The sequence below is a fragment of the Zeus faber genome, assembly GCF_960531495.2.
Source record: "Zeus faber genome assembly, chromosome: 17".
NCBI lineage: Eukaryota > Metazoa > Chordata > Actinopteri > Zeiformes > Zeidae > Zeus > Zeus faber.
Window position 1 is genome coordinate 10696653 of NC_137204.1, and position 60948 is coordinate 10757600.

General features: G+C 42.5%; 3 protein-coding genes across 3 annotated transcripts; 1 reads left to right on the plus strand and 2 right to left on the minus strand.

Annotated features, from left to right (window-relative positions):
• Positions 1 to 12472: 12472 nt before the first annotated feature.
• zcchc9 (zinc finger, CCHC domain containing 9) lies at positions 12473 to 17739 on the minus strand. The gene is made up of 5 exons (XM_080017882.1): positions 17193 to 17739; positions 14719 to 14869; positions 14534 to 14626; positions 14340 to 14408; positions 12473 to 13130 (listed from the first exon to the last, which is right to left on the minus strand). Exons 1-5 carry the CDS (start codon positions 17598 to 17600, stop codon positions 13015 to 13017), a joined length of 837 nt encoding a protein of 278 aa, XP_079874008.1. The 5' UTR covers positions 17601 to 17739; the 3' UTR covers positions 12473 to 13014.
• Positions 17740 to 30344: 12605 nt separating this feature from the next.
• Positions 30345 to 42568, plus strand: LOC307242795 (NACHT, LRR and PYD domains-containing protein 3-like). Its single transcript, XM_080017374.1, has 12 exons — positions 30345 to 30421; positions 32302 to 32404; positions 32517 to 32630; positions 32720 to 32833; positions 32929 to 33004; positions 33143 to 33374; positions 34217 to 35999; positions 36128 to 36301; positions 38542 to 38715; positions 38907 to 39080; positions 39297 to 39343; positions 39589 to 42568. Exons 2-12 carry the CDS (start codon positions 32316 to 32318, stop codon positions 40131 to 40133), a joined length of 3522 nt encoding a protein of 1173 aa, XP_079873500.1. The 5' UTR covers positions 30345 to 30421; positions 32302 to 32315; the 3' UTR covers positions 40134 to 42568.
• A 2921-nt stretch (positions 42569 to 45489) lies between these two features.
• Positions 45490 to 54076, minus strand: LOC307243532 (protein NLRC3-like; the record flags this gene model as incomplete). The annotated part of the gene is made up of 11 exons (XM_080018361.1): positions 45490 to 46022; positions 46250 to 46296; positions 46515 to 46688; positions 47112 to 47285; positions 48390 to 48563; positions 48800 to 50603; positions 52251 to 52482; positions 52621 to 52696; positions 53620 to 53733; positions 53823 to 53934; positions 54052 to 54076. 11 exons carry the CDS (start codon positions 54074 to 54076, stop codon positions 45490 to 45492), a joined length of 3465 nt encoding a protein of 1154 aa, XP_079874487.1.
• Positions 54077 to 60948: the final 6872 nt, after the last annotated feature.

Here is a 60948-nt window from a genome sequence, read left to right on the forward strand (position 1 = left end):
GACCAAAGAGCAGATTGGAGAAGTTATCATCTTGGAGCAATTCCCAGTCCGTCTAAGTTAAAGACTACCTGTTGCGTTCTTGGGCAGGATGGTCCTATGAAGCCAGTTTGTCCTTTGAGGAAGGCAAAGGCAGCCTACCTTGGCACTGTACCATCGCCTAGTTATAGGGTTGAGAATGTAATGGGTATACAACAGCATAAAATGTGGTTACACATTGCATTACCTTAGTTCCGGCTTTCACGTTAGTGCGTTACTTTGTTGAATCACTCCCAACCTTACCTGATAACTTTACCTGATGTTGGATTACGGATTTTGGATTGTTCGCACTGTGATTTCCTAACAATTTCTTGCCTTTGACCCTCGCCTGAACTGTTTTTAGGATTTTGGAGCGTGGACGTCGGCTTGGCTAGCGCTCGGCTAGCGCTAGTTAGCCCGTTAGCTTAGTATTTTGCGGACTATGCTGGCATCGATGCCTCCCTCCTCAGAATGTCAGAACTGTTTGCGCCTGGTCCACAGACTCAGCGCTCGAGAGAAGTCGGTCTTCAAAGACATCCACAGCCTGCGTAAGGACGTGAAGAAAAAGGATGAACTGTTTGCGCGTCTCACCTCCATCGCTCAGGCTAAGCACATCTCGAATCATACCGATCATCTTTGAATAATTTACAGACCGCCCAGACCAAATAATGTATTTAACGAAGAATTTTCTGAGTTTTTATCCCATTTTATGTGAAAATATGACAAAATTCTGATTTTAGGTGATTTTAACGTACATGTCTGCTGCTCCAGCCAGACTTTTATTACTGATTTTATGGAGGTTCTTGACTCTTTTAACCTCACTCAAGCAAGTGCGAGAACCTACACATTTTTCACATACACATTCTTGACCTTGTACTGATTAGATTAGATTAGATTAATTTGATAATTCGATAAAACTAATTGTCATTTCATCGAGTACTGTACAGTGGTCTCAGCCCTGACAACATTGAGACAAAGGATATCTGTTTCTCCGATCATAAAGCGGTTCTATTCAGTGTGGTCTTATCCCAATTTACTATTACTCACAACAATCCTGTCCGGCGCCGTGTTTTTAACTATATGTCAGCGAGCAAGTTTTCGGGGCTTTTCAGTGCTGCTGCTTTGCCTTTAACTGCCTTTTCTCCAGATTTTAACAGAGAGGAGCTTGTCTCCCATTTTAATGACACGTGTCTGACTGGCCTGGACTCTGTCGCCCTGGACTCTGTCGCCCCATACAAAGAAAAAAGGTCAAATAAAACATTGCAGCCCTGGGTAAATGAATCCACCCAGGACCTAAAGAGAGACTGTAGGAGAAAGGAATGGAAATGGAAGAAGAGAATTTTAGAGATCTGGAAAGACGCTATTGCACAATTATCAGAGCAGTTAAAGAAGCAAGAGCATCTTTCTTCTCTAACCTGATTGTTGCAAACCATTCTAACCCCGGAATTTTATTTTAGGTATTAGACTCCATCATCACCCCCTCCCCTGCCATTTTACTCAGGCCTCACCAGAGATGTGTGAGGAGTTTTTAAACCTTTTTGGGGAAAAGATGGGAATATAAGACAAAATAAGCAAATTACTCCCCCTGACCAAGTTATACTGTACATGCCAGTAGGAACATTGACAGTTATTTTAGCAATTTTGAACTTGTGTCACTATCACTTTTACTTGAAACTCTACCCCACGTGCAGCCTTGCTATTATCCCCACCACATTTCTTAAAGAGGTGATTGACAAAACTGGACACAGTTTATTTTCTACTATAAATAGCTCGCTGGAGAAAGGTATTCTGATTCTATTTAAACATGCTGTGGTCCATCCTCTTTTAAAGAACTAACCTTGATCTCTATGTTCTTAACAATTTTAGGCCCATTTCTAAACTTCCATTTCTATCAAAGGTTTTAGAGAAGGTGGTATCAACCCAGCTTTTGGCTTTAAGATGTCATAATAACATCTTTGAGAAATTCCAGTCTGGTTTTAGAGCTTTACATCGTACGAAAAACTGCCCTCCTCAAAGTAACCAAGGATATTCTTTTATCCTTCCTCTGACAGAGGAAAGTGCAATCTTAATTCTTTTGGATCTAAGTGCAGCCTTTGACACTGTAGATCACACCATTTTAATTGACCGTCTTAACACCTGGGTTGGCATCAAGGACACTGCACTTGACTGGTTTTATTCCTACCTTTTAGAAAGAACCTTCGCAGTCTCCATAGGTAAAGACTCATCCTCTGCAGCCCAAATGACCTGTGGTGCCACAAGGTTCCATTATAGGTCCAATTTAGTTTTCAGTCTATGTGCTGCCACTTGGCCAAATAATCCAAAGACATAATGTCTTTTTTCATTGCTACGCAGACTACACACAGATATAGCTTCCTCTGAGACCTGGTGACCCAAACAGCCTAGCTGCTGTTGTAGATTGTTTCAATGATATCAACTGTTGGACCGCACAGAATTTTCTTCGACTCAATAATTCAAAATAAATCAGAAATCAGAAATCATATTGTTCACTCCCCCAAATTCTTCCAGTCAAATTGAAAGTGGCCTTGGCATTCTGTCCATAAATATGAAGTCTGTTGCCAGAAACTTGGGAGTACTATTGGACTCTTACCTAAACTTTGAAATACAAATTTAAAAAAATTTGTTCGACTGAGAACCATTTCAAGAATCAAACCAATACTATTATACAACGACCTGGAAAACCCACGCCCTCATTTTCTCACGACTAGACTATTGTAACTCCCCCCTTTCTGCCATCACACAAAAGTCACTCTCTTGCCTCCAACTTGTTGAGAATGCAGCAGCTCGGCTTCTTTCCGGTTCCAAAAGATGAAATCACATCACCCGAATCCTGGCTTCTCTCCAAAATCCATTGCCCAAGATTTTACTGATCACTTCAACAGATATGTTGACCCCATATGAGCCACTAGGCAGCCTCAAACCCCCCGGCTCGCAGAGTCAGTGACTTCTTTGAAATTACTTCTCAAAACCCATTTTATAGATCAGCTTTTATGTGATGTCACCCCCCAAATATTTATTTATGTTTATATTTTCCTTTTATTTCTATTTCTTATTATCATGTGCTGTCTATTTATTTGTTTTTTTGTCTCTTAATCCGCTTTTACAATTTAATGAATTAATTTAATTACTGTTTATTAATGTTCCTTTGCCTTTTAATGTCATGATCTGAGCACTCTGCTTTTATATCATCTGTCAAAGCACTTTGTAAACTGTGTTTTGAAAGGTGCTATATTAATAACGCTGTTATTATTATTATTATTATAGCTGTGTACATAGAAGTGGAAGGACAGACTAGTCCTACTTTTGAATCCTACAACTACTTTCTAGTGTCAGTGGCAGTGGTAAGGATCCTAGCACATCAGGGAATTATTTGTCAGTACAGTATATTCCTCTGTTACTGGAACTGATTCTACCGTTTAAACCTGTCAACATACAGTAAACTGACAGCCACAACCTTAAAACCACTGAGAATAACATTGATCATGTTGTTCCAATGGCACCTGTCAAGGGGTGTGATATATTAGGCAGCAAGTGAACAGTCAGTTCTGGAATTTTATGTGTTAGAAGCAGGAAAAATGGGCAAGCGTAAGTATCTAGACGACTGGGTCAGAGCATCTCCAAAACAGCATGTCTTGGGGGGGTGTTCCAAGTATGCAGTGGTTAGTACCTACCAAAAGTGGTGCCATGGGAGCCCATGACCCTGTCATGGGTGCCCATGGGCTCATTGATGCATGTGGGGAGTGAAGCCTAGCCTGTCTGGTCCGATCCCACAGAAGAGCTACTGTAGCACAAATTGCTGAAAATGTTATTGCTGACTATGATAGAAAGGTGTGAGAACACACAGTGCATCACAGCTTGCTCTGTGTGGGGCTGCGTAAGTGCAGACCAGTCAGAGTGCCCATGCTGACCCCTGTCCACCACCAAAAGAGCCTACAAGAGGCACATGAACCAGACCATGGACCAATGATAGAAAGTGGCTTGGTCTGATGAATCACGTTTTCTTCTACATCATGTGGAAGGCCGGGGTTTGGGTCCGAACTGATTGAACATCTGTGGGATGTGCTGGAACAGCAAGCGTGATCCATGGGGGCCCCACTTCGCAACTTACAGGACTTAAAGGATCAGAGGTCTTGTGGAATCCATGCATCAATGGGTTGGAGATGTTTTGGCGACACGTTGGGGAGCTACGCAATATTAGTGGTTATTAGTGGTGGTTTTAATGTTATGGCTGATCGGTGTATACAGTGTATCTAGTTGCTAATTCACTTTAGCTACCTGGATTATTTGCCCAATATTAACTTTATATACTGTATTGAAGATTCTTCAACATGCTGTCTTCTCTCTCCAGCTAACTCTGTGATCGTGGGCTGGTTGTCCAACAACATGAGCATTGACTCTGAGGAGGACGCACCAGACCATACAGTTTGGAGAGTCACAGGCAAGTAGAGTGGTTTAGTAGGACGCTGCTGACTGGAAGACCTTAGTGCCTAAAGTCAGGCACTGCACCCGCTCTGAGGCAACAGATTATTCCCCGGATATCCTCCTGTTTGAAAGATCCCTGAGGCTCCCAGCCAACCAATTAGTTGACCAGGATGTAAGTGAACTACAAAAGGCATGAGGACTTTGTAGCAACGTGACAGACAAACAACAACCAGGGTAGTTGCTCTGAGAAAGTTTCAGCATGACAAGAAAACATGATCATAAGTTTCATCCTGGAGACAGAGATGCTGGTCAGAAGCGTGTAGGGTCTGGGAACATGTGATCCAACTGGAAAGGCAAAGCACACATCCAGAGTTAGGCTCCTGATAGCCCTGTCTTACGAGTTCACAGCTGAAAATGGCAAAAACAGCAAGAGCACTCCATTGTCACCTTCTCCTACCCTGTGACTACTTATTTGTGGGGGAGTCAGTGTGGCCAGATGTGGACAGTGTGGAGTTGGAAGGATACACAATGGAGGCACAGTCCATCAAAGCCTGTTTTCTACTCAAGTGGAAGACATTAAAGACACTGTGCCCCCACTCGTACCCATGAAGGGAAATGAGTGAGCCTCAAAAGCCAACCTATACTGCTCTGGGTGTGCTCAGTGCCCCACTGTCAAAAAGACTCCCTCCCTATACCCATGACTGTGGATAGAAACTCCTAAACATATATTTACATATATTGGCCCATCTTTCAGGTACGGTCAACTACTTTTCTCCCACTATGTACAATACATGCAAGAGACCATTGGGGACATTCTATGGAACACAAGTGATGTTCTTCAGTTGGCAGTTGAAAGAGCAATTAATTGTAAGTTGCCACTGGGGCCAGCCATGTCACATTTCTTATTTTGTTATTTGTTTATGAATAACCACCTTTTCAAACATATGACACTTGGATTCATGAAGTGTTAGTGTCCGGTGTCAGTGATAAGTAATAACAATTAACATTCTTCAATTACAGTTCATGAGAGTAATTATGTTAATATAGCGAAAGAATGTTATAAAGTGGACTTATTTTGCAAAACTCACTTTTTCAGTGCTTTTGCACATACATTTGGTCGCTGATGGGCCGACTAACACAAAAACTGTGAAATAAGACAACTCAGTCAGTTTTTTGTGAGCTGTCTGTTTCATAAATAATCTGGTGAAATAAGCCGTCCAGATTTGAAGCCCCTTCCTACGTCAAGTGTGGCTTCGGTATAATTAGAACCGCCCTCCATCTGAGTAACTCCGCCCACAGCTGGAAATGCCCTGTTGTTGGCTAACAGACCAGCACAAATCTTTAATGAAAGAGGAATTAGTTAGGGCTACCCCCAACTGAAGATTTTCCTAGTTGACTATTATTAGTGAGTTCAAGCCATTAGTCGACAAATCGTCGCACATTTATGATATTAATTTCATTATTTAAATATATATTTTGGGGCATCAGAAAATGGTTTGAGTTCCAGGGCTGAGAAGGAACCTAATAACTAACATTGTTGACACTGTGATACATAAATACAAAACCTAATAACCAGCCTCTATATCATAAGTTTCATTTACAAGCGCTGTGCGCACGAAGTTAGCCACCTGTTAATTACACCGGTTAAACATTATATTGGTTAAGCTTATGAGGCGCTGTTATTATTTTATTAATGTACATATTTAAATCACATATGAGATGTTGGGTAGGATCGACAGGAGCATTCTGATGAACACAGAAGTGAGTACAGATCCACTCTAATTCACACAATTAACATTGCGAATTGCTAAAAAAGAAAAGAAAAAAACACACTATGCAAATTGAAAGTGGAGGACCTCAAGGATTATATGATTATTATCATAACGAGTATGTGATGGAAGAGGACCAAGGCGGTAACAACCCGGCGAAGAGGAAGACGGCAGACTCAGCCAAAGACACCGACGACCTACTCACCACCGCTGCAGAGGTTAGTGTCCTGGATGGGATTAACAAGAATTCGGGTATGCTCGACATGCTTGGTCCACTTCTCCAAGACATTACCTAGATTAAAACCAGCCTTTATATCCTGCACTGCACAGTGGGAAAACTTTCTCCACACCACCCTGAAAGTCCCGGCGGACACTGTGAAGAAGATCACCTTTCATGGATTCACCGACTGGGACATCGCGTGGGGAACAGTCCACGCTCCATCATTGCCAAGTTTGAACACTTCAAGCACAAGGACATGGTTAAAAGCAAAGGACGGGAACTGAAGGAAACCACATTGGGCATGAACGATCAATTCCCCCGAAAGATCAACAACCAACGGAAGGTGCTGTACACCATCCTGAAGGAGAACTGGCAGAAGAGTAAACAGGTATCGCTGGTTGTTGATATACTATAGACAGTCTGTTATTCCGAGACTCCTCCACCACACCCTGGTTATTCTGATAATTCTGATATGCAATATGTAGAAATTCGCATTCTATCTCTGTAAGTATTGTAAATATTGCTCACTCTCATCATCTTTCCTCCCTCCCTACGACTTTCATCACTTCACGTCAACAGGAAAATGGAATTTAAAGGAGAAAAACTCAGAATTATCTATGGGAAAACGCAAGCACGGTAGAGCTATTGCCTCGGATGAACTGTGCTGCTGCATGGGAAAACTACAAATCCACATCTATCACCCCCTAAATGGCCTCAATGGCATCCAATAAGTTTGTTAGTTGGAATGTGAGTGGCATAGGCTCACCAGCCGAACAAAATCCCAAGCCACCTCAGCAGGATGAATCCTAGCTAAATAGGTTAATCAGATGTTTTTTGCATTATATAATTAAAAAGAGGCGTTTCTATATTGATCAATAAAAGTGTCCCATATCAGAATAAAAACACAATTTCAGACACCGAAGGGTTAATGATTAACGGAATTGTAGGAAATATCAAATTAACCACAGCTCATATTTATGTCCCCAATTGGGACGACCCAAATTTCTTTCACAATTTATTTTCAAAACTCTGGGCATTCTCTGACTTAATTATTGTACTGGGAGGGGACCGCAACACGGCACTTGATCCAAGTTTAGATCGTTCACAAACCAGAGATAAGTACTGGCATTCATCTGACATTATAAACAATATATGAGTGATCTTTCTCTTGGCAATTGTTGACGATCAAATAACCCACATGATAGAGAATACACATATCCTTCACCACCCCACTAAAGCTTCTCTAGAATTGACTTTTTTTTGGACAAGTAACTCTGTAATGTTCAAAATCACTAATCCTGAAATCCACCCTATAGTTATCTCTGATCACGGGCCGATTAGTTTCAGCCTCATAAATGAAACCAACCCTAACCCTCCTGGAAGGTGGCGGCTTAACACCTCGCTTCTGACAGATAATGAAATTCACCATTTATTTTCCAGAGAAGGAACTTCCTTCACTGAACTGAATGACTCTCCAGAAATATCGCCATTACTCTGGGAAACGGCAAAGGCAGTTCTAAGAGGTTGTATTAATTAATTCTCCACTCACAAGAACAAGAAAGGACAAGAATGCCAAAATAAACTAGAACAACGATTTAAAGACTTGCACTCCCAACAAGCCCACTCACCCAGTGAGTAAAGCCGAAATGAGATCCAGACAATTAAATCTCAACTTGATAATATCATTCATCAAAAGACAGAATTTCTCATGCAGCGAACTACAATGCGATATCACTCAGATAATGAGTCAAATATGTCGAACATTAACTCATTCCTCCTTAAACTATCCAGAGAGCAGGCTACCACATTAGATCAACCACTAACTCTGGAAGAGCTCAGGGAAGCTGTCTTTTATTTGCCCAACAATAAATCACCTGGATCAGATGGCTACCCAGTGGAATTCTATAAACACTTCTGGCCACTCATAATACCCACAATTCATCACAATGGTTACGGAGCTTAAGGCAATAATCAATATCTGATCTCCCATTCCTTACTAAATCTATGAAGAAACATTGTCGCTTTAAAAACCCATTCATCACAGCGACTCTGTCAGCCTGGCGGAGATTCAACAAACTCAGTGGTTACACTCCATCTCCAAACAAATTCACTCTAATTTGGCACAACAAAGACTTTCTGGATAAAAACAGACAATGATCTTAAGGTCCTGGAAATGACAACAAAATACTCATCTGGTACACATTTTTGAAGACAATTCACATATCTTTCCCAACCCTAATCCAAAGGTATCATTTTGGTGGTCACAGTTTCCTGCAACTCCTTCAACTGCAGCAGTCTCTAAAAGTTAAAATAAATTTAACGAATAACCTCCTACAACCACCTCCCACTTTTGAAGATCTTACTCATATACATATTATGAAGATTACATTTCCAGAATGTACAGAACTTTTACGAAAAACAGATGACACTTTGTCTTTACCTACGTCATAAACGTTGTCAAATGGCTCTCATAATATTCACGATATTTTTTACAATGTAAGCAATATTGTTTATAATGTTCTTTCATACTTTTAGACTAGTCTAAGCTTAAACTTCCATTTAAACATCATGGAAATAAGTCGTTAGGAACATCCCTATTCTGAATGTGTCAGAAAAACCATCCAGGAGACTGAACATCTTGCTCATTTATCAGTAACACCAACATAATAACTTAGCACCAGTCTTTAAAATATGAATTTCACGCGTCAAGCGAGCCACCGTGGAATGGGAAAGAGACCTTGCTGTTTCCACCGATATCAACCTGTGGAAGCTTATTCGCAACACTTTTTCTTTGACCCACAATCCCAAAATGCAACTCATCCAAACATGAGATTCTGCGCAGAGCTCATATCACCCGACACAAAATGTTCGAAATAGGTTTCCTGGATAAAGATGTTTGTTCTCTTTGTTCCTTCAATACCGGAGATGATTATTTTCATGCCATCTGGCTCTGCCCACCTATCCCAACATTCTGGACCAACAACACCAAGAAGCTATCATCCGTTTTGGGTCACAGCAGTTTCCCCGTCTATATGTTTCCTCGGTGACCTCTCCTCAGTTGACCCACCGCTCAAAGCCCACCAACCCATTTTGATCGCCTGCACAGGGGCCAAGAAAATAATATTACTCGATTGGAAAAACAGAGACAATCTCACCACATCCCAATGGTTACATTTATTAATAGAATACATCTCAATGGAAAAACGTATTGGCAACATCCAAGAACAAGGTCAGTTCATTTAATGAAATATGAGCAAATTTTATCACTGACATAACTCCATCCACTGATACTTGGGGGGGCGGGGAGGGGTGCAGATTGCGGTGTCGAGTCTTGGTCCTGTGGTCGGTGGGTCGCCCGCCCCATGAGGGGCTGGTTGGCGTTCCATCCGGTCCTGTGACCCGGGCGTGGACCTGAGCCCCGGCCGGGTATGCTCTGTAATTCCGGCCTCATACACCAGAACCAATTGGGACAAGTTCCGTACACCCACCGGCGGACACACACACACACACACACACAGAGGCGGACTCATCCCAAGCAGACACACACACACACACACACACACACCTCCAGGAACTGCTTTGAACCCACCCATCAACACCCTTCTCCTTTCCTCCCTCATTTACTGCCATAACCATGACAGGAAGAGGTCGCGTGTCGAATCGCTGTTCCAGATTTCCTGGACTTAATTAACTCTGTATTGTCGATACATGTTTTTCCATGTACATGTTGTTGTTTGGTTCTGTGTTTATTTGTCTTGATGATTAAAGAATGAATCAAGAGTTGCATTTCAGGTTGAGAAGTTGAGCTCAATTTGCAGAACTCTGTCCTCGATGTAAAGGCTTACAAACAACGGTTTTGTCTGCCCAGCATGCTGACAGCACAGATCAAATAAATAAACAAATAAATAAATTACATATTGACATAATTTGCACTGAAATGTGGCGTAGGGAAGATTGTATTCCTGGGTATGGGCGTCCCCTCGTTAGGAGCCCCTCGTCGGGCGCATTTCCCAGGGCCACAGACTCAGTTACTCGCTGCGCCTTCCCTGCCAGCATTACAGTGCACCACCGGCCCGCCTCCACCCAGTCTGTTGGAACATTTAAAAGCCGATTTGGTTTTTTGAAAAATGTGATTAACGGTTTCAAATGGCTCTTATAATATTCACAATATTTTTTATAATATGAGCAATATTGTTTATAATGTACACAATGTTTTTTCATACTTTTAGACTACTCCAAGCTTTAACTTCCATCTAAACATCATGGAAATCAATCGTTAGGAACATCCCTAATTTGAAATTGTCGGAACAACCAACAAGGGGACTGAACATTTTGTTAATTTATCAGTAACACCAACATAATAACTTAGCACCGGTCTTTAAGATATTCATTTAATTTACAAGCGCTGCGCAACATGCATGCGTGAAGCAAGCCCCCTGGTAATTATCGACAAAAGCTGTAATTATTCTTCCGAACGTGTCAGAACAACCAGTAAGGAGACTGAACATTCATTTTTTGTTCAAATCTGTTTCAAATTAAAAGCCCTCAAGCGTTTCATACACGCTTACATACATAGGTTTTAAGGTTAATATTTTGACAAGGCGCAGCTCCTGAATGGAGTTTTTTTTTTCCTGCAACCAACCGAGCAATGAAAAACTTGGTCGGCTAAAACTCTTCCCGTCGACGAACGTTTGGTCGTCAATTTTGGGGCAGCCTTAGAAATAATACCAGCTGTCTGTGAGAAAACTACAGATGATGGAAATGTTTGTATTTGCTGTGTGTTTCGCTTTGTGTGTACGTGTGGGTCGACGGTAGGTAGACTGTACTGTAGGCGCGATCACGATGCACCCCGTCTCCCCAAACCAAACTTTGGCAACTGGATTGCATATTTCTCGCCTCAAATTTGTTCAGAAACAGATATTAGTGGATTGATATGGTCAAATCAGTGAACGTTTACAGACTAATACAACAGAGCCCGGAGCAAAGCTCAAACCCCATTGGCTCACAGATGTCGGGCCCTCGGAAGGGCGACTCCTCACACTTAAACAGAGCAGGATCACAATGTGTTTAGAGGCATGTTTTGAATGGCTAAAATGCATAATCTGAGTGGTATTTGCAGCAAAATACTTCAAAAGCATGTTTTGGGGACCTCAGAGACCTATATTAACTTGTGCTAAAAGAAGCATAACAGGTCCCGTTTAAGAATTTAGCCCTTGATTTGCCATTACAAAAAATGTAATGTGGTCATTAAACATGTTTAGATGGTTTCCCCAGTGTTTGAATCAGAAATTCTCTCACCTTCTAGATCCTTCCTTTGTTGATCAGTAAAATCATTGCTTTTAGAAAATGCATTCAACTAACCCATCAACTTAAGTAATTAATCCCTTACATCCAAATATGACGGACTGTTTATAAATAGGGCATCTACCATTCAATAAACTAAACAAACTGTATTAATAATTTTTCGGCATTCAATTATACTCTGGACTCAAAATAGCCAATTACAGATGTTTATTGTCTTGTAGGAATCCATATTCCGCTTCACGCGGGTGCTGGATGCCACTACATTGATGGTGTGAAAGAAAAAATGTTCAATGATTTCAAATATCATGTCAGAGGTCATTTATAACTCAGAGAAAATAGAAGATATCACCTTTGGCGGGGCACCTCAACCTGAAAGTTTTTAGTCAATTTAAAGTTAATGGGTTTGACTACAGCAGAGCTTTGAATTTGCAATACTAAACCTTTTCAATTCATTGAGGTACAGTAAATTAGAGAATGGTCAATTTTGATCAAATAAAGTGAAGAATAAATTTATGCTGGTGTCCACGGGGGTTACTTTATAATTAAGTTGTATTTGAGTGCAAAGGGTTTTTGTTGCCGATTATTAACACCCATATCTAGCCTGTGCTTCCCTCTGCTGGACAACTGGGACTTTGAATGAAGGAGAGAAATAAGGGAGAATTACAATACAAATCCATTCAAGGCATTATTAAATAAAAAATACATTCTGCAAAAGGTGTTCGGTGCATCTCTTTATACAACACAGCATCCATTAAACTTTACAGACATGATATTCAAAATAAAACGGGTTATCTGAAATATTTGTCACGCAGAGGATCTAATGTACTGTATATGTCTCCTGTAGCTTGTAGATACGGAGTAGATAAGTTGTTTTGTAACATTGAACACAACATAAAATGAAACACAATCCAGTTATGTATTCAATCAGTGTTCTTTTCGACTAATGCAGTTTCATTTGAGAATCCTGAATCCGCCATAAGAATATACAAAATTATCAAGGCAAAGAAAATCCACTTGTGAGATTAAATTTGCATTACATAGACAATAATTAAAGGAAATGGAATTTCATACAAACAAAAATGTATATGATATAAATCACTGTGATATTTATTGCAAATTGACTCAGGATATAAGTTACCAGTATTCATTTTAAGTCCAGGGTGTTAGGTCTGAAGTCGGATTCAATTTATAAAATCAAATCCAACTTTTGACTGGCCGGCGGCGTGGTACGGCAAATTAACATTGCGGGATTTGTTTTGGGAGGGATTAGAACACAACCACTTTAGCCGTTTTCTTTGGTGCCGCTTTCTTCACAGGCACGTGCGCGTCCTCATAGTCCGCGCTCATGTTGTTGGACAACCAGCCCACGGTCACGGAGTTAGCTGGAGAGGGAAGACAACATGCCGAAGAATCTTCAATCATATATATCAGATTGATATTGGGCAAATAATCCAGGTAGTTAGAGTGAATTAGTAGCTAGATTTACCAAATGTACTGGATATGGAGTTATTATTAGACAACTCTTTTCCAAGGAGGTTTATGGAACACTATCGTATAGCGAACTGCAAGCCACCACTACTGCAGCCTACGTAAACGAGCTTGTCTGTGAGCTGATGTGGTTATGGCTCCGCTTGAGATCTTGGGCAATAAAACGAGAAATTCTGTCCCCAAACATCCCTAGTGAAAGGAAGAACAATGGCTCTACTGGGACGCACTTCTCATTCTGTCAGTAAGCAAACAGAGACACACAGAACGCCAAACACATCAGCCAATCAATTCATTTATACAGAAAGAGTCTAACGCTATAGACAAACTAGGATGCAGCCTTAATGTACTCATAACAGCGCGCCACAGAGCAGACTAGCCTGCCAACATGATGGAGCTCATGTAGATGTAGGCCTGCCAACCTTGGGAAAATATTTTGAGTACCACAGTAATGTAACAAGGAGTCTCCGTGGTGTTTTGAGTTACTGCAGACAAATGACTCCATCAGTTACTCACACCGAAGCCCCCTCATAACGAGGCCCATCACATCGTACGTGAGCTACTACGGCTAACTACATACAGTAAACTAATTCATCTCATTAGGATATATACCCCTTAAAATGCATAATCTCGTAAAGTTACGCAACATGTTTACCAACTACAGATGCACCGATTCCAATTTTCTTGGCCGATTCAGATTTCCGATTTCTTTTAAAGTCTGACCTGCTGCGTCGGTGGATAATAAAGTACCGCTGTGCTCAGTGCGCTGCGTATTAGTGGATGTTGAGCGAGTGACAGGGAGGGGATACAGAAGCACAGGTTGCAGCATCTGGTCTAATCCCAGAGATGTACTTTAAATACCCAATAAATATACCGTACTGTTTTGTATTGATTGATTGTTTTCTGTAATTACATTATAATTACAATTATATATATATTTTGCGTTCAGCTGGCATTTCGTAGCTGCGTATTTTGACCAAGAATTGCGTGGTTGGTACACAAAATGCGTGCAGGTTGGCAGGTCTGTAGACAGCTAATGTCATGTTCAAAAAATAGCTTTTAAGTTTTTCAACATAGAAGTGGGGGGCTTTGTTGTAATGTTTTACCTGAGGACTGGTGCTCTGGGCAGTCCTTCTGGAAGTGCTCTACCGAACCACACAAATGACAGGAACCTCCTGAAAAACATGAAAAGTTAATAAGGTAAGTAGATGTATCAGTAACTAATAAGTAAATTGTTAAATATCCAAAATGGTCATCTGTTAGCGTTTTGGACCTTTGCTTAACTTGAAGAGGGGTTTACCTTGTGCATACAAGCCTTTGGGATTGTCCGGACAGGCCCGCGATAAGTGTCCGGTCTGGCCACAGGTGAAGCACTTAGCATACGGGCAATCGCCTGAGAACAGAGAGCGGGAAGCGCATTAAAACTCGCCGCACCAGTTCATCCAAAAACCTTCAGGCTTCACCCGAGTGTTGCTTTTCCCTCACCGAGAGCAGGGTCCACTTTAGCTCTGCACTTCTGGATTTCGTGCTCGGTGGAGCCGCAGCGGTAGCAGATGCCCATGCCCATCTCCCGGTCCCTCTCGGCCTCCGGGCAGTCTGCCAGGCCGTGGCCTGGCTGCCGGCAGTTAAAGCAAAGCTGGGGAGAGAGCAAAGATGAAGCGACAGTCGCTGATTATTAGAGGTTTACTGTTTATTGTTAGGTTTAATATTCCGATTTTTTTTATAGTTTACTTTTAATTTTTTGATTTTGTATATATTGACATGAGGCTTTGGGATGCAAAATTCCAATCGGCTATCGCTGGGGGGCAGCGAGTGATTGCCGTGCGCACGATGGGATTCGCTCAAAGGTGATGTAGCAAATGTGGTCTCCCCTTTCCAGAAGTGCAGAATTAATTATTAAAGGGTAAAGTATTATAAAAGGGGTAAAGTATTTACACAAAAACATCAGATTTTTACTGAAGTCCCATAGCAATGGAAAGCACCGGGGAGACGTGCGTCCCGACAGCGGGGGACACACGTTTTCTTTGGAACAGTACGGAGTAAGGACTTGGACCGTCCCTTAACTCTGTTGTCTTTAAATATTTTGTTTCATACATGTAGGAAACAAACGAAAATAATTAGATCTCCTCTCTGGAGGAGAAACAAAAGAAAACTCCGCTCGAATTCTCTGAGTTAGGTTTACGTTTTTCATTTTCCATACAAGTAAGAAACTAAGGAAACAAAATAAATCAAAATCTTTCTCTACGAGATTATATTATATATTGCTATATTATAATCACAATACACACATACACTAAATTCATATAGAGCGACAGGTACCTGCAGTGGGGGGGGGGGGGGGGGGGGTGTGCCTGAGCACCTGCCCCATGATGGACCCCAGGGTGCCCTTCTTATCAGGGACGTTTTGTTTTTTTAAGCGTGAATGGGCATTGAGGTAGCGGATTGTCTGGACAAGATATATTAATGAGGAGCTCCTCATGAACCCCGAACCTCTGCACACCTGCAATGTGCACACAGCTGCTCCACTGTGCTGCTCTGTTTGCCCATAGCGACAAAATGCCAAGAACCCAGCTGAGGCTCCATGCGCCTTTTCTTTTTTTTTTTGAGCATCTGCCCCTCAAAGTCTCTGTACGGGACTGTAGAAGGGAAGTGAGACCCGATCACAAGTGGTTACTCGACAGCTCTGAGCGGAGAGGGGGAGAGCCTCCGCCCCCTCTCCCCTTCCCTCCCTCCAGTTTCAGAACACGGTAAACTGTACTTATACCGTATCAATGCTCGGATTTTTCCTGGCGGGTTTAAACAAACAATCAACGAATAAACGTCCGTCATCGATGTCAATCGTGATCAAGGGGGTCGATAGCCGATTTAGTCGATTATTGGCCCAAACCGTATTAACATTTCATTTTTTTTGTCCATTTTAGGCTGGGAGAGTTAGTTTTTTCTTTATCAACTGCTTGTATGTAAAGTAAATAATTATGCTTCTTTATATTTTTTTTATTATTTAACTCATTGTATTTTTTGGGGATTAGGGAGCTAGGGAAAGAGCACCAAACAAAGCACTTTCACTGCTTATTGTAGGTTTACTTTCCTGGTTTTTCCGTTTATTGCTAGGTTGTTGTTTTTTATTACTATTGTGAACCGTTTTATTTTTAGGTTTATTTTATATTGCCATTTTTTTATATCTTCAAATTAACGTCTAGGTTTACTGTTTTCTTGTTTGCTGTTCTTGGTTTATTTTCTGCAGTTCTTTGCCAATGTTTAGGCTGAGGGAGTGAATTGCGTTTTTAATGCCAAGGAAACTTTGCACTTTACTTTTAAACTCATTGTATATATATTTTCTCCATTCCATTATATTTTGGGCTAGGGAGCTGGGGAGTGCTCAAAACAAGCGTTTCAACACTTTCACTACTTATTGTAGGTTTATATTTTAGGTTCATTTTTGTGGTTTACTTTTTATTGCCAAGTTCATTATGATCTGTTTGCTGTTAATTATTAGGGTTATTGTACACTAACATTTTCTACCTTCTTGTTAACTTCTAGTTTGACTGTATATTGCCATTTTTTGTCATTGTTTGTCATTGTTTACATTTAAGGTTTATTTTCTATGGTTTTTTTTGTCAATTTTTAGGCTTATATTTAACGTTTATCATTTGGTTTATTGTACATTACCTTTTTTTATACTATTTGTTGTTTATCTTTGCTCATCGTTACGTTTATTTTTGTTGTCCATGGTAAATATATCCATCCTCTAGTGAGTGTCTACGATTACTGTATATTTTTCTTGTTTATTACATTTATTGTTTATCCTTCGGTTGATTGTATATTGCCATATTCGTATTGTTTACTGTTAAATGTCAGGTACATTTTCACATGTTTTGATATATTGACATTTTCTTTTTTATTCTTTTACTTTGTTATCATTGCCTATTATTCTTGGGTTGTTTTTTTTATCCACTCACCATTTGACTTTTCTTGTCGTTCTGCCTCTTCACCCTCCTGTCCTCTCTCCGCTGGTCTTTCCTCAGGGCGGTTTCCACTTCTCCCCGTAGCTCCTGCTCCCCGTCCGCTCCCCGGGGCAGAGACCTGCCGCCGTTCTGCAGATACTCCATGAAGCCATTGACGTCCACGTTGTCGTAGTCCTTCTTCTTACGGTTGGGTTTCTTCACACCCGAGCCCCCGGCCTGAGTCCCCCTCAAACGGTCCCCGCTGCCATGTGTTGGATCCCGGTCGCCTGGCGGCTGTCCCGCTGTGGAGCTGGAGGCTCGACCCTCCGCTCCCCTCTGTCCCGACTCTTTGAGTTGGCTCCACGGTGTAGCGTCCGCCGCTTTGTGTTTGTGGACGTTATTGGCTCTGGCCCACCGCGTCATGCTCAGTCCTTATGTTCAACAGTGAAGTAAACCGTCGACATGAGGTCCCATCGAGGTAAGTGCTCTGATATTTAACTTAAACGAGCTGAGCTAAGCTAAGCTAAGCTAAGCTAAAGCTACACGTGTGTTTACGTCCAGATCCCAGGGTTCTCGCCGTCATTCGCACATGCGCACAAGAGATGGCTGTCCTGAAGAAGACAACTGCCCCCTAGTGGTCAGACTGGTCATTAGCGGCTTCAACCTAATAATAATAATAACAATAATAACAATAACAATAATGATAATAATAATAATAACAATAATGATAATAATAATAACAATAATAATAAGAATAATAAGAATAATAATAATAATAATAACAATAATAATAATAATAATAATAACAATAATAATAATAACAATAATCATAATAATAACAATAATAACAATAATAAAAATAACAATAACAATAATGATAATAATAACAATAATGATAATAATAATAATAACAATAATAAGAATAAGAATAATAACAATAATAATAATAATAATAACAATAATAATAAGAATAATAACAATAACAATAATAACAATAATAATAATAATAATATATATATATATTGTGGAATTTGAAAAACACGAGAACATTTCTACATTTAAGACATTTTAATGGCACAGTTTAACAAAATGTGAATGAACGTCTATGATTCAGTACTGTGTTCCACAATGGAAGACGAAACTGCCGGTTAAAGTCATACACTGGGGAAAGACACTCTTTGTGAGTCAGTCTTCGAGCACTGAAGCCCCGCTGGCTCACTGTTGGCTGTTTATTGAAAGCTTATTAATGTTACACGTGTCCCACATCCAAATTGCACCAAATTCAACACTGCGCGTCCTTGGGTGTCCAGCAATACACCCGCATCCATACATACATGCATACCTACATACATGCATACTGTAGTATTTTGGTATTTTGCAGTCAGGTAACAGAGACCAACTCCTGGTTTGTTCACCTTTTATTAACAGTCTTCAGCAACATGTGAAGCAGCCATAACATGCCAGGCTGGCTATCAGCGAAACTTAAAGTCAGTGTCATGGTTATCTGGCCAACCTCTCAGGATATACTCTCGTACCCTGGAGAGTATTGGATCTGTTGTTGTCCATTGTCGTAGCTTGGTTGATGTCATCGGGGGACCAGGGTCCTGATCCATCATCAGCACTTGCTCCTCTGGGACTGACACAGGAAACTCCGGTAGTGGGAGGCGGCTAAGAGCATCTGCGTTGCCATTGTCTTGACCTGCTCTGTAAGCAATGCTGTACTCGTACGCTCTCAACAGCACAGCCCATCTCATGATTCTCTGTGACGCCATCTGTGGTACCGCTTTCATCTCGTGATGTAGACTTATCAAAGGCTTGTGATCAGTGCAAATCACAAACTTTCTCCCATAAAGATACTTATGGAAGCGCTTTACACCGAAGACAATGGCTAGACCCTCTTTATCTAACTGGAAAAAGTTATTTTCTGCAGCGTTGAGCGTTCTTGGCGTAAACCCGATGGGTTTCTCCTCTCCATCTGGCATGCGGTGTGCTAAGACAGCTCCAACTCCATACGGCGAAGCATCGCACACCAGTATTAGTTCTTTATTTTCATCATAGTGAACTAAAACACTGCTTGACTGTAACAACTCCTTGGACTTAGCGAAAGCTTTCTCCTGCTCTGGCCCCCAAGTCCATGGCTCCTCTTTTCTCAAAAGCTTGTGTAGCCGTGCCAGGAAGGTCGATAGGTTTGGAAGGAACTTGTTGTAGAAGTTTAACAGTCCCAAGTAAGCTTTAAGTTCCGTCACTGACATAGGTGCTGGCGCTTCCTGCACTACTTTCACCTTTGCTGACACTGTATGAAGTCCCTTGGCGTCCACTCGATGTCCTAGAAATGTCACTTCCTTCCCTGTAACACTAAATCTAGTGTGTGGATGTGGTCCTCCTGGACCTTTGGACACTTTCCTGTCAGAAGTATATCATCTAGATACACAGCCACATTCTTTAGTCCCTGTAGCACATCCTCCATTGTGCGCTGGAAAATAGCTGGACTAGAGCTCACCCTGAAAGGTAACCTTGTGTATGTGAATAACCCCTTGTGTGTATTCACTGTTGTGTATTTTCTAGCTTCCTCCTCAAGCACAATTTGTTGATATGCATGACTCATATCGAGCTTACTGTACTTCTCTCCCCCATCTAAGGATGCAATCAGGTTCTTCTCCATTCTTGGAATGGGGTATTGTTCTAATGGAGACACTTTGTTTACTGTGAGCTTATAGTCTCCACAGATTCTCACTTCACCATCTGGTTTTAAGACGGGCCCACTCTGAGAATTTCACTGGCTCTATGATTTTTGTTTTCTCAAGCCTCTCCAGTTCATGTTCCACTTTTTTTCTTATCGCAAAAGGTACTGATCTTGGCTTATAAAAGCATGGGGTGGCGTCCCGAGCCACATGTATTTTAGCAGTGAATCCTTTCAGCTTCCCTAACTAATCCTTGAACACTGTTTCATGCCTCGAGAGCACTTCCTGTACAGTAGCCTCACTATCCACTATCCTGTGTACATCTTGCCAGCCTATGGGTATTTTTAGAGCTTTTATCCAACTCCGCCCCACTAGACTAGGTCCCGAGCCTTTGACTACAGCTACTGGTAACATCTTGGAACTGCCTTTGTACTCTACTGTTAGTTTTGATGCTCCACGTACTTTTACCCTGTGACCACCGTATGTCCTCAGGTTTATCTTACACTTCTGTAGTCTAGGCCTCTGTACCCTCCATAAGTTGTGGAATGCTGCCTTTGCCATTATGGTCACCCGCGCCCGCACAGCTCAGCAGCACGGCTCTTCTCCTCTCTGCATCGCCGATTCCGTTCGCCACGAAGAAATGATGCAAGATCTCGCAGTCCTCTTCCCAGCTCTGCGACTCGTTGTCAAAAGGTGCCACCGACCCCCCTGTAGCAGCCATGTCTTTGTCTTTGTCTTTGTCTTTACTCCGTGATAAAGGGAGCGCCCAGCTTCTTCACGCTTGTAGTAGCACGCCAATGTCCTGCAAAACTTTCTGCTCAAACTCACGCCACTGTCTGCCGAACATTCTTCCGGTTTATCCTCGTCGCCATATGTAGTATCTTGGTATTTTGCAGTCAGGTAACAGAGACCAACTCTCTTCACCTTTTATGAACAGTCTTCAGCAACATGTGAAGCGGCCATAACGTGCCAGGCGGGCTAAGAGTGAGACATCACAGAGAGGGCAAAGGAGCATTGACTTAGCATAGTCCCTCTACTGGCGAAGTCATATAACTGCACTCTATCACAGAAATGATTGGAATCGTACATAATTTACATTTATAGCACAGATCAGTTGACAGATATAAATATTTATTTTATTTTATCATCATTTGTTTTTTCATTTCAGGATGACAGATGAGGCTTTGCCTCACCTGCCTCCCCTGAACGCACGTCCCTGCATTGTTGATAGATTGTAAGCATTTATTGCTTTACACTACTTAATTGTATTAAACCTCCTCTAACCTTCCTCAGTAAGAGATGGTGTAAAATCCTCTTCATGTGGCCATTATTGCTCAAAGCATCCCAGTGTTCAAAATTAGACAGGTGTGAAGACTGCAGCATTCACTCAACACAAATAAAACCTGAATTGGAACGGTGTTTTTAAATTTCCACTTGACACATTTATTGCACTGGTGCAGAATTGATTACGCACAATAAGCTCTATAAGTTCTAAAAATACTAGAAATCCTAAAATGTGCGGAATCCAGACGAGGTGCTCGCACAGGCACCCACAAGGGGCGGCGCCACAATTGCAATTCTATATAATAATATAATAAAACATACACAGCAATGGTGTGGTTAAGTTAATTTAAAGGAAAAAAAAACTTTTCTTCCATTAAGTAATAAGGCACATTAACAACTAGAGAAATTGCAGAGTCCCAAAGGGATATTTCACTGCATATATGTATGACCGTATAATAATCTCTTGAACTTGAACTTGAATTGTAGTAGTTCAGAGACGTCACCTCACCACCAAATGTAAACCTTACTTGTCTTCTTCCTCTTCTGAAAATAGCATCGCAGTTCAAAGAGGATACCAAAAACGACAATTCTAAAATATATATTTATTTAATACATGCAAATAAATGTAGAAACGGCAACAAAGAACAAGGCATTCCAAATTGAAAAATAAATAATAATGATGAATAATAAATATAACAAATGTATTTAAAATAGAATAATATAATCATTGTCCCTTGCTCTAATGCCCATTATTCACATTGAGCATGTCGAATAGCGCTCCCGTGAGTAGCACGACCCCGACCAGCGTCCATTATTCATGGTAACCGCGTCTCCGGCGAATACCTCCACAAAGTGGTCCTGTCATGATGATCACGAGATGGACCGAGAAAAGAAGATTTGAATGAAATATAGTTTGACATAGCCAGCAGCAGTCTCTACAGTGCTTGTGTCTTGAGTGTCATACAGCAATTGATTCATGTGAAATTCATGTTTTTAAGTCGGTTCAACTAACTTCGGCAAAAACGCTTGAGCCACTTTGAATGTCAAGGAACGTTGGCACTCAACTTGGAACTCAAAATGTTTTGCTCAAAGAGTCAAAGAGAACACGGCTACTTGCGTGTGCTATACATCTTGGTTCAACCCGTGCACAACATTAATTTGTCAGTTTGGGTGTTGGTTTGGTTCTCAGCCTTTCTATCACACTATTTATTTTGGGAAATTAGCTTTTTGTCTATATGACGAAATCAAAAGTTGTTTTCATTGCGGCTACGTTCGGAACAAATTTTTTTTTTTAACCTGTGCTGTCAGCATGCTGGGCATACAACACAGAGTATTTGAATGCCATTGCATTCAGCACAGTTTTTGGTTATAGAGAACCACCACCAACCCGTCTCTTTGGAGAAATATTTATCATGTTTGGGTCTATAAACAACTGATCACTACTTCAAGAGGGGGAGAATCACCACGGTGAGGAAAATAAACATAGAAACAAACAACACTTACACAAAAACATGAACACTGGATGACAACATGTATTGAAAAACAGTGAATTAGGTCCAGGAAAACTTGAACTACAACTGGTCACGTGGCCTCTTCCTGTCATAGTTATGGTAGCAAATGAGGGAGGAAAGGAGAGGAATGCAACCAGGAGGGTGCTGGGGTGCACTTGAAGCAGGTGTGTGTGTGTGTCTGTGCATGTGCGTGTGTGTGTGCGTGTGCGTGTGCGTGTGCGTGTGCGCGTGTGTGTGTGTGTGCGTGTGTGTGTGTGTGTGTGTGTGTATAAGATGTCCACCAGTGAGTGTACATGACTTATCCCCTCTGGTACTGGTGTAGAAGGCCGGTATTATGTTGCGGCACCTCCAAGCAGCGGAAGGGCGCCTGAAGCCCCGCCGAACTCCACAACCCCGTGGACACCCCTCTGCTGCAGGAAATCCCCGGGTACCCTGCCCTGTGGCCACAGAAGACCCCTGGGCCCCCAGAGAAGCCAGAGGGCCGTGGAGCAACCCCCACGCCCAGCCCCGAGGAGCATGACCCAGTTCCAGGGAGCACGAGCACCCCAGGTGCAGGCACAAGACGCAGCCGCCGGCACAGAACCCGGGCCATGGGCGCAAGTCACGGGCCGCGGGCCCGGATCACGGCCCCATGGCGACAGAACGACATCCCGCCCGCCCCACCGCAGCCGACCAGATGCCCCGCCCGGCGTGAGTGCCAAGTGCCCATACACGTAGCAGCATGTGCTCGATGTTACGCCCCTCCCCCCAGCAGGCCGCCATGTATACAGGCCCTCCACCACCCCCGGCACCCGGGGCGCCCGCCGCAGAGAAGCTGCGCCGCAGAAGCAAAAGGCCAACAGCCGCCCCCCACACCCCAACCCACACCCACAACGGCAAGCAGTGCCCCCAGGGGCCCCGGAGGGCCCCGGAGGGCACCCGGCGGCGCTCTCCGCAGCCCCGCCAGGTCGCAGCACATCCCAAGCCACCAGGCAAGCCGTCAGGACCCCAGCAAGGCCGGGAGGGGCCGCCCCCCGGCCAACCACGCCCCCCCACTGACCCGCCAGCGACCGGCCACCCTGGAAAAAAAACCCCAGTGCTCAATATGTGCTGTTGGTAATTGCAGTTACAGACGGACGAGAAGAACTCTTGGGTAGGAGCGTGACAGGCAAGATGGCAGCTGCCCCCTGCATCCCCACCCACATAGCCTGCACCCCGCCCATCCCGCAAGCCCTCACTCTATTGTGTGGTGTATGTGCTGAGTATGAGTTTTGGCACTGGGAGAGATAGGCGAGTCGGGACCGGATCGATCCAGGGGCACAGCAGGCCGGGGAGCAACCACGCAGGCCTTCATATAGCGCAGCTCAAACTAGCCCGTCGACTCCCGGAGCGCCTTTTCACTGGCGCTCTCCAGCCCCAGCTGCAGTGTTGGATAGTTCTGCTGAGACAATTTGAGGCTGATGAGGCAGCCCACCATCTCTCTGTTGCTGTGCTCCATACTGAAAACTGCCAAGCTCCTCGGGCGTCAACATCTATCTGCTGTTATGTTTGGTAGCAGTCAGTGAGGTAGCGCATTCATTTGTCAGTTGGAAACCGATAGCATCGTTCAAACGCTGACGCTTGATTGGAAGAGAGCTATGACATCACAAAGAAATCACATGGGGCTAGTACCAGGTAAGCGAAATTCAGGCGTTGCAGCAACTCAATGAAGAAGCATAATGTAAAGAGTAGCAAGAGGGGAATGTACACTCAATTCACAATATATACATAAAATAAGCAGTCCAACAGTAAAAAAATAATATATTCTATATATTGTATTATTCATACTACTATTACTACATATTATCACTATTACTCTATCTTACTAATATTAACTCATGTTATTAATATATGATAGTAATTAATAATTTTTAATAGTGCTAATATATGTTATTAATTACTATCACATCATATTATTATTGTCATTAATAATAATAATAGATATTATGATTTGCTCCTGCCATTGCTACTCTTGATTTTGTTTGTGTTTTAAACTGTGGCCTTTACGTCTAGTAGATGGCGGTAGACAGCATTTGGCGGTTGGTTACCCACTGACAAATGCTGTTTGTGTTTGTCCCCTCTGGGCCACGCAGTATGACGTATAGTTATATATATTTTTATTTATTTATTGTTTATTATTATTATTATTATTATTATTATTATTATTATTATTATTATTATATTAATTTATTGTTTATTATTGTTATTGTTTATTATTATTATTATTATTATTATTATTGTTATTATTATTATTAATAATAATAATAATTTATTTTATTTTTTATAATTTTTATTTTAGCCCAAAAGGTAATGTTTGGTGGTTTCCCTATCAATCCACCTTTACAGGTGTACGATCAATCCATCTCATCCCTGTTGTTATGACAAAAGAAAACGCAACAGGGATTTTGACTGACTTTAACGCTGAAGAACACCCCGCATTAGAGGGTGTGCCAGAGATACTCTGGGCCAAAACCAAATATGATGTTGGACTAATGCCGGGGGCAAGCCCCCTCGTGGTCACACCAAAGTCCTCCTATCGACCGCATAAACTGCAATATCCGTTGCGACCAGACGCCGTGTTAGGTATAACCCCAGTGTTTGAATGGCTCTTAGAAGCAGGCATTGTTGTACCGTGTCCCTCATCTCCATGCAATACGCATGGAGATGAGGGACAATACTGCCTGTTAAGAAGGCGTAGTCTTGTGGCGTTTTGTTCAGGATTTGCGTGCTGTTCACCGCAGGGCGCCTGTTGTTCCTAATCCCACAACGATTTTGGCTCAAGTCCCGGGTACATCAAAATGTTTCACTGTTATTGACCTAGCAAATGCTTTCTTTAGCATCTCAGTGGATGAGGACTCGCAATCTTGGTTCGCTTTCACTTTTCAAGGGAAACGTTACACATGGACTCGCATGCCACAAGGATATACTGAGTGTCCAGCAGTGTTCTCCGCTGCATTAGGTGGAAATTTAGCTGGTTTTGAATTTATAACTGGCAGCACATTGATCCAACATGTAGATGATTTACTGATCTGCTCATCAGATGAGGCGTCATGTATCGCAGATACGCAGACCCTCCTAAACTATTTAGCTAAAAATGGTCACAAGGTTTCTAAAACTAAACTCCAGCTGGCACAAAAGAACGTTCATTATCTGGGTCATAACATTTCATCACAGGGTCGCACCCTGTGCAACTCTAGAATTGCCGCCATTTTGGAAATACCTAAACTAACGACTAAATGCAGGCGATGGCCCTTTTAGGTTTCTGTGGTTATTATCAGTCTTAGATTGTGGATTATGCGATACTTGGCCAGCCATTATTAACAATGGCTCATGGAAAGGGTTGTCGTTGTCGCATAGAGTTGATTGGAGCCCTGAGGCTGAGGAAAGCTTTGTCGCTCTTAAACAGGCTCTTACATCTGCCCCATGTTTTGGTATGACCCGCCCTTTCACTTTGACGGTTGAAGAAAAGGATGGTTTTATGTCTGCTGTGTTGCAATCGCATGGAGATAAATTACATCCTGTTGCATATTGTTCTCAGAAACTTGGTGCTGTGGCAAGTGGGTTTCCTGCTTGTATGCGTGCGGTGAGTGCTGCATCTATGGCAGTAGCTGCATCTGCCTCTCTTGTGGCCTACCGTCCACATGCTGCTTGCATTCTTGCCAAAGGGAAAAGTGTAAATATTTATACTGACAGTCTTTATGCATTTGGTGTTGTACATGATCTTGGTGCTCTTTGGAGCCACAAAGGGTTCTTAACTTCCGCTGAGAAATTCATTGCTAATGCTGACCTTGTGAAGAACCTCTTGGACGCCATCAACCTCCCAGCTCAAATTGCTATTTGTAAATGTGCCGCTCATACTTATGCCTCTGACCCCATCTCTAAAGGGAACGCTCGTGCCAATGCAGCCGCCAAAGCCGCCGCTGTATCTAACACTGCTTGTGTTCTAACAATGGTCATCTCTCCCGCAGATGGAGAGGACTCGGATTTCTTTACTAACCTTACTTCCCTCCAAAAACAGGCATCCCACACCGAACTATTGTTGTGGAAGGCAAAAGGTTACTGCGCCAAAGATATTTGGCATGGTCCGGAGGGAAAACCATATCTCCCACGCCGGCTTTTACATCACGTTGGTCGTTTGATGCACGGTAAGGACCATGTGTCAAAAGGGGGGATGGTTAGGGATTTAAGTAAACATTATGAAATCCCAGGCTTCACAGTTTTTGCAAACAATTTTTGAAAAAATGTGATATTTGTGCACAGAACAACGCAGGGAGAGGTGTTTCCACCACCAGCTCTTCCCACCCTTCTCCGAATGCTCCCTTCGCGCACCTCACGATGAACTTCATCGAGTTGACCGAAATCATTCCACGCAGGGGGATCCCAGTAAGGTAAGCTCAGATAATGGTAGTCACTTTGCAAATCAAGTGTTGAAGGAACTCTCTGTTTATCTGGGGATCTAGATAACGTTTCATTGCTCTTACCATCCACACAGCGGTGGTGCTGTGGAAAGACCAAATGGAATGATAAAAAATAAACTAGCGAAAACTATGGCTGAAACCAAACTCGATTGGGTTTCATGCCTGCCATTAGTAATGATGGGAATGCGAGGACGCTCACATGGTGTGATAGTATTGTTTCGCATGAAGTGCTGACTGGGAGGCCAATGCGATTAGGATTGTCTCCCTCCGTTAAAGCCACGGATGAATTACATCACGTGGACCAAGTAATGTTGTCATATTGTCTCTCACCCAAGTGTTGAAGTCTGTGTGGTCCCAGGTCAAAGCAGCCCTACTCGTCCCACTTAAAGGACCGCTACACGACGTCCGACCAGGTGACTGGGTGGTGTTTGCAACTTCTGGAGGAAGTACACCCAGGTGCGTCTTGTGCCCGCCCCTGGGGTGCGGGGTCTCCTCGTGCTCCCTGGAACTGGGTCATGCTCCTCGGGTTCGGCGTGGGGGTTGCTCCAAGCTCAGACTTTCTTGCATCTCATTGCAAGAAAGTCTGTAACCTTCTAGAGGACCAGATAAACAACTATGGAGAATCATCGGACGTGAACTAAGATCACGATCATAGCGGGATATGTGCTAGTAACCTCTGTCTCCGTGAAGAGGATATGCCACTACAGTACTTGTACTTGAAAAGGATTGACGCCCCGTCAAAAGGAAAAGATTGGTCACGTCCGTGTGATCATCCTTCTTATCATCATTGCCACCGTCCTGTTAATCATCCAACCCTGCAACACAGTTCCACAGCGAGACTTAAAAAATAGCTGCTCCTCCGCCCCACTCTCACTCACATCAGATCCAGAAGAAGAGCCCCAAGTGAGAAATTATCTTTCTGTCACGAACATAGTCCACCCAGGGTTAAATGTTGACTCCACTGGACATTAATTTCAACAAAATATGTGGTGGAGATTTTTGAATCATTCAGTTAAAGTAGAGTATGGTGCGGATCATTCATGTGATTTATGTAGTAAAATGCCTCACTCAGTGCAAGCACCATTCCTCCTCTCACCTATACCAACGTCATGGGAAGAATCTAGATGTTTAGCAAGGGCTACAAATTTTCCAACTTATATTAATATGACTAAATGGAATTACGACACATTCTGTTGAGATGACGCAAAACGGTGAACTGATAAAAGTATTCCACTATAATCTTTCTGAAGGACAATTGAATCGCACTAATGTATGGAGAAGATTGGTTACTACTGTAACTATTGCTCTAGCCTCCTCAACTATAGTCCAGCAGGCCGGATGTGCCCCACGGGCCTTGAGTTTGACATGTCTGAACTATTGCTCTAGCCTCCTCAACTATAGTCCATTCACGTGCTTGAGTTATTCACCCCTTATGTTTTCAATCCATTTGTTCCGATAGTAGAAGTAACTGTTACCCTGGAGTTCCAGTGGGGATAACAACAGCATGTAACCAAACTCAGATCATTTATACCAGTGGTGTCAAACTCAATCACAGAGGGGGCCAAAAATAAAAACTGTGTCCAAGTCATCCCACAGGTCATCCCTAGGACAGAGTTATTGCAGCAGTTCTTGATGATTTAAGAAATAATGACGAGTTGCATTGCAGGTTGAGAAGTTGAACTCCACTTGCAGATTAACTCTGTCCTAGATGCAATGACATACAAATACTCTGTGTTGTATGCCCAGCATGCTGACAGCACAGGTTTAAAAAGAAAAAAAAAAGTGCAAATATTTCAGGCATATAACTATTAACAGTATTCCTTGTGATTACAGGAGAAAAACGCAAAAACATTTAGGTACATTTTGCTCTGATGCACATGATGACAGATGCTTGGCATCTTTTCTTAGCTGCAAGTTCATCAGTGTCTGGAGTCAGGCTCTGAGCTGTGGCAATTCTAAGGATTGAATGAAGGTGTCCGTCACTGAGACCACTCCTGCGTGATGTTTTGTTCATCTTCATCACAGAGAAAAGCTGCTCACACAGGTACAGTATGTGCTCCCAAACATGTAGAGCATTTGAGCAGCTTGTAGGCGGGGTTGCGGCATCGTTTCAGGGATGAAATGTGGGAACTGTGCAGCACCACAGAGTCATACTTTGCCTCAGCTTCATTTAATTTACACAATTAGATACTTCTTCAAATATGTCTTTTCCAGTGGTTGTGCCGTGCATTGATTTAATTCCCAAAAGTTCCTCTGTAACACACAAGTCAGAGTCCACTCCACGGATGAAGATTGACAGCTGGCGTTTCAACCAACCACCGTCTCAGCAGTGCAATCTGGGATTTGTAGTATTAATGCTGTGCGTGCTATATACCGGCAGGCCGATTCTGATAGACATAAAATATTATCTCGCGGGCCGGATACAATTGTCCAGCAGGCCGGATGTGTCCCGCGGGCCTTGAGTTTGACATGTCTGATTTATACAATGGGACACGCAACAATTCCTGACGTCTATTGGTTGTGTGGACACATGATGTATGCAAGTCTGCCCAAGAACCGGACTGGCATTTGCACACCAATTATGTTTGATTTACACGCAATTTACACGTATAATCTGAGCAAGATCCATCAAGCTGTGCGTGTAAGACGATCAGGAACATACATGTCCGTGACATCAATTCCAGCTGAGTAGAGGATTGTATGCGGAGCAGAACATTTTTTCACGTCTGTATTAGCCCCCGTAGGTACAAATACAGCTACATCTACCAGTAAATAAACTGCATTTCTACATTCTGCTGTGTGAGTCTGGAGTCACTCCGGAAAAAGAGTGGGCGAGCGAGTTATGACTCACAAACTGAAAATAGTTCCTGATGAATAATGTCGAGGAGGAAAGGGTCAAGATATTCCATTTGAACAGCATTAAAGGATTCCTGTGAGAGTTGCACTCACAACTCAGAGCCGAACCGACTCTTCTGACTCTCGGCCCTCGTCCACCGGAAGTCCTCCCTCGCTCACCGTGAATCAAATGGTACGACTCTTTCCACCGAGTGACTCGTTAAGGAGCAACTCTCAAAATAGAGCCCAACCTTTCACCGCAGTCTGCTCCATTTTGTCATTTCAGGGTAAAATGAATAATAACAATTGTAGAATAATAGCTTGAGTTGTATTTATAGTATTTATTGTATTTAATATGTATAATAGACTGAGGTTATTGGGAAGCGGTTCCTAGATGTGACGCAGACTTTATTCTCTGTTCAGTGTTTCCTGTTTACGCTGAACATTATTACTTTCACTTTCCATTTGGGTCTTTGAGGACACGCAGTGTTTCCAAGGTAATGTATTGAACACTTTACGGTGTTTTATTCACCGTCTACTCTTTCACTGCAGATATTTTACCCGTTGGGCTCATTGTATAAGCTTCAAAACACGACTAAACGTGTTTAAAAACACTATTTAAAACACACCAGTTTTCCTGGAAACGTGATGTGTTTTTAAAGAAGAGAAGATGTTCGGTGTGAGGCGGGCAGGATGACGTCATGTTATTTCTACTTGAATGAAGCCTTCAAACAGCTCAGTGTGTTTTTATTACACTGCAAATGAAGTTGTAAAAAGTGTCACAAGCCCGTTGGAAACAAACACAGTGAGTGAGTTCCTTCTGCTTCCTGCTCACGGCAAAGTGAGGGAGCCAGCCACCTCCCACTGGAATAAGCAGGTAAAAAAAAAAGACATGTTGAACATCACTATGTCAGCAGCTAGGACAAATGTCAATCACCATTTTTCTCCTAAGAATTGAGATCATGATTCTTATACTTTCAATAAAAAAAACATTCATTGCACTCTTTCTTAAATTAGCAATAGACATGTTTTTATCTTTTACTTGTCATTATGAAGTAAATGTTGATTGCACAGTGTAATGGCTTTAGAATAACGACACCATCAGCGTTTAGATTGGTTCACTTTAAGCCTCCATATCAGATCTATCATATCAGATATCCGGTACAATGCCGGGAAGAAGATGGATTTAGAGCAGTGCGTCACAGGAAGTTGGTCAATCGATGTGCAACCATTTGTTAACCAGCCTGTTAAATGTCTGCCATTAAATGGTGGACGGTGGAGCAATCTACTCCATGTAGATCATAAATGCTTGAAAATAAAAACACTAATTGAAATGGGTTGAGAAATGTAAACGTTATAGTGCTTTTTATCTAGAAACACCGCAGCTCCCCGGTTTACTTGTGTATGTTTACAGTCTTGCCCATTCCAAAATATGGCGGCAATGAGCTGAATCGCTCAAGCGGCTGCATGGCAGCTATTACCGTCCCCTAAACTGGATTATTAGGAAATATTTCACATATTACAGAAATAATTTTACAATATTTATTGTGAAAAACTGCAATAACAAAAAGAAAAAATACAAAACCTTTTCTCAAGTAACTTCCATCTCTGAAAAATGCTTTTTCATGAAATCAAGCTGCACAAAGGGAATATAAAAACTGACTTCAAGTATTTGTTAAACATTTTATATAAATATTCAAAAAAAATCATGAATATAATAAATAAATATTTATTATAAATAATAAATATATGTATATTTTTGCCTCCACGATGGAAATCACATGCGGATGTTACATAGTTATATGGAGAAACCGAGGAGCTGACTTTACTGTGCATGTCTTCCAGAGTTGTAAGGAGTGACGGAGCAGGTGTAGATGCTGTTTTCTCTGGAATATCACAATTAAATCGCTGAAATAAAAACCCTGGATTGATATAAAAGTTGTTTTTCTATTTATTATTTGCATGGAGGCTGTTTGCTGCAGCTTGTAGCGTGGAAGACGATAGACATTTGCACATGGTGGTATCACGTCTGGTGGCGCGGTTGGTCCGGTGATTATTTGAGTTGCAACTCCAGTTTATATGAATCTTATAACAGACACAAAATAATTTTGTTGAATATATTTGATTGACAACGCAACTGAGATTGTTCCAAAGCAAAGAAGTTAATACATGAATGCAGCATGACACGAATGTGTAGGGGAGTAGGAAGGAGTGTTTTAATGCAACTGATCTCCATTTGACGCTAATGCAATTTCATCAGAATCATCGTCATTTAGAAATTAGATTGTATAGATGGAATGATTGAAAATGCAATTTTGAATTTATTTTATGATTAGTTGTGCAGCCCTAGACAGTATGTTGGTGTCTTTATGTCAAGGTCTGCAGTCTGCCATGAATGTGTCTGAGGAGGGAGAGGAGGGGCGTCCCACCTCTAAAACAACTCTGTCTGGGGAACATGGCGACCCGAGCAAAGCTAAGAGGTAAGATGAGGATCTCTGAGCGTCTGGGACTGTTGTCCATCTCAGAGCTCAGCAGTGATGTCACTACACCTTCATTAGTCTGAGGAAAAGCTCTGTGTGTGTTGTGTTGAAGCCCAGAGCAGCAGGAGAGTCCAGAGGGTCCTGCACCCAGTGGGGTCTCCATCAAGAGTGACCAATCTATGGATCCACCTTTTGGGTTTGATGGAGATCGGTCTACGGAGCAGAGGTGAGGATTTAACAAATAGTTGATCAAATAAAACAGCTAAACATCCTCAAATCCTAAAGTCCGGATGGTGCTTATTGTTTATCTGGTAGATTCCATCAGGAGAGAGCAGACTGTCCTGAACCCAGCTGTGTCTCCATGAAGAGTGATCAGTCACACAATTTTTTTATTGACTTCAAAGATGGCCGCCCCTGTATTGAGAAGAGGTAGGACTTTCAAACAGATGATGAAGATGCATATTTCTAGAAAATATTACCTCTAACTGTGTGCGTGTGCGTGTCTGTGTGTGTGTTCTCCACAGAGACCAGCAGAGGTCAGAGGTCACCAGTGGTCAGTCTGGACAGCAGCATCAAACAGACCTGGACTCCTTATTCCTGGTGTGTAAATGTCCAACAAGCTCCAAATGACATGAAGCAGCATGTGTTGTGGTGCTGATGGTCTCCATGCTTCCTCTTCACACCAGTGGGATGTGAATCCAGGACAGTAAAGTTCTCACTGATGTTCTTCTGTTCCAGCTGCTGGAGGACAACATGGTCACCTTTGTGAAGGAGGAGCTGAAGAGGCTCCGGAGGGTTCTGAGTCCAGATGACCCACAATGCTCAGAAAGGCAGAGTGTGGAAGAGGATGAAGAGGTGGACGGTGAGGAAGAGGAGCAGAGGAAGAGCGCCAGAGAGGGAGTTGTGAACATCACACTGCACTTCCTGAGGAGGATGAAGCAGGAGGATGTGGCTGACTCTCTGCAAAACAGTAAGAGACTGTGATTCACACATTTAAAGGAACATTCCACTCAGAGAGTTTAGGGGACACTATTGGAGTTAGGAGACGGTCTTGGACAGAGGTTGGCAATTAGTTTACATTACGGGCCAGTTTATCTCTGCAGTGTTGATTGGCGGGCCGCATCAGAGTAAAATGGTTTTACCTATGGGGATATTTCTGAAAACTTTTTGTCTATAAGTTGTTGACAATGCATACATTTCCCTGGTTCCACCAGTCTTTCTTGAGAGGTCTTTGCAGTCCATTTGATTTGCAAGCATTTGATTTGAATCCATGACATGCCTTGACTCACCAACTAACCTGCCTCCTCGAACAATGGCCGCCTCCGATTGGTCTGTCACATGGCTGGAAGGGCTGAGAGGAATCACAGAGGACCAACCTCAGAGCACATATTATATGTGCAAGGTCTGGCTCTCACGAGACCATGTTTGAATATAACTTTAATTCATTCAAAAGGAAAATATCTTAAATGTTTTGGGGGCCAAACGATACCGGCCTGGATGTCGGATTTTGGCCGGTGGTCTGCAATTTGCTGACCCCTGGTCTGGAGGTCAGGGAGAGTCCATGAGACAGTGTAGGTCCTAGGAGACAGTCAAGTAGCTCAGAGACCATCTAGGAGATTGGAGGCAGTCCAAGAACAACTCGAGGAGCTTTCCTACACAACAGTTCCACATTTAACTGCACAAACTGCCAGTCAGATTTTTCAACCAGCAGTAATAAGATAAATAGACAACATGGAGATGGGAGCTTATTGACATTACTCTCACTGACCTTAAAATCTACTCATTGATGTTCTCTGTTGTTTGTTCATTCAGTAAATCTTGCTCCTGTCTGCCGGCGTAAACTGAAGTCTCATCTGAAGGAGAAGTTCCAGTGTTTGTACGAGGGAATCGCTAAAGCAGGACAACCAACACTTCTGAACCAGATCTACACAGAGCTCTACATCACAGAGGGAGGGGGTGAGGAGGTCAACCAGGAACATGAGGTCAGACTGATTGAAGCAGCTTCCAGGAAAACAGTGACACAAGAAACAGTAATCAAATGTCAAGACATCTTTAAACCCTTACCTGGACAAGATCAACCAATCAGAACACTGATGACAACGGGCGTGGCTGGCATTGGTAAAACAGTGTTAACACACAAGTTCACTCTGGACTGGGCTGAAGACAAAGCCAACCAGGACATACACTTCACATTTCTATTCACCTTCAGAGAGCTTAACTTGCTGAAAGGGAAGCAGTTCAGTTTGGTGGAACTTATTCATCACTTCTTTATTGAAACCAAAGACTCAGGAATCTGCAGCTACGACAACTTCCAAGTTGTGTTCATCTTGGACGGTCTGGATGAGTGTCGACTTCCTCTCGACTTCCAGAACAATGAGATGTGGACCGATGTCACAGCGTCCACCTCAGTGGATGTTCTGCTGACAAACCTCATCAAGGGCAACCTGCTTCCCTCTGCTCGCATATGGATAACCACACGACCTGCAGCAGCCAATCAGATCCCTCCTGAGTGTGTGTACATGGCGACAGAGGTGAGAGGCTTCAGCGACCCCCAGAAGGAGGAATACTTCAGGAAGAAATTTGGAGAGGAGGAACAGGCTGACACCATCATCTCCCACATCAAGGCATCACGCAGCCTCCACATCATGTGTCACATCCCAGTCTTCTGTTGGATCACTGCTACAGTTCTGGATCACGTCCTGACAACAGCCCAGAGAGGAGAGATGCCCAAGACCCTGACTGAGATGTACATCCACTTCCTGCTTGTTCAGTCCATACAGGGGAATGTCAAGTATCATGGAGGATCTGGGACAGATCCACACTGGAATACAGAGAGCAGGAAGATCATTCTGTCCCTGGGAAAACTGGCATTTAAGCAGCTGGAGAAAGGAAACCTGATCTTCTATGAAGCAGACCTGGCAGAGTGTGGCATTGATGTCAGAGCAGCCTCAGTGTACTCAGGGGTCTTCACACAGATCTTTAAAGAGGAGTGTGGGCTTTACCAGGACAAGGTGTTCTGCTTTGTCCATCTGAGCATCCAGGAGTTTCTGGCTGCTGTTTATGCCTTTCTGATATTCACCAGCACTGGTGTCAATCTGTTGTCAGAATCACAACCAACATCAAAGCTATCAGCCTTACAATCCCTCCACCAGAGTGCTGTGGACAAGGCCTTGCAGACTGTCAATGGACACCTGGACTTGTTCCTTCGCTTCCTATTGGGCCTTTCACTGGAGACCAATCAGCTGCTCCTAACAGGCCTGCTGGAACAGACAGGAAGTACCTCAGTGACCAATCAGGAAACAGTGCGCTACATCAAGGGGAAGTTCAGTGACAATCTCTCTCCAGAAAGAAGCATCAACCTTTTCCACTGTCTGAATGAGCTGAATGACCGTTCTCTAGTGGAGGAGGTCCAACATCAACTTAGATCAGGAAGTCTCTCCACAGTGAACCTCTCCGCTGCTCAGTGGTCGGCTCTGGTCTTCATTTTACTGTCATCAGAAGAGGAGCTGGAAGTGTTTCACCTGGAGAAATACTCTGCTTCAGAGGAGGCTCTTCAGAGGCTGCTGCCTGTGGTCAAAGCCTCCAAAATATCTATGTAGGTGCACATATAACATACATATATTAACTGTACGCTGTTTGACATCTAATGACATATTTTACATAAATGTCATTGTATATCTGATATCAAACTATGTATTAATTATTGTGCATGTTGGTGTGTAGGCTGAGAGGCTGTAATCTGTCAGAGAGAAGCTGTGAAGCTCTGGTCTCAGTTCTCAGCTCCAGCTGCTCTAGTCTGAGAGAGCTGGACTTGAGTAGCAATGATCTGCAGGATTCAGGAGTGAATCTGCTCTCTGCTGGACTGGGGAGTCCACACTGTGCACTGGACACTCTCAGGTCAGTGTTACTCAACCTTGATCTAAATGTTTTTAATCATGTTGACATTTATGTACATATTTGTGTACAATTGTAAAGAATTTTATAAATTTACATTATTAAATATAGGTAAAACAACTTTATTAGAAACAATAGATCCATTATAAATTAACATTCTTATTACATTTAGTCATTTATCAGACGCTTTTATCCAAAGCGACTTACAATTGTTCAAACGCTGACGGACGCAGCCATCAGGAGCAATTAGGGGTTAAGTGTCTTGCTCAAGGACACTACAGCATGCTAGCAGGAGGAGCCTGGGCTCGAACCAGCAACCTTTGGATCACTAGACCACCAGCTCTACCGCCTGAGCTACCATCCCCATTATTATTCTTAATAATAGCATTAAAGAATATAATAATCATATCGGAGTAATCATTATTTGTTAAAACTATGTATTTATTCCATGATCTCTTAGATAGCTGGTTTAATTTAACCACAGCCTTTTTCCAAACAAGAATAAGTAATTGAACAGCATTCCAAGGAGTGACATCCCCCATCACAGTTACATTCTCACAGACCTTTATATCCTCACATTCAAAGGAGAGTCAGATGACGACGCCCCAAACCATAAATTAAGGATAAGAACAAATTCCCAGAATCCCAGACAGAAACATAAAGGAACCTTGAAAAGGGACTTGGAAGAGGGATCCTCCCTCCAGGATGGCCAAGAGAGCAATAGGCACAGAGTGAGGAAGATAGACATGGAATCAAGAACAGCAAAACAGACAATGTCAAAACTACCAATTATCCATGACAATGGATAATTGGTAGTTTTGGTAGTAGAAGATACGTGAAATTGGAATAAAACAAAGGTGTCATTGTCGTGACCAAAAAATGTCCAGACCTGGGCTAGTGAAAAGTCTGGATCTCCGGACGACCTTTCTATCAATTTCAAAAAACTGGAAAGAAAAAACAGTGGAACTGAACAAAGAGTGAGAGTCAAATACAACAACAAACAGTGAGAGAGACTCTGAAGTCCAACTAACTAACCAAACATTTTGGACTTTCTTATATCCAGAGATGTACCCTTCTCCAATTACATGTTCTGCCCCTTTCAGCATCGGGACCCAATCATAGTCTTGTTACTAGGGATTTTCTCCTTTTCGGGGGTGGTTTCCAAGTAACCAATTATATTCTTTGTGGGGTGTAAATTAATCACAGCCCACTTTCAATGGATTTTCTTTTTCGGGGGGGTTGGTTTTTTAAGAACCAATCACAGTTTTTGTGGGGTGTGGACCAGTCACAGCTCATAGTCCTGTTACCAGGCAGCTTCTCCTTTTTCTGGAAGAAAGTTTTTTACTGCGGGTTCTTGGAACCCCTGTCATGTATGGGCATATGAGCTTGGCCTCTTTCTCTTTTTTCAGCTTTATTTGGTTTGGTTTCTTTGGCCTGTTTTTGTAGAAGATACATTAATGTTATTTCATTACTTCCCTTTTTGGGTTTTATAGCATACATTTTAAAAGGTTTATTGATACATATACGTTGAGTATTGGTGGTATAGTATAACATGCAATCAGTTTCTTTTCATGTGGGGGTTGATAATTAACCACAACATGGTCGTTATCTTCAATTGTTAATTTCCCATGCAATGTTCTTATAATAACCACTGTGGGGACTGAATGGTGATTTGTCTTGACGCACCATGTTCATTGTAACCCAAAAATAAGTCAAATAAACTGAATGTCTAGAGTAGTTTAAATATAAAGGTGCTTCAATGCTTTTATTCCATAACCAAGATTGTATAACAAAATAAGTCTATAATTCAAACCAAGGAGCTCTGAGTATCTGTATGTGTGTTCTCACTGCTCCCAATGCAGCCTCACCTGAACTGAAATGGGTTCAGGTGTGTTCCTAGTTCCTCCAGCAGCCTGCAAAGGGAGCTAACTGACAGTGTCATTTGTACATCCATACACATTGTGAATATACTTTGATCTGACTGATCACTGCTTTCTTACTCTTAAGTAAGATAAATTAACTGTAAATTAGAACATAATCTATTTTTCACCTCCTAATGTGAAGCTGCATATTCCAGGTGTGCTGAAGCCAAATCATAGAACCATGAGTCCATTCTCACAATCATGTCTTTATAGATGTCATATTATTAATTCTGTTATATATTATTGAATGTACAATCTAAAAACAAAACATTCTATTAAGATTTAAGTTCCTATTATGTGCGTGTGCATGTCGGTGTGCAGGCTGAGAGGCTGTAATCTGTCAGAGAGAAGCTGTGAAGCTCTGGCCTCAGTTCTCAGCTCCAACTCCTCTCGTCTGAGAGAGCTGGACCTGAGCACCAATGATCTGCAGGATTCAGGAGTGAAGCTGCTCTCTGCTGGACTGGGGAGTCCACACTGTGCACTGGACACTCTCAGGTCAGTGTTACTCAACCTCTGGAACCAACTGGGATCATGAATAATGATACATTTACATTTAACTCATTGTGAAAATATGTTCAAATATTTAAAAAAAATCCTTCATTTTAATTTCATGGCCACAGCAGTTCCTGTTGCCGTAGTAACTGTCTTCTTGGTGTTGACACCTGTGCTTCATGTTGTCTTTGCAGCTTGTCAGGCTGTCTGGTCACAGAGGAGGGCTTTGCTTCTCTGGCCTCGGCTCTGAGCTCCAACCCGTCCCGTCTGAGAGAGCTGGACCTGAGCGACAACCACCCAGGAGAGGCAGGAGTGAGGCTGCTCTCTGCTGGCCTGGAGGACCCACGCTGGAGACTGGACACTCTCGGGTATGGAGAGACCAGCTGACACTCCCTGACAAGCTCTTCTACAAGGAGGACGCTCTACAACCATGTGGTCAATCATACTGGGATGCTGGGGAACGTGCTTTGTTGTTAGGCAGCACTTATGACTGATGTATGATGGGAAACGATGGATACGGGAGCTTCTTAATGTCCATGTTTCCCTGATCTAAGAGAACGTTCTGCTCTGACTGTTCTTCCCAGGGTGGAGCACGGTGGAGTGTGGAGGCTGAAACCAAGTCTGAGGAAGTGTAAGTGTCTGTTTAGTTTGATTCATTACTATTTATCAACTATTTAGATGGAAAGTCCATCCACACAGCAGTACTGGACGTCCATCCATTCAGATCCTACTGAGAATGAAGATGATGGTGGACATCATGTGTCTTCATCACACTGCTGATAAATGGACAAGTCTGTTGATGAATCTACAATATATGAACCAAACAGGGATGTTAGATTATAAACTGTTGCTGTATTGTGTCTTGTTCTCCACCAGATGGTGTTAAACTTACACTGGACCCAAACACAGCACACAGACAACTCTGTCTGTCTGACAACAACAGGAAGGTGATGGTGCTTGAAGAGGAGCAGCCATATCCTGATCACCCAGAGAGATTTAAATACTGGGAACAGGTGTTGTGTACAGAAGGTCTGACTGGACGCTGCTACTGGGAGGTAGAGAGGGAAGGAAGGCTTTATATAGGAGTGACATACAGAGGAATCAGAAGGAAAGGAGAGAGTTCTGATTGCTGTCTTGGATTGAATGATAAGTCCTGGAGTCTGTTTTGTTTTAATGGTTATTACTCTACCTGGTACAATAACAGTAGAACAGACATAAATCTCCCTCCGTCCTCTGGTCGTCACAGAGTAGGAGTGTATCTGGACTGGTCTGCTGGCACTCTGTCCTTCTACTCAGTTTCCTCTGACACACTGAGACACCTCTACACCTTCCACACCACATTCACTGAACCACTCTACCCTGGATTTCGGTTTTGGAGGTCTGGTTCCTCTGTGTCTCTGTTTCAGATGGAGGAAGTGTAGTATCCTCCTCTCTCTAAAAGCTGGACTGAATATTCAATATTTTATTTATCACATAGTTTAGTAACGTGTTTACCTCCTTTAAAAATTTAAAATAGCACTCGTTAACCAGGAAACGGAAATTTAGCATTATAAGGTTTATTAAACTATTCAACTAAGATAATAAATAACTTCATCAGGGAGGCACCACCTCTTTTTTAGAGGAATTAATGAATTCCAATTAGGCAGATTATTTGGTTCAGTAAATTATTCTATCTCATAACCTCAGCCTAAATTTCTCTCTTAAACATTGATCTTCTACTATAAGCAAAAACCACAATCAACTAAACAATGCAGGTAATTGAAAAATGAATGGCTGAATAGAGTCTCTAAGGTCTGATCTAAGGACGTAAAACACGGCCCGACACCAACTCTTCACACGACGAGTCTAACCCTAACCCTAACCCTAACCCTAACCCTAACCCTAACCCGATGGGGGACTCCTGCTCTGTTGCTTTGGCTCCATCCGACAGACACGATGCACTTCAGCAGGGACACCACTGGAGGGCAGTGTTGATGGCTTGGAGAGATGCAGACCGTCGTGATCTCCAGGAGGTCCCGTCGTCCCTTTACGGGGTCAGGTTCGAGACAGCGTTGCAATCGTGTCTTGGTAGCGGATCACAATCTGTGACATGCGAGTCATTACATTACATTTCATTTTGCAGGTGCTTTTATCCAAAGCGACTTACAATTGTTCAAACACTGACGGACGCAGCCATCAGGAGCAATTAGGGGTTAAGTGTCTTGCTCAAGGACACTACAGTATGCTAGCAGGAGGAGCCTGGGATCGAACCAGCAACCTTTAGATCACTAGACCACCAGCTCTCTCAGATAGTGGCTCTTCTAATTGTTTATAACTAAGTCGTTTAAAAATAAACTTGGAAATAATATCATTGGCCGTTCTAAACTAATTACAAAGTTATTATCATCTCGACAACAAAAATGTCTTACAGGAACTGGTTTCACTAAGTCAAACTATGCGGAACTCAGACAGAAAACTGAAGAAAACTACAAAAATAATTAAGACAGAGAAGATCCCTGTTGCGCATCCACAGATCTTCAGTGTTTCAAAGTTAAAATTTTAAACAAAAAAGAAAAGAAGGAGCAGAAACCCATGAGAAAAGGGCTGTAAAACACCCCCAGAAAAAACTTTGGATAATGGGAGTCAGCCATTTTTATTACTGATGTCAAGGGGGGTGTTCTTTGAACCAACCCCTTGACTTGGGGTCATATTTCCGTTGAAAAGGGGAGTTTCTTATGTAACTATTTAATTTTGTATTTTAGACAGAACATTCACACAACCGCCTCCATCACAGCCAACTCAGGGATTCAAAACATTCCATATAAAGCTGCATAAACACACACACCAGGAATTGTAATACATTCAGACATTCTTACACATTTCAACATGGAAGTCGTCGTCAATTCAAGGTTCAAATGATTTCTAAACTACTAAACATATCATTATCACTACCATTAATAAGAAAAGACAAGTGTGAATTTATCCTCTTCTTGAATCTGTCGTCTTCTTGATGCATTGTCTTTTGGTGGTTATGTGTGTTAGATTTCCAGAACATGTCATGACAGGGCTCCTCTCCTGAGTGTGTGTGTGGATGGGAGTTTTAACCTGCTGCTCCCTAGCCCAACCAACGAGCAACAGGTATGCAGCCACCCTGACCCAATCACCTAGATCCAGGTCAGGTGTGGCTGCTCACCACACCATCCCATCCACACACCACACCACATCTCTTAATCTGTATATAACTTTACTCTGTCAAAATACATTTTGGAGTCATGTTAATGTTTGGCAACCTGCTTTTGTCCAGTCTTCTGCAAACATAGACTGTAGAACAAAATGGACGTGGGGTCTGTGACATCAGCTGTTGGTTTGTCAACAGATGATTTGAAGCATTTCTTCTTGCTTCTCATATTAGTATCAGTGGATCACAAGGCGTCTCTGTTGCTTACAATCAAATCATCATCAACCAGTTCGCTGATGATGCTACGCTGTTTAGAAGAGATGCTGCTCAGATCCCCTTTGGGAAATATTATGGGATATTCAAGCTGCAGGTCTTTACTTCAACTCATCACTGTGATAATTAATGAATATTAAAGATTGCACCATTTTTAAAATGTGTAACATACCAGTAAAGAATGAAGTTACTTACTTGGGAATAATTCTAACAAAGATGAAATGAAGAGATGTCCTTTAACACATGCAGCTCTCTAGAGGTCAAAGCCAGAAATATTGATGACATGTTTTTCATGTTTTGATGGGAACATAAGACTGACTGTGTTCAAATATGTATGATAATGAAAACTATTGAACGTGGAAGTTTGAGTTTTCTTGATGTGACATCTTTAAAAACACCTTTTTTAATAAATTGGATGAAACAGTTGATGAGGAATCCAAGTCATCTGTTGTGTTATTGATGGAGCAGTGATGTCATTATTTTCCTTACAAAAGGCCATGTTAGTGCTTTTGGTGTGTGTGTGTGTGTGTGTGTGTGTGTGTGTGTGTGTGTGTGTGTGTGTGTGTATGGGTGTGGGTGTGTGGGTGTGTGTGGCTGTGTGGCTGTGTGTGTGTGTGTGTGCTACTATTTTAAACTAACATGTAATTGCTGTTTTAACGTCATTGTCCTCATCCAACTGGAACACTATCATTCAAACAAGAACAAGTGATGAATAAAATCCATACAAGTAGCTGTTATTATCAAATAGGTCTTTTTGTTGAATACATTTATTGATTTTGGATATACGTGTTGGGACATGTTTGATCATTTCAACCCCAGTGAGTTTCTAATGATAAGCATCATTTTCACTTCAGAGTTGAATAAACTGTGCAGTATCAACGTCCGGGATAATATCAGATTCAGCATCGCTATCGTTCTCTGCGTCGCTGTCGGAGAACTGACTATCATCATGGAAAATGAAGTCCAGTACAAGCTGCTAACACAGACTTGGATGTATCGCACTGGTCAGATTCAGGTCCGAGATCTGATTTAAATCTTCCTCAACCCGCTTCTCAAAATCCATAACTACATGGAGATGAAAGTTTTCACAGACCAAAGAAAAAACCAGAAGAATCCTCGTCCTGCGCTTTAACCATCTGTTTACGGAAGTGATGTCAGCTTTTTTTCTTCTTTGATGGTTACGCCACCTAGACAGTAATGTCTCCATGTGTGTGTAAAAGTAGTACGATTTAAAGGTTGAACTCTATCAAAAGGGTTTCACATTGTGACTTCATATCACATGGAATATGGAGGAATGATCTTCACCTGGACAGTCGCTTTATAGGAAACGATCGATCGGCGTTGTTCAGCGCTGTTCAGTGTCTCGGTAAGTAAGCTGTGTTTCCCCAGGAAATCTCACGGGCATATTTAACTCCACGGTTTAACATTTCTCTACTATTTATAAATTAAACTCGGTTTAGAAAATTTGTTGAGAGATAAAAAAAATAAAAAAAACAACACGAAGGAACATGAATCTGGAAAAATCTAATTTTCCTTCTAGAAAGGTTTTTTCAACTTACTTGGCTGCTCCTGGCAATTTTAGAAATGTGCGACAATGGGAGTTTTGCTGCAGTGGGTGACATATCTATATATATATATACTGTATACACATTTTACCGATTTAAAAATAAATATATTGATATTGGATCAATACCCTCCACCTCTCTCGTACTCTCTGTCAATTAAATTCTTCAAATTTGCAACATAAGACAATTATAATGTTACACAACAAATAGGAAAATACATTCAGACAATAATGAAACAATGAATACATGAATTTAAAAGTAACAATGGTTATCATAATAATAACAATACTACTACTAATAATAATACTAATAACAATAATAAATCTAGCTGCAGGCAGCAATACACAGGGTCCATGGTAATTGGTCCTTCTTTAAAGTTCAATGTTGGGATGTGCTTTGGGTCCCTGTTGCGGTGTGTTTTGACTGGAGAAGTTCGTCGTTCAGCCTGGTTGCAGTGTAGTTCCATGGTCGGGCGGTGTTTGCGGCTGTGGGCGGGGTTTCCTATCTTGCAACTAAAGGCGGTTCTCATCCTGAAGTTGGGCTGCATGATTATGATGATAGTCACGATTATTTTACTCAATATTGTGATCATGATTATTGATCATGATTATTGATCGTATTTTGGGGAACATAATTGTTTTATGGCACTTTCTAAATCAACACAAAACTGCCTTCACAATAATAATGTATTTTATAAACCTTGAAATAAAAAAGTGTTTTAACTGACTTCAGGACTACACCTATAAACAAATCATAAAAGAATGAAAATAATTGAAAACACATACACAATAAATACATTTTGCTTGCATTCTGTAGTTGTTTATGGTTATTGCTACCAGAAATTATAATTCAGGAATTTATTTTCTTTCATCCAGTTGTCTTCTGGAAACACTTGAACTTATTTTTTTGTCAAACATAATAAAGTTTAATAGTCACAAAATAATAGTTTGCTGACAGGAGGAGCCCGCCCTGTGAACGACGCCACGTTAGAACTGGAAAAACTGAAAATACTGATCTTATTCAGATTGTCTGCGGGTTCGTCGGCTCCATGCGTCCATACAGGCCTGATATCAGTTACATCTGCATGTGGCACCATCTTGATAAGGACCCGGTTGTTGACCAATCACTAGCAATGCAATGCCATCATGTGAGCTGTGGGGGACGTAATTTGCACACGCACGCATTGTGGGGATAATAATTATTAAATTATTCCACAATAATGGACCGATCTGGATCAAACTTGGACAACGGCATGTTGGGGCCGCCCCCAGCTTGAATATCCCATAATATTTCCCAAAGGGGATCTGAGCAGCGTCTCTTCAAAACAGAGTAGTATCATCAGCGAACTGGTTGATGATGATTTGATTGTAAGCAACAGAGACGCCTTGTGATCCACTGATACTAATATGAGAAGCAAGAAGAAATGCTTCAAATCATCTGCTGACAAACCAACAGCTGATGTCACAGACCCTACGTCCATTTTGTTCTACAGTCTTTGGTTTGGACGGGAACAAAGTTGTACAAACAGCAAGAAGCAGAGCTGTGCCGTTCTCTAGAGAGTTATGAAACAACGGTAACAAGCAGAAGACTGGACAACAGCAGGTTGACAAACATCAACAACTTATTTTGACAGTAAAGTTATATACAGATGAAGGGAAAATTACTATAAAAATATGTCATATACACAAATATACCACAGCATGGAAAGGCAAATACATACAGTGTTTATGATCTATGTGATAAAAACATTGAATATTCAGTTCAGTTTTTAGAGAGAGGATACTACACCTCCTCCATCTGACACAGAGACACGGAGGAACCAGAGCACAACTTAAATCCAGGGTGGAGTGGTTCAGTGAATGTGGTGTAGAAGGTGTGGAGGTGTCTCAGTGTGTCAGAGGAAACTGAGTAGAAGGACAGAGTGCCAGCAGACCAGTCCAGATACACTCCTACTCTGTGACGAGCAGAGGACGGAGGGAGATTTATGTCTGTTCCACTGTCATTATACCAGGCAGAGCAATGATCATTAGAACAAGACAGACTCCAGGACTTGTCATTCAATCCAAGACAGCAGTCATCACTGCTTCTGATTCCTCTGTATGTCATTCCTATTTCAACCCTCCCTTCCCTCTCTACCTCCCAGTAGCAGCGTCCAGTCAGACCTTCTCTACACAACACCTGTTTCCAGTAGTCAAATCTCTCTGTGTGATCAGGGCGTGGCTGCTCCTCTTCAACCTTCATCGCCTTCCTGTTGTTGTCAGACAGATAGAGTTGTCTGTGTGCTGTGTTTGGGTCCAGTGTGAGTTTAACACCATCTGGTGGAGAACAAGACACAATACAGCAACAGTTTATAATCTAACAAGTTCAAGTTCAAGTTCAAGATTGTCCATTTATCAGCAGTGTGATGAAGACACATGATGTCCACCATCATCTTCATTCTCAGTAGGATCTGAATGGATGGACGTCCAGTACTGCTGTGTGGAGGGACTTTCCATCTCAATAGTTGATAAATAGTAATGAATCAAACTAAACAGACACTTACACTTCCTCAGCCCTGGTTTCAGCCTCCCCTCTCCACCCTGCTCCACCCTGAGAAGAACACAGTCAGAGCAGAACGTTCTCTTAGATCAGGGAAACATGGACATTAAGAAGCTCCCGTATCCATCTTTTCCAATCATACATCAGTCATATGTGCTGTCTAACAACAAAGCACGTTCCCCAGCATCCCAGTATGACTGACCACATGGTTGTAGAGCGTCCTCCTTGTAGAAGAGCTTGTCAGGGAGTGTCCGCTGGTCTCTACATACCTGAGAGTGTCCAGTCTCCAGCGTGGGTCCTCCAGGCCAGCAGAGAGCAGCCTCACTCCTGCCTCTCCTGGGTGGTTGTAGCTCAGGTCCAGCTCTCTCAGATGGGACGGGTTGGAGCTCAGAGCTGAGGCCAGAGAAGCCACGCCCTCCTGTGTGAGCAGACAACCTGACAAGCTGCAAACACAACATGAAGCACAAGGTGTCAACATCAGGAAAACGTTACTACAGCAACAGACACATAATACAATGAGATGGAATATTTATTTGAAATTATTTTAGAAGCAGTATGCCAGCGCTGTGGTAGCAGGATGTGAAGACATGGAGGGAGGAGTTGTTCCCCCTTACAACGTCATTATTAAAAGACAGACGTCATTCAGAAAAAACTGACCACTGATTGACCAATCAGTCAATATTCTATAGAGCCGTGTAATAATATCAGTCAAGTAGTTGTATGAGTGATTTAAAAATGTAAGATCATGCAGACACATATATGTTCCATGTTCTAAAACACTTTGTCAGAAGGACTTTCATGTAAATGGATCATTTTTTGAGGTCTATTCATGATCCAGTTGGTTCCAGAGGTTGAGTAACACTGACCTGAGCGTGTCCAGTGCACAGTGTGGACTCCCCAGTCCAGCAGAGAGCAGCTTCACTCCTGAATCCTGCAGATCATTGGTGCTCAGGTCCAGCTCTCTCAGACGAGAGGAGTTGGAGCTGAGAACTGAGGCCAGAGCTTCACAGCTTCTCTCTGACAGATTACAGCCTCTCAGCCTGCACACACACACACACACACACACACACACACACACACACACACACACACACACACACACACACACACACACACACACACACACACACACACACACACACGCACACACACACACACACACTAATGGACTTATATCTTCAGAGAATGTGTTTTCATACAGGTCACATAAGGTTGATTGTACATTAAATACAATTCAACAGAATTAATAATAATAATACATCTACAAAGACATGATTATGAGAGTGGACTCATAGATCTATGATTTGGCTTCAGAACACCTGGATTATGCAGCTTCACATTATGTTGAGTCCTTTTGTAGGAGCCAATTGATGTATTGCCTTTGACCATTGAGTATCTTTTTAATTACTCTGGACATTAACTTTCTTGGAGTTGTTTTTGTGTTACAATGAACATGGTGGATGAAGACAAATACCCCATTAGGTCCCACTGTGGTTATTATAATAACATTTCATGGGAAAGTAACCATTTAAAATAACCATGACACCTTTGTTTTATTCCAATTTCACGTCTCTTCCATTATATTCTCCTGGATAATTGGTAGTTTTGACATTGTCTGTTTTGCTGTTCTTCATTCCATGTCTATCTTCCTCACTCTGCACCGATTGCTCTCCTAGCCATCCTGGAAGGAGGATCCCTCTCTCAAGTCCCATCTCAAGGTTCCTTTATGTTTCTGTCTGGGATTCTGGGAATTTTTTCCTGGTCCGTAATTTAGGGTTGGGGGGGTCATCATTTAACTGTCCTTTGAATGTGAGGATGTAAAGGTCTGTGAGACTGTAACTGTGATGGAAGCTGTGACTTTTTGGAACGTTGTTCAATTACATTGTTTGGAAAAAGGCTGTGGTTAAACTGTATGAGCTATCTAAGAGATATGGAATAAATAAATTGTTTTGACAAATTATCATTACCCTGATATGATTATTATATTCATTAATGTTATGATTTAGAATAATGATGTATATGTATTATATGCATTGTGTAAATGAAGTTATATTACCTGTATTTAATAGTGTATATTGACATAGTGCTTGTATACAAATCTCAATATGATTGGAATATTTTGGTCAAGGTTGAGTAACACTGACCTGAGAGTGTCCAGTGCACAGTGTGGACTCCCCAGTCCAGCAGAGAGCAGCTTCACTCCTGAATCCTGCAGATCGTTGGTGCTCAGGTCCAGCTCTCTCAGACGAGAGGAGTTGGAGCTGAGAACTGAGGCCAGAGCTTCACAGCTTCTCTCTGACAGATTACAGCCTCTCAGCCTGCACACACACACACACACACACACACACACACACACCCACACACACACACACACGCACACGCACGCACGCACACACACACACACACACACACACACACACACACACACACAGACACACACACACAAAGATTAATACATTGTTTTACATTAGATTTACACACATATTAACTTCTAATATCTCATCAGTTGTCAAACAGTGTATAGTTAATATATGTATGTTATCTGTGCACCTACAGAGATGTTATGGAGGCTTTGACCATGGGCAGCAGCCTCAGAAGAGCCTCCTCTGAAGCAGAGTATTTCTTCAGGTCAAACACTTCCAGCTCCTCTTCTGATGACAGTAAGATGAAGACCAGAGCTGACCACTGAGCAGGGGAGAGGTTCACTGTGGAGAGACTTCCTGATCTCAGGTGATGTTGGATCTCCTCCACTAGAGAACGGTCATTCAGCTCATTCAGACAGTGGAAAAGGTTGATGCTTCTTTCTGGAGAGAGATTCTCACTGAACTTCTCCTTGATGTAACGCACTGTTTCCTGATTGGTCACTGAGGTACTTCCTGTCTGTTCCAGCAGGCCTGTTAGTAGCAGCTGATTGGTCTCCAGGGAAAGGCCCAATAGGAAGCGAAGGAACAAGTCCAGGTGTCCATTGACACTCTGCGAGGCCTTGTCCACAGCACTCTGGTAGAGGGAGTATAAGTCAGGTTTCTTGTTCTTTCCCTTAGATAACTTTGATGTTGGTTGTGGTTTTGACAGCAGATTGACACCGGTGCTGGTGAATGTCAGAAAGACATGAACAGCAGCCAGAAACTCCTGGATGCTCAGATGGACAAAGCAGAACACCTTGTCCTGGTAAAGCCCACACTCCTCTTTAATGATCTGGGTGAAGACTCCTGAGTACACTGAGGCTGCTCTGACATCAATGCCACACTCTGCCAGGTCTGCTTCATAGAAGATCATGTTTCTTTTCTCCAGCTGCTCAAAGGCCAGTTTTCCCAGTGACAGAATGATCTTCTTGCTCTCTGTATTCCAGTGTGGATCTGTCCCAGATCCTCCCTGATACTTGACATTCCCCTGTATGGACTGAACCAGCAGGAAGTGGATGTACATCTCAGTCAGGGTCTTGGGCATCTCTCCTCTCTGGGCTGTTGTCAGGATGTGATCCAGAACTGTAGCAGTGATCCAACAGAAGACTGGGATGTGACACATGATGTGGAGGCTGCGTGATGCCTTGATGTGGGAGATGATGGTGTCAGCCTGCTCCTCCTCTCTGAATCTCTTCCTGAAGTATTCCTCCTTCTGGGGGTCGCTGAAGCCTCTCACCTCTGTCACCATGTCCACACACTCAGGAGGGATCTGATTGGCTGCTGCAGGTCGTGTGGTTATCCAGAGGCGAGCAGAGGGAAGCAGGTTGCCCTTGATGAGGTTTGTCAGCAGAACGTCCACTGAGGTGGACGCTGTGACATCAGTCCACATCTCATTGTTCTGGAAGTCCAGAGGAAGTCGACACTCATCCAAACCGTCCAAGATGAACACAACTTGGAACTTGTCGAAGCTGCAGATTCCTGATTCTTTGGTTTCAATAAAGAAGTGATGAACAAGTTCCACCAAACTGAACTGTTTCCCTTTCAGCAAGTTCAGCTCTCTGAAGGTGAATGGAAATGTGAAGTGTATGTCCTGGTTGGCTTTGTCTTCAGCCCAGTCCAGAGTGAACTTGTGTGAAAACACTGTTTTACCAATGCCAGCCACGCCCGTTGTCATCAGTGTTCTGATTGGTTGATCTTGTCCAGGTAAGGGTTTAAAGATGTCTTGAAATTTGATTACTGTTTCTTGTGTCACTGTTTTCCTGGAAGCTGCTTCAATCAGTCTGACCTCATGTTCCTGGTTGACCTCCTCACCCCCTCCCTCTGTGATGTAGAGCTCTGTGTAGATCTGGTTCAGAAGTGTTGGTTGTCCTGCTTTAGCGATTCCCTCGTACAAACACTGGAACTTCTCCTTTAGATGAGACTTCAGTTTACGTCGGCAGACAGGAACACGAATTACTGAATGAACAAACAACAGAGAACATCAATGAGTAGATGTTAAGGTCAATGAGAACAATGTCAATATTTCCTGCTAAATGTGTACAACTCACAAACCCATGTTGTCTATTTAGCTCATCACAGTTGGAACAAGCAGACTGACTGACTGTATGTGTGTGATGTGGAGGTTAACTCTCAGTTGGTCATAAATCTGCAGTTTTTCTGATATTCACATGTTCCACCATGATTACCAACATGTAGCTTTACTGGCTTATTAGTAGCAGACCATACTACTCTGATATGGAGGTGTTGAAATCTCCCATTAAAAAGGTTCCAGTACTACGATAAATCTCCCATTTAAAAGGTACTAGTAGTACCAAAAATCTACCATTAGAATGGTACCAGATCTACTATAAATCTCCCATTTAAAAGGTACTAGTATTACTATACTGTAAATCTCCCATTAAAAAGGTACTAGTACTACGATAAATCTCCCATTTAAAAGGTACTAGTACTACTATAAATCTCCCATTAAAAAGGTACTAGTACTACTATAAATCTCCCATTTAAAAGGTACTAGTACTACTATAAATCTCCCATTAAAAAGGTACTATTAGCAGTCTAAAAAAGTAGACACCTTCTATGTTGCTTCTGAGGTGTCTGGAAGGTTTGAGGTGAATAGGTCACTGAGCTCCCAGGGCTGAGATATAGTGCGGGAATAATAGTAACGTATGTTACTGTAGATTTACTGCCTTGATGTCATAGGAACAGCGAAGACAACAATGGGTCTAATCAGAGGTCCTATGGGAGAGAAGTGTTGTTTCCTCCAGCTTGACCAGAGGAGGAAATGTTTAGACTTATGACAGGACAGAGGCTGAGCAGGCACCTATGGGTTGGAACCAGATATGGTATGTTATCTCTGTACAGCTTTAAAAGCGAATGCTGAGCGTCACTTGGGAGAGATTCCATCTGGCTCGGGTCTGTCCCAGGACATCCATGGCAAGTCTGGTTTGATGCTGATTTGTGTAATAAAACTATTATTTCATTCAAGTCAGCGTCAGCGGTCACTCCTTCATTCTTCAACACATCACACCCATCAAGAAACTAAACTACACTTCAATTTTGATCATATATTATTCCACTGGAAACGATATTAAAGTTTTAGTTCTTAGACTCCCGACTGTCTCCTAGCAATTGTCTCCTAGTGACTGTGTCCTAGCGACTGTCTCCTAGCGACTGTCTCCTAGCGACTGTCTCCTAGCGACTTTCTCCTTACCCCTTACTCCCCTACTGCCTCCTAGCAACTGTCTCCTAGCTACTGTTTCCTTGCGACTGTGTCCTAGCGACTGTGTCCAAGCAACTGTCTTCTGGCAGCTGTCTCCTACCGACTGTCTCCAAGCGACTGTCTCCAAGCGACTGTATCCTATCGACTGTCTCCTAGTGACCGTCTCCAAGCGACTCTGTCCTAGCGACTGTCTCCAAGCGACTGTCTCCTAGCGACTCGTCTCCTAGCGACTGTCTCCTAGCGACTGTCTCCTGGATATATCTCTGAACTCTACATGTAGAGAACTGGTAGAGCTCTCATTTTCTTCTCAGAAACAGTTGTACTAATAAAGCAGAGAACCAGAGTGGAATGTTCCTTTAAATGTGTGAATCACAGTCTCTTACTGCTCTGCAGAGAGTCAGCCACATCCTCCTGCTTCATCCTCCTCAGGAAGTGCAGTGTGATGTTCACAACTCCCTCTCTGGCGCTCCTCCTCTGCTCCTCTTCCTCACCGTCCACCTCATCATCCTCTTCCTCCCTCTGCCTCTCTGAGCGTTGTGGGTCATCTGGACTCAGAACCTTCCGGAGCCTCTTCAGCTCCTCCTTCACAAAGGTGACCATGTTGTCCTCCAGCAGCTGGAACAGAAGAACATCAGTGAGAACATTACTGTCCTGGATTCACATCCCACTGGTGTGAAGAGGAAGCATGGAGACCATCAGCACCACAACACATGCTGCTTCATGTCATTTGGAGCTTGTTGGACATTTACACACCAGGAATAAGGAGTCCAGGTCTGTTTGATGCTGCTGTCCAGACTGACCACTGGTGACCTCTGACCTCTGCTGGTCTCTGTGGAGAACACACAGACACACACACACACACACACATACACACACACACACACACACACACACACACACACACACACACACACACACACACACACACACACACACACACACACACACACACACACACAGAGTTAGAGGTGACACTCTTGGATGTGACAGAGGTTGAAGGTTCTGATGGGACTGAAAAACGACCCGGGACTGTGACTCACAGAGCGACCCACCACACGAGTACTGTTCCCAAATACAGATTCACACTCCACCTCCTTTGATACGGTGCTATCCTTGGCTGTTTTCACCTTTCTTTTCCTCTCCATTTCTACTGTGGTTCACAATCAACACAGTCGTTTGCTCAGTTGCACTCCCCTCAATGAAAACAAGGCGGGATTCACCAGTCGTGTGACGTACAAGTTCAAGTTTAGAGGGGTCACTCGTGCAGCCCCAGCCACACCCTTTTATTTGACACATTTGGATCCTACCACACAAATATTTATAGACAGAATTCAACATGTTAACAAATGGAAATATGCCTTAATAAGTATAAAACATGAATACAACTAAAAATACCATTCATCCTAAACAGGCAACAGACGGGATTAGTCATTTTAAAACAACGTCCCACAATGCATCAGGGCAGGTTGGCATGGTTGCAGCAGTTGATATCAATATCCAATATCATTGGAAGCTTTAATTCAGTGCACTACACGTTCTTTTAACGTTGAAGCAGTAATTTATATATTTCTACTTAACTACACGGATATACACAATAATTTAAAAAGTGCCAACAAAAGCCCTCCCTGTCACTGACTTTGTGCTTTAACGCTTGTTCTGACCAATTCATTTCCTCCTGACTTGTTCCCTCTGCTCAGTAGAGAATGAAAACAACCATCTACTCTGTTTCAATCATCTGTTTGAAAGTCCTACCTCTTCTCCATGGAGGGGCGGCCATCTTTGAAGTCAATAGGATGAAACATAGACCTGTCACTCTTCATGGAGACACAGCTGGGTTCAGGACAGTCTGCTCTCTTTTGATGGAATCTACCAGATAAACAATAAGCACCATCCAGACGTTTGGATTTGAGGATGTTTAGCTGTTTTATTTGATCAACTATTTGATAAATCCTCACCTCTGCTCCGTAGAATGATCTCCATCTTTGAACACCAAAGCTATATCCATAGATTGGTCACTCTTGATGGAGACCCCACTGGGTGCAGGACCCTCTGGACTCTCCTGCTGCTCTGGGCTTCAACACAACACACACAGAGCTTTTCCTCGGACTAATGAAGGTGTAGTGACGTCACTGCTGAGCTCTGAGATGGACAACAGTCCCAGACGCTCAGAGATCCTCATCTTACCTCTTAGCTTTGCTCGGGCCGCCATGTTCCCCAGACAGAGTTGTTTTAGTGGTGGGACGCCCCTCCTCTCTCTCCTCAGACACATTCATAGTTGATTTCACTTAACCACAGGTGGTCAAAGTCCGGCCCACAGGCCAAACAGGTTCTGCAACAACATTTAAACAGAAAGAGTTTACTACAAGCTCTGCATGTTATTCATCACAACACACTTTGCACTTCAAACCAATAACAACAATACCTGCATTTGTAAGTGATCAGAACAAGCTCTGTATTTCTACCCAATCAGAAGCAGTGAACAGCACGTTTCACTGATCACATTGAATGAGGGATGAATATTGATCATCACTCTTCCAGTTTCACAGCATTTAACTCAAACTGAATGATTTACAGTCTCCAAGAAGTCACTGTTCATCCATTGTGTCCAAACAGAAAGACACTTTTCTTGACCTTGGCTCATGTAACCATGTGGTGGTCTCTCTCTCCCAGTCCATGAAGTGGTTCTGTCTCTCTCGCTGGTCTATCATCTCTGCTTTGAGATTCTCTCGCTTGTGTTGATGTTTCTTTGTTCCAGTCTTCACTCTTTGCATCTCAAACATTCCTTTCTATTCTCTACAAGTTAGAAAGGAATGACTTCCTGCAACACCAGATTGTTCGAGATTTCCTGTAAATCTCACCCCTTTCAGTAAGACAGGCAGATAGACGGGTATATCATAAGTGAGACATGATCAGTAAGGCAGGTATGTAAGCAGTGACACAGGTACATGTATTTTACATATAAAGCTTGAAACTAAGGTCATTCCCTTCTCCGACATGGTCTTCTACATGAAGCGGATGCAGATCAAATGTTTTTCAGTCCAACCTGTGGAACCTCTTCAAATAGAAGATAAATGATCAACAAGAACCAACGTCACATTCTAGCTTTCTACAAAAATACATGAGCTCATACAAAAATAGTGTCGGGAGCTGTGTTCCTACCTCACCCTTCATACGTCCACTGTTCCCTGGTAGGTTCCAGTCCGTCGAATCCACTGAGACATTTGACCTTCTTGATGTGTAGAGAGAAGACGCTGCTGTTCCTCCACAGCCCGTCCTGGCTGCTTGTGTTCATTTGTTCCTCCTCAGTAAAACTTTCCTTCTCAAGTGTCATCACATGAGTTTGAAGTCAAACCGGTCCAACCAGGAACCTGGAACCAACTCCCACATCAGCGAGTGCAGACGGACTGTGTGTACAGCAGGTGTTGCACAGCAGCTAAGTGAGCGGTAGGTCCAGCTCACACAGAGAAGACGTGAAGGTGAGGTCGAGATCTGGCTCCATCTCTAAACCTCAGTGAGCAGGTACAACGACGCTGGATTCACCCTCCAAAGCACAGGCAACTTGACCCTCCTCCATTTTAAATGTTGTGGAACATTGATATTTTTGTGGATCTGTCAAGCCAATTTAAACCAATTAAAAAAGCACAAATTCATATGTGGCTGAAATTAAATAAAATCACATCAAATGTGATAAAGATATATATATATGTGCATCATACCCCCCCAGGAATCTCCCTATATTAACAAATACCTTTTTGACCATCTCCAAGTAGAGATCAATCGCTACCAAGCCCAGAAAGGGGGTTCTGCTGGTGGAGACCTGAACGCCACAACAGGGTGTGAGCCTGATACAATTAATGCTATTATATAATTATAGAACCCAGAATCATGAGGCGCCGCCCCTGTGCGAGCACCTTGTGTCGATTCTGCACATTTTAGTATTTTTAGAGCTTATAGAGCTTATTGTGTGTAATCACCGGGTGTCATGACATTTCACTGCATATATGTACGACTGTATGTATATGTATGTGACAAATAACCTCTTGAACTTGATATAGTGGATGCTACTGGCAACAGTCACATCTTCAGACACCTTCACTGCACCTCAACCCCACCGCTCCTCAGAGAAACAACCCTGACAGTGTGGTCAACAAAACAGGCAACGAGCTGGTGCATCTCTGTGGCTCCTTAGGCCTGTACATGCTTCATGGTAGAATCAGGGGGGAGCCTCTAGCGAGGTTCACGTACTGTTCAGCTCTTGGGACAAATGTAGTTGACTGTGTTCACTGACATGGACCCCTTCTCTATATATTCAATATTTTTTTCACAAATCAGCCAATAAAGGTCTTATTAAAAATAGCTCCATAATAAAACAGAAACCCAAGAAGGAGGAGAGGTTTGATGAAGAATGAAAAAAATGAGGAGAAACCTGTTCAGTCAAAAACACCATCAACCACAAAGCACAGACCTGCATCAAAATTATGCTGAAACCCTGAGAGAAAACAAACAGAAAAAAAAAGAAAACATTACAATCAAAAAGTTAAAGAAATTGAAGAATTACATTTAATAATTACTAATTAATAATTATTTAATATTACATTTCACTGCATATATCTATGAAAGTTTGTATATGTATGTGATAAATAAAAAATCTTGAATCTCTTGAATCCTGAATTGGAGACATCGACCAAAACCAATTCTGGGAAAAATGGAACTTAAACAACAAAGAAAATATACATTTGGCAGTTCAAAATGTTTATGTTTGGAAAAAACATTTTGAAAAGCTGTATGAAGAAATATCACTGAACAGTCTGACCTCCAATCAGAAACAAATACAAGAAAAAATAAGAATACTTGAAACAACTATCAAAAATAATCAGAACCCACTTAATTACCAAATGACAATAAAATAATTATAAGACAACATTAAAATGCTAAAATCAGGAAAGTCATGTGGTCCCAACAGTATCAGGAGGGCGATGCTAAAGAACAGCACTGAGCTGCAGCAGATCCCTGCTTCAACTGTTCAACCTGCTCCTTCAAGCTGCTTCCCTGGGATCCGGAGTCGGGGGCTTATTTCCCCAATACACAAGAGTGGAGACAAACTGGACCCTAATAACTACCGAGGCATCTGTGTGAGTAGTGATCTGGGGAAGGTTTCCTTCAGCATTATCAATGCCTGAACACTGGCCTTGCTTGTGGAACACAATGTCTTGAGTAATGGACAAATTGGCTTCCTCCCAAATCACCGCACTACTGATCATATTAACACCCTACACCCTACATCGATCAACACATACACCAAAAAAAATAAAGGAAGATTTTTGCATCATTTATCGATTTTAAGAAAGTGTTTGATTCAATCTGGAAAAAGGGATTCTACTTTAAAATTCCCCAAAGTGGTATAGGGGGTAAAGTTAAAAACATCATCAAATCAATCGATGTCAAAAATAAGAGCAGAATAAAAATCGGCAAAAGAAGAAGAGACTTCTTCACTCAAGGGCAAGGTATTCTCCAGGGAGGTAACTTATCTCCAACGCTCTTCTGACAGCCAGGCCCCAGGCAGTCAGGGTGTGTGGAGACACCTCCAACTCACTCACCCTGAGCACAGGATCCCCCCAGGGCTGCGTCCTCAGCCCACTACTCTACTCCCTGTACACAAATGACTGTGTGGCCAGGTCCAGCTCCAGCCCCATCGTTAAGTTTGTGGACGACACAGTCATGGTGGGCCTGATCTCAGATAACAACCAGAAGCCAACATGGACGAGGTGGTGGATCTGACACTCTGGTGTCAAAAGAATTGCCTTGTCATGAACGTCTCAAAGACTAAGGAGCTGATTGTGGACTTTAGGAGGGCACCACAACCGAGGACATATACACCATTGTGGATTAATGGGATTACTGTTGACAGGGTGAGCAGTTTTAAATACCTGTGAGTTGACATTACGGAGGATCTGGACATGGACATGGACATCCTCTCTCCATAGGACTTCCTCTCCATAGGAGCCACCCCCCTCCAGAACCAGAGCCTGCAGGATCATGAAGGATCCTCACCCCCCCAACAACCGACTGTTCTAGCTGCTGCGGTCAGGCAAATGCCTTCGCTGTCATGCAGCCAAAACAAAAAGACTGAGACTGAGTTTCTTTCCACGAGCCATCAGGACTGAACCTGTAACTATAACGTGTATACACATACAACACACTACACACCTACACACATGCTACTGCTGCTGCTCATCTTCTATTGGTTGCACACTTCAGATGTACAGTATATATATATATATATATATATAAAAAATATATATATACACACACACACACACACACACACACACACACACATATATATATATATATATACACACTTGGATACAGATTATAAATATTTTCTTTGGATGTACTGACTTGATTTTGACTTTTTTTTATTTATTTTGCGCAGAATATTTTTTTTTTGTTCCTGTAGTTCTAGTTCTATTTCTGTTTTTAGACTATTTTATTTTATTATACGGTGCACTGTCTCTGTAGGCACTGCCACTTTGCATTTCACTGCATACCTGTATGCATGTGATGAATAAAAATCTTGAATCTTGAATCTACATTAATAAACTAGTGGTGTTGGAACAATCTGCAGCCCTGCAGGTCACACCCTAAACAACAAGGAAGTAAAATTCCTGCTCTATGCAGATGACCTTGTGTTGCTGTCACCCACAGAGTAGAGTCTGCAGAAGCCTCTGGATCCGCTGGAGCAATACTGCCACAACTGGGCCCTGCGAGTAAACTTAAAGAAATCCAAAATAATGATCTTCCAGAAAAAGCCCAGATCTCAGGAAAACAGACACATGTTCACCCTCGGAAACACCGCACCAGAACGCACCCTGTCCTATGATGACCTCAGTGCCTCTGGAAACTTTGGTCCGGCAGTGAATGCACTGAAAGAGAAGGCCTGTAGAGCCTTTAATGCAATTAGAAGAAACTTTCACCAAATAGACATCAACCAGACCAACCAGAATCTGAAACAAGATATTTGATAATATTTGATTTGATATTTGATCATTCTAATAGCCCTTTATGGAAGTGAAGTGTGGGATCCACTTAGTCAGCACAACTACACTAGATGGGACAAGCATCCAATAGAGACCCTGCGTGCCCAATTGTGCAGAAGTATATTGAACATACAAAGAAAAACACCCACCAATGAACGTAGGGTAGAATAAAGTCGATATCCATTAATAATAAACATTCAGAAGATACCCATACCTTTTTGGATGCATCTTAAATTAAGTCCCCAAGATACAGTGCAATTTGAAACACTGCAAACCCGAGAACGGAACCCCAAAAAGAATCCCTTCAGTCAGCTGGTCATGAGACTTACTGACCAACCAACACAGTTCCATCTCAGACCAGAACTTCATTGCTATCTCACCCTTAAAGATGAACTGGCAGAATATCTCTTTACTGTCAGAGATGAAGCAGAGACAGATCCTGACCAAGTATGTCCTCAGTGACCACAGTCCAGACTTTGAAAAAGGCAGACACAAAAATACTAAAGAGCAAAGATTATGTGGTCAGTGTAGGACAGGTGAGGTCATTGTAGGACAGGTGTGGTCATTGAAGGACAGGCGTGGTCAGTATAGGACAGGTGTGGTCAGTGTAGGACAGGTGTGGTCATTGTAGGACAGGCGTGGTCATTGTAGGACAAGTGTGGTCAGTGTAGGACAGGTGTGGTCAGTGTAGGACAGGCCAGTGCAGGACAGGTGTGGTCAGTGTAGGACAGGTGTGGTCGGTGAAAGACAGGTGTGGTCATTGTAGGACAGGTGTGGTCAGTGTAGGACAGGTTTGGTCAGTGTAGGAGAGGTGTGGTCAGTGAATGGACAGGAGTGGTCATTGTAGGACAGGCCAGTGCAGGACAGGTGTGGTCAGTGTAGGACAGGTGTGGTCGGTGAAAGACAGGTGTGGTCATTGTAGGACAGGTGTGGTCAGTGTAGGACAGGTTTGGTCAGTGTAGGAGAGGTGTGGTCAGTGAATGGACAGGAGTGGTCATTGTAGGACAGGTGAGGTCAGTGTAGAACAGGTGTGGTCATTGTAGGAAAGGTGTGGTCATTGTAGGACAAGTGAGGTCAGTGTAGAGCAGGTGTGGTTAGTGTAGGACAGGTGTGGTCATTGTAGGACAAGTGAGGTCAGTGTAGAACAGGTGTGGTTAGTGTAGGACAGGTGTGGTCATTGTAGGACAGGTGAGGTCAGTGTAGGACAGGTGTGGTCATTGTAGGACAAGTGAGGTCAGTGTAGAACAGGTGTGGTCATTGTAGGATGGGTGTGGTCATTGTAGGACAGGTGAGGTCAGCGTAGGACAGTTGTGGTCAGTTTAGGACAGGCCGGTGTAGGACAGGTTTGGTCCGTGTAGGACAGGTGTGGTCAGTGTAGGACAGGTGTGGTCAGTGTAGGACAGGTGAGGTAGAGACAGTTGCATTTTCTACTGCACCATCAACAATACAAAAACATCAGACTTTGCTAAATATAGACTAAAGAATAAAGACTCAGCATCATTCACGCACTGTGTGATGAAGTAAAGATGGACGTGCTCCTTGGGGGAGGGACACACAGCTCCCCCAGATGGACGCTTCATCTTAGAGGGTCATCAACTGAGCTGTGACCTGCCCTCTACATACTGGTACATTTTATTTATTATAGAGAGAGAGAGAGATTTTAGATTTTTAAAAAAACAATTAATTGAACAAACATCCAAAACAGCGTTTTGAGTTTGAAACAAGAGGAAGTGAGAACATACACAAGAGAATAAATAATCATGAAGTTCAAGACATAATGAGTATTATTGTTGATAGTAGAAGTAAATGACTAAAATAAATAAACAAACACATTAATAGGGAGGGGGCTACAAATAGCCAAAAAAACAAAATAAATCGACAAATCTTTAAAAGACAAAATATACGTAACATTATAATGAACATAATATATAAATGCCTCTCCTTGTTTGTGCAGTTTTACTACATATACATTATTGCACATATGTGTGAGTTGGTATGTGAGTGAGTGGATAGTAGTAGTAGTGTAGTACGAAGAATGTCA

What these genes read in the sequence shown, in the direction of transcription:
- zcchc9 (XM_080017882.1), bottom strand. Translation starts at nt 17,600, where the DNA reads ATGACGCGGTGGGCCAGAGCCAATAACGTCCACAAACACAAAGCGGCG. An exon ending in ACGACAAGAAAAGTCAAATG is followed by an intron (nt 14,870 to 17,192) that starts GTGAGTGGATAA and finishes CTCTCTCCCCAG; the next exon opens with CTTTGCTTTAACTGCCGGCA. An exon ending in TAAAGTGGACCCTGCTCTCG is followed by an intron (nt 14,627 to 14,718) that starts GTGAGGGAAAAG and finishes CTCTGTTCTCAG; the next exon opens with GCGATTGCCCGTATGCTAAG.
- LOC307242795 (XM_080017374.1), top strand. Translation starts at nt 32,316, where the DNA reads ATGAATGTGTCTGAGGAGGGAGAGGAGGGGCGTCCCACCTCTAAAACA. An exon ending in TGTGCACTGGACACTCTCAG is followed by an intron (nt 38,716 to 38,906) that starts GTCAGTGTTACT and finishes TTGTCTTTGCAG; the next exon opens with CTTGTCAGGCTGTCTGGTCA. An exon ending in TGGAGACTGGACACTCTCGG is followed by an intron (nt 39,081 to 39,296) that starts GTATGGAGAGAC and finishes TGTTCTTCCCAG; the next exon opens with GGTGGAGCACGGTGGAGTGT.